We start from the raw sequence: 72089 nt of genomic DNA on the forward strand, positions 1-72089 counted from the left end.
TCCCTGGCTGGGTACATTGCTCTTCAGAAAAATTACTTTGCTTTAAAAAAAAATTAAATAAATTAAATTGTCCTGGCCAACTGTAGATCCATTCACCTAAATAGCACTTTCTCATTTTGCTGGTAATTCAAGGACTTCTGCTAATTTGGATTCTTTTCTTACAATGCTTTCTCTATTTCTTTGGGGGGTATAAGGGATGTCTGAAACTATATATTTTTTTTCTGTATAGGCAACACTTCATATGCCATTTTTTCCCCCCAATGCAAATGGTCAACCCCATCTACAATTTGAAATAATAATAGCTAGCATTTGTGTTAAGGTTAAGGTTTGTGAAGCACTTTATCATTATTTCATTCTATCCTAACAACAATCATGAAAGCTAGCCATTATTATCCCCATTTTTTTTTACAGATGAGGAAATTGAGGCACATGGTGGTTAAGTCACATATCTAGTAAATATCTAAACTGAATTTGAACTCAGATCTTCTTGACTGCACATCCAGCATTTTATCCACTGTACTACCCACCTGCCTTCAAATTATAGTCTTTTATCATTGCCTGACTTACAGAGAGGTTAAGTGATTTGTCCACGTCCTGAGTTCATATGAGTTAAACCCAGGGCTTAAACTAGGTCTTGTTGGCATTGAATCTAGCTCTCAGCATTATTGCACTTTGCTTCTCTGAATTTTTATATGTTCTAAGTTTTAAATATCATATCCATAGATGAACTTTTGAGGACATTCCACTTATCATTGCCTTTGACAAATTTAGACTCATAAAAAGAGCAGAAAGGGTCCTTACAAGATTACTTCCTTTTACAGATGAGGAAACCACGGTTCAAAGAGGGTTTGCCCCCTTGTATAGAGCTAGTTTGTGATGTATGATTGCAACCTATTCTAATGTCAGTTTTTGTGTTCTTTTTTTTTTTTTGATATTTAAAAGGCCATCATGAGGCAGACTCATGCTCTGCCATGGAATTAATATGACATTTATATCCATAGTTGGCAAAATTGTGATACAGGAAAATCTGCCACCCCTACTTCAGGTTTAACACCCCATTTCCCAAATGTTCTGCCCAGGGATGCTTACAGTCCTGCTTCTAAAAGAAACTTTCTAAGTTTTAGAACTTTCTGATCTATCATTAAAGTTCTCTGTTCTCTGTTCCATTTCTTCAGGTCCATCTGCTCTAATGATATGTAAATGTATACCTATGCATATATATACATATATGTATGCATATATACAGATGTATATGAGAGAAAAGGATAGAAATAGAGAGAAAGAGGAAGAGGAGGAGAGACAGAGAATGTGAGAGAGAGAGAGAGAGAGAGAGAGAGAGAGAGAGAGAGAGAGAGAAAGAAATAGACACAGAGATGGGGGAAGGAAGGGAGGGAGATGGAGAGGGAGAAAGAGGGACACAGAGGAAGGAAGGGAAAGAAAAGAAAGGAGGGAGAGGAACAGAAGGAGGGAAGAGAAAGAGAAGGAGGAAAAGAGAGCTTATGTTCTAGTGGAAGGAAGAAAACAATAAGAATGTGGAGAAGCATGGAGAGTGACGGAAGAAGCCAGGAGTAAAATGAATGTGGGCCAGGCCCCACAGGATGTGGTGACCTGGCTAGATGCTCACCACCTAGTGAGCAAATTAAGTAAACTCAAATATTTCCCCTTTTCAAGGTCTCCCTATCCTTGGTCTTTAGTGCTCTCTATCTCTTAAAATTACTTTGCTTTTACCTATTCATGGATATATTCCCCAGATAAGCTCCTTGAGGACAATGTACATTTCCTTTCTGTCTTTGTATCCCTACCACTCAGCATAATTTCTGACACAGATGAGTTACTTAATATATTTGTTCTCTATTATCAGATTCCTTCTTGTCTCAAGGAAGGGGAAGGGGAGAGAGGGATAGAATTTGGAATTCTAAATTAAAAAGAAAACCCAACCAATGTTGAAAATTGTTTTTATGTGTAATTGGTGAAAAAATTATTAAAATAATACTTGTTGAATTGGATGAATCAATTCATAATAAGGTATTCATGAATGACAATAGCTTAATGTATTATCTCTCCTGAAACATATATTTACATTCTTACAGAGGCCTTCAATGACCTAACTCAAAGGAATGAATTAATTGCAGAAACTGCAGGATTTATGGCAATGCCATTGAAGGACATGTTTAGGCAGAGGGGCATTTGAATGCCTTTCATACTATATTATATAGGCATTATGAATTATAACAATAATATCTATGTTGGTGAAAAAAACTTCCTCATGGCATTCCCTATACCAATGAAATTAGACATATAGAGAAAATTATAATAGTATCCTAGCTCTGGAGCTGGAAGGTATCTCAAAATTAGGAACATACCTAATTTTACAGATAAGGAAACTAAGCATCCAGGAAGTAAAGTGAATGATCCAAAATCACGTATTTAGTAAATATCAAGGTCAAGATTTGAACCTCTAATTCTAGAGGCAATACTTTACATCTGCTAATGTTTTACAATTTATAGCATTGATTAGCGCAATAGTCCAGAAATGTATTCAGAGAAGGAAGGATTCTTAATTAAAAAAAAAATAAACAATGAAACCAAAACTCAAAGAAATAAAGTGACTTGCCATATCATTCTATTAGCTAATGGCTAATCCAGAATTAAAACCCTGGTCTGTTGACTCTTATTCTAGTGCTCTTCCCATTTTACCACAATGCCTCAGTGGTCCCAATTGAGAAGTTTAACTGAAAACATAACTTAAATGTTGCTTAAAGGACTCTACCTGATCTTAAAATTAATATATTTAACTGGTGGGCATGTGAGGCAAGAGGGTGCCTTCTGAAATCAGCTTTTTGTCCTTGTTAAATTAACTGATCAGCAGATATGGCTTCCATCAGCCAAAAAAAATGAAGGGCATCTCTAATAGTATACCCTGTTTTCAAGACCCTGAATCCTAATAGTAAATAGATGGACCATGATCATTTTGGAAGCCATTTTGAAGATTTTTATAAGACATTTTATCTAAATTATAGGAATTTTTCATTTTTTGAATTAAAGTCTATTTATTTGAGATTAATTTGAGATATAGATAGACAGGCAGAGATATCTCTGCAGATATATGAACATATCTTCATATCTATCTATGTATCTATGTATGTAAATATCTATCTACTTGTCCATCTATCTATCCATTTATCCATGTATCTATCTATGTAGCTATCGATTTATCCACATACACACACATATAAAACAATAATGGATCTCAGATTAAGAATCCCTGTAAAACACACATATACACACATACATACGTGTGTGTGCATACATCCATTTAAACATAATTGATTTCTTTTGTAATGTTATGCATTTTATACATTTAAAAAATATCTCTGAGAAGGGGTAGAAAGTCTTTACCAAACACAAAAAAGGCTTAGAGCCCCTGACATTACTGGCAACTAGGACCCTTTTTAAACTTTAGTTTTATTCTAATTTTCCCTCATACGTCAGCAAGAACCCTAAGTCATCAAAGCCTATGCCAACAACGCATAAGATCTGGCAGATTCTATCAGGATGAAAAAGTTCTGGGTTTAAGTCTGATGATGGACTTTGTGTCCTTTGTCTGAGCACCCTCAGATAGTCAAATCTCTTGGTGATGAATTTTTTCTACCACAATAATTCATGAAACTACTAATTAAGATGTGGAGAAAGAACCCACATTGATCAAATCATGTTTTCTTTTTCTTTTTTTTTTTTTTTTAAGAATTTATGTAATGAACTCCAGCTCATCCCCTTTTGAGGGAGAATGGATTAAAGTGAGCAATTCTAAGTAAGCTCATAAGACCATGAGTACAGGTGGAATGCATGCCATGTGGCTTTTATTAATTTTCCAGTAGTCTATTTGAGCTCCATTTGGTGTCTGCTATATTCATTATTTCAAAGGAAAATGACAGCTTATGGATAAGTTGCCTAGGATTTCATGGATGTTCATCCTTAATGTGAAACTTCTGAAGTCCTTCTGAAAAATTAGTTTCCCACAGAAATTCTCATATCTTTATTTAAAAGGTGAGCTCTTGCCAAGAAAGGCAAGATTTGCCTTTAAGTAAAGGTAGGGATGGAGCCTAGACAAGCATTCTCTAAGGTTGCTTTAATACTTTAAGAAGTTGAGATTTCATCTGGGATAGAAGGAGGAATGGCACTATAGTTTAGGGATTGAGCTCTGGTGCCAGAGTGCAGCACAACTGTAAGTCTTAGTATAGACACTTATCAGTTTTTTGACCATGGCCAAGCCTTATAATTTCTCTTAGACTATTTTCTTCAGAGCTAAGATGAGCTTAATTCTACCTCATAATATTGTTGTGAGAACCCAATGGGATAATATGTATAAAGAACTTTGCAAACCATAAAGAGTCACCTATTACTATTACTGACATTGATATAGATCACAACTCCTCCATGCCTTCCTTAGTAGATGGTGTTCGTGACTTGCTGTAGATGAAAACATTTATTACTTAGTGGCTTTCTCTCTGATGATAAGTCTCTCTGAATCTAGAGGGGCTGGTTTTCAGATGACAGACACAGAGTCTGTTGCCAGGTTTGCCCTTGGAGCTTTGCCAACTTGGCAGGGCCTGCCAGAGCTTGCGCTCCATTGACATAGATTTTTAAAACCTGAGGTCACCTCCGTGCCATGATGAGGCATGGAGGAAGATATTACTGAAGGCAATATCTGTCTTATTTGCTTTATCTGTATGTCTGCCACTTAGCACAGTGCCTGGCACATAGTAAACAATAAATGCTTTACCTACCTACCTACCTACTTACCTATCTGCCTGTCCATCCATCCATTCATTTATCTTTCCATCTGCCTGTTTGTCCATTTGTCTGTCTGTCTGTCCATCCTCCATCTGTCTTTCTATTGATTTGTCTTCCTGTCTGTTTCTCTTTCTGTCCATCTATTTGTTTGCCTGCCCATCCATTTCTCAATCTACTGATTTGTCCTTCTGTCTATCTGTCTTTCTGTCAATTAATCTCTCTGGCTATCTATCTATTTCTGTCCATATAATTATATAATGATCTGTCCTTCTGTCTATATCTGTATGTCTCTCATCCATTCATCTGTCTATCTATTGATCTATCCTATTTATCTGTGGTGTCCATCCATATGTCCATCTGTTCATCTAGCTATCTATTGATCTCTGTCTGTCTAACTATCTATTGTCATTTGTCATCTATTTGTCAGAGTTATGAATTTGGCAATTATCTATCAATCATTTATCTGCTTATTTATCCATTACTTATCATTATCATCTATCTACTTTTCTATGATCTACTTGTCTATTATCTAACATCTATGTGTTGATCCTCTGTCTCTCTGTATGTCTATCTTCCTGTCTGCCTGCTCTGTGCTGTGAATGATTATTTCAGGACCATTATGAAGTGGCTAGCTAAACCACAATTTTTGTTGTTGCTTAACGTGCTACTCAGTAACCAACTGAAACAGTGTCTTACTGTCATATTTTTCATCTCCCTCCAATAAACATGAGCTACTATAGAAGCTGCCAAAGTTATTTTCCCTTCTGTTACGGGTGCTAAACCCCTCTAGGGCCATACGGGGTTCTTCAGAGCTCTGTGGGTGGTCCTTGAATCAAACATAAAGATAACAGATAGTCATTATGTAGTTTATTGATGCTGTGATTAAAAGTGATATTCTATTCTTTCAAAGACTTGAAATGATATTATAGCATAAAAACACAGATACACAAAAGGTCTCTAAACCAATAGACAGCAATAGAGAAAAATTTCTACTTTGATTACAGTTGGTTTTTAAATTTAATTGCAACATTTTGATGAAAATAATGAGGTTATCTAGCTTCATCACACTTTACCAATCTGTCGCTTATAATACATGATTTTTCCCTCCTGGACTCAGTATTGTTATTCATCTCATATTCTCATTGGGCATCTATGGATTTTACCATTTCATTTATTTCCTCATTTAATCATTCTTCCCTTCAGCTAAGCCAACTGAACCTAATCTTGATCCCCTTTCCCAACTTTATGACTTTTTTCAGGTCAGCATCATCAAACTAGCCATTTATTAGATGGCTTATAGAGTACTGGATCTGGAAACTCTAGTTCAATTCCAGGCTCAGACACTTGCACTAGCTATGTCACTCTGGGCAAGTCACTTACTCTGCTTCAGTTTCCCCATCTGTAAAATGAGCTGGAAAAGGAAATGGCAAACTATTCCTATTTTTTTCTTTGCTAAGAAAACACCAAATGACATCACAAAAAGTTGAACACAACTAAAAAAATAACTGAATATCACCACCATAAGGAAGCCCATGAAAAGTATGGCTCCCTATTCATGTAGGAAGTCAGTTAATGGAATATTTTAGGAATTCTATCTATATTTAAGCTTGGAATCCAATGATTTGAACTAAAGTTATTGACAATATTTCAGTTTACATAGAGGACTCCTGTGCTTTTCTAGCCAGTAATATACTTCCCCCCCCAAAATGTGATAATTCAAAACTTTTTTCAAGTTAATGTCCTTTAAGGAAACTGACCTTGATCCAGTAGTTTAAATAAAGATTACTCTTTCTTCCAAACATCCAACTAAAGCAGAGGTTCTTAACCATTCTTTTGGTATCACGGACCCAAATGGTGTTCTTAGAAATGTCTAAAAACTGTCAGTGGTTGAGGTGGGGGAGTGTATCCATGATATGCTTTTAATATGTATTACTAACATTTTCTCCATCACTTTCTTAAGTCTAAAATATGAACAAAAAAAGAATCAAACCTTGATTTGTAGTATTTGCAGATTTCTGAGATATAAATCCTTACAATGAAAATTTAATAATTGGGATCTAGTTCTAGCTGGTCTCTGCAACCTTCCTGTATAAACCCCTTTGGCAATCTGGTGAGATCTGTGGTTCCCTCCTTTCAGAATAATGTTTTTAAATGTACAAAATAAAATGCAAAGGGTTATAAAGTAAACTTATTAAATTGAAATAATATATGACTTTTTTTCTCACCTAAGTTCAAGAATTTCCACTATCTATTCTTAAGTCCCTTAGGGAGAAAAATCCATGGAGAAAAGGTGAGAAGCTTTGGTCTAAAGGAAATATCCAGCCACATGAAGTCAGCATTTAACAATAATGCACGCATGTACACGTTTGGTTCTCAAACAGACTGAGAAGGCCTCCATTTATGTGGTGTGATATCAAGGGCACTTCAAGCTTTCTCAAACATCTTCTCAACTTGTATCGTGATGTCTGAAATTCCAGAGCTGGAGATTGTTTGTCTTCTCCCTTGATCAGCTTTCTCCTAAACTCTCCTCCCTTAGCTTCAGTGACATCCCAATCTCCTGGTTTCCTTTTTCTCTAACCACTCCTTCTACTTTTGACCATCTTTCTAATCTCTTCATGTGCATTTGCCCTCAACTCTCCTCTCTTCTTCCTCTTGGTTTGTTATTTGCTCTATAGATTCCACTACTCCATCTGAGAAGATGATTTTTTCAAAACTCTGGCTGTATTCAATAAAACATAGATTTTGGAATGAAAAAATCTCTGGTAAATCTACTCCATCAATCAATACACATTTAGTAAGTACTTACCATATACCAGGTACTATGCTAAGAGAGATGTTGGATTTCCCTACCCTGGACTTCTTCAAACTTAGATTTGATGACCTCAAGAATTTTGTAGTGGGATTTCTTTCTAATAATGGCTCAATTAGATGGCTGTTGAGGTTCCTTCTAATGCTACATTCTGTGCTCCAATGCTATTTTGTGATATAATTCTGCTATTCATTATTTGTGTGTATGTTCAGTCATTTTAAAATTGTATCCAACTCTTTATGTGTTAATGTGAGATTTTCTTGTCAAAGATACAGGAATGGTTCTGCCATTTCCTTCACCAGCTCCTTTTACAGATAGGGAAACTGAGGCAAACAGGATTAAGTGACTTGCCTGGGATCACACAGCACGTTAGTATCTGAGGCCAGATTTGAATTCAGGAAGATGAGGCTTCAGATTCTGGGTCTGGCACTCTATCCACTGCTCTATTATCTCTGGGCCAATTATTTAACCCTTCATGGACTTCAGCCTCTTATTCTTTAAAGTGAGAAGGCTGGATTAGATGTCTATGATCCCTTCTAGATCTAAATTTGTCCTATGACCTTCATCTTCAACTGCCTATGATACATCTCTATGAAAAGTCCCACTAGCACTGCAGACTTAGCATGTAGGTTGGTGTTTATAAGCTCTTTTCTAGAAGACAGATTTTGGTTCGGGGGAAACTAAGTGGGAAAGAAGGGAAGGAAGAAGAAGGGAGTTATCATATATGCATAATGTACATATGTTTATATACACAATGCATGAATTATCAGTTTTAAAAATCTAGAATAAATGAAGTTAACATTAAAAACTATGTTGAACATATGATGCCTCTTTGATAATTCAGAAGCCATTTCAGAATCTTAAAGTCCCTTTAGTTTACCATCATGAACATCAATGATTATTGTGCTGGAGAGAAATAGACATAGCAGCTTGGACACTTCCATTTAATAGACAGACAAGTCCAACTAGTAATGTGTATATGATAAATAAGAATACACACACCAACTTCTCCACATGTAATCCTATATATACAGATATAATTTAGAGAAATATATAGCATATGAATAAATGAATAATGAAATGTTTTCTATAAAGAAATGTGTAGGAGAAATGTGTTTTGTATTAAACATATATGTATTTTAATAATACATGTTTATTCATCCATTTGGCAAAACTGAGGAGACTTTTCTTGATGGAAATGCTTGTGTATGTACTGGGGGAAGTGCCCTGGCATATACACTCACTGAGGAAGAGGTAAAGATCCTTGCCACATTGCCTTAGAGAAGGTAAGACCTTTGCTTCTAGATTACATCATAAGGTGATAAACCTGGAAGAGACTATCTAATTCAATCCAGAAAATTGAAGCCCAGGGATTTGCCCAAGGCCATGTGAGTAAATATTAGAGACGGTATATGAATCTAGTTGTTCTATCAAATGTATTGCATACTGGATATGTTCAGTAAATATTAAAATCTAAGTTAAGCAATGGAAGAGAAAGCCACTTAGTCCAAAGCTTGGCCTCCAGAGACTTCAGTTCAGTATATAAGGCATGATTCATTGAGGTGAGAAGAAGTCACTAATGGGGCTTGAACTGAGATTTCCATTCCCCTGATGCTAATACTCTTCCACGGAGCTGAAAGAGCAACTAAAAATTCAGCAGACAGCCTGCTGTACTAACTCAACCCTGTTTTTTAAATACACATTTCCTACTGTGTTAGTACATTATCAGGCTGACCTGTTAATTAGTCCTTCGGTTCTGGTAAGTCCTTTTTACTTACAAGTTAGATTCTCTATTAGTGCTCACATAATAACAGTCATTCAGTACTACCTATTATGTTTGCAATGGAAGAGAAGGTATATAACTTTATGCCCTTTTTTTAAAAGAGAATTTGAAAAAAAAAAAAAAACACCATGAAGAAGAACAAATACAAAGACTGTGGCTCTGGGTGCCTGCTCTGGGCCATATCTTGGAAAACTTGATTAGGTCCAGTGGATGAGTGACTTTCTCTCATGCAATGACTGTAAAAAGTTTTTTCTTCTGCTAAAGCATCTCTCCAGGGACTTGTTGGCAGTGTGGAGTCTCTCAGCAATAATACATTTCGAAGTTATTATGCGGGCGAAGGAGAAACACTGGGATTTGAGAGAGCATTTTTATGACAGGCCAAAGTGCTAAAAAATAACTAAACTTGTGCAATCTCCAGACACAATCGACATTTCCAAGCTGGCTGAAATTTGGTTGACAACAGAATGTCTTGCTTCCTTGGGTTATATCCCAAGATAAAGGTAATAAATGATGTACTTTCGTGACCAAGGACTGGTCCAGAAGAGACAAAGTGTTCCTTTCCAAGGAACCTGTGGCCTCTCTGCTTGTATTTAAAATTTCTTTTTGCCTTATAAACTCTTCACTGGCACATCATTAGTATTATGGTTTCCTTTGGGCCACAGTTAATCTTCCAAGTCAGCAACTCAATATTGTTGTGATAGTGGGAATATCAGGGCTAATATAGAGAAGTAAGGCCATAATAGTTTTAGAAGGAACAGAGCAGACATAGTAGATCTACCTCGGTGGCACTAGGAAGTAGTCTATGAGCAAGGGAAATGTACTTGGAAATTTCTAGGGACATAGTAGAATGAATTCAGTGGGTTTCAATGCTTAAGTTCCAGAGAGTTTAATTATGGCAGAGCAAGGTTGTATATGGGACAGTATATGACCTTGGCTAAATAATTTAAACTTTCTAGGACTCAGTTTCTTCATCTGTAAAAAGAGAGGGTCAGAAAAAGTGATTTCTATGATCTGTAACCAAACCTAACAATCTATACATCAATACAAATATAAATTATGAACCATTATATTTCAAATGACCTTGTTCCCTGATCACTCCTCCATTATCAGCCATTGTAGAGGGTTTAACAATTGTTAACCAACTCTTGACTGGGCCTAATTAATTACACATTCTGGATTACTTGTGGTACCCTACCACTGAGTTGCTGAAAATATACTAAAAAAATGAACTGGCCAATGGGTTGAGGTTCAGGAGTTTGGGGAAGGATCAAGAGGAAGATTGTTATGAAAAATTTTGATATATCTGGCTGGTCTCCTCAATGTAAGCACAACACTTAAGATGGGATTTCAATTAGCAATGTTGTCAATGACATTGTGCGCTGAACCTTGTCTAAGGCACTTTCTGTGAGGTAAAAAAAAATACTGTGATCTAATGAATGAGAACAAGATGTTTCCACCATCACCCAGGGAGGTGATTAAATGGCCATCATCAATAGGGTATGCACGTGCATGGAACTGAGCAGCATCCCTGGCTGCCTGTTGAGTGATCACCCTGCAGAGTGGTTAAAATACATTTATTTCCTTCTGCTCACTTCTAAATTGGATCTATTACTTGGTCATGTATCAGTATCTTCACCTAAACAGCTTCAATAGTGTATCTCTATCCTTGTCAGAGGACAGGACAATGGTCTGTTAGAGCTGAGAATTCTGGGAATTGCATTTTCAATTAGATTCTATCCTTGAGCTTGGCCATTGACTTCTTCTATGGCCCTGAGAAAGTCACTTCAAGGCGCTATTTCTCTAATTATGTGTCTGCTAAACGGATAGAATACCAATGGATATAAAGCCTAACGCAGAGTACATACACATTATATCATTATTAATAATAGCCACGGCCAATTAAGCAGCATCAAGAGTTACTGAGCAAGTAAGTTTAGCTATTGGGAAGAAGGTTGGCTGGGGAGGTCCCAAGGACAGTTGTCCCTGTCTAATATCCTAGCAAACCACTGCCAAATCAAGAAATGAATAAAGATATTGCCCACACATTTTATAGGGTAAAAACATATTAATTTTTATCCAATGACAAACCAGTTTACTTTGCTTCCCTACCACAAAATGAGCGATTACCACAGAATGAAAGAGATTTATCAGTAGTCAGTCACCTATTTTCTATTATTTCTCCACTATCAGTAGGTTAGTTACTTTTTTTACTTCCATCAAACAATAGTGCGTTTATGGTATTGGTAAAGCAAATAGTACTTTCTTAGTGATCAAATTTTTAACTGAAAATGAAACCTTGAATCAGCACAGCTATGTGAAGGGAAGAGTCTACAAGACTAGGAAATGGATTTAAAGTTAAGAAAAAATACTCTTTAAATTTAAAAGAGGAGTTTCTCCCACTTCTATACAATGGTTTCTCTATTGAATACCTGAAGTATTTGAAAGATCACTTGAGTGACAGAGTCACGTTGCTGCTTTGCAATAGCTCAGAATCTTGTATTTTGTTTGGTGTGGATGCAACAGGAACATAGAAATAGTCCATGACCTTTGAAAAATCATGAGTAACAGGTGATATCCTGAACACCGACCAAGTGCTGTTTTGATATTCATAAAAGGGAAGAGGGTTGATTTTTTTTCTTAAAAGAGAAAATGTTGGTATCTTCTATTTTTATATCACCTGCATTTCTGAATGTATTTTACCTACCCAGCCAACCTTTATAACAAAGCGTTAGCAAGAAAACATTAAAAAAAAGTTCAGCAAAACCAATGGATACATCAACTGTGTCTGATAATAATTGCAGTATTCTACTTCCATAATTCCTCTCTTCTGCAGGAAAGGAGGGTGCTGAATTTTCTTAACTGTTCTTCATTGTTAAGTTTGGATAATATAATCACTTAGCATTCAGCATTTTTTGCTGTCACTGTTGTAATCATTTTGCATATTGCTTTCTTGGTTTGATTTGCTTTACTTTGCATCAGTTCACTTAAGTATTCTCTTTGCTCCTCTGGAATTTTTGTATTTGTCATTTCTTATACTTCAGTAATACTTTTATTAAATTCGCACACCATGATTTGTTAGCCAATCTATAAGATTTTCCCAGTTCTTTGTTAACCCAAAAGTAGTGCTATGAATAATTTGGTATTTATGAGAACTTTTTGTCTTTGAATTTCATGGAAGAGAATAACTGGGTCAAAGGATGTGGATATTTGAGTTGCTTTTTAAAAATTATTCTGAATTACATTTTACAATGGTTGAACAAATTCACAGTTCCACTAATCATTTATTAGCATGCCTGTCTTCATATATCTCTCCCAATACTGAGTTTCAAAATTTTTGCTATCTTTGCCAGTTTTCTAAGTGGAAATAGTATCTGATGCAGTCTTTCATATGGTTGTTGATGGTTTGCAATCTATCTTTTTGAGAACTATGTATTCATATCTGCTGACCACTTGTCCATTGGGGAATGGTCTTGGTCTTATGTATCTGTATTCATTTCCTATGTGTCTTGGATATTCAATCCTTATCTGAGTTATTTGATGGGAAAATTTTTTCCCAGTTGAGGGTGGATTCTTGAAGACAAGATGGAAAGATAGTGTATGAAAGTACAATTAAGATGGATTAAAAACAAATCTGAATGATCACAATAAGAAATAGTCATGGGCATCATGCTTGGATAAAAGCAAAGATGGAGTCTTAGAAAACACATCCCTCAGGCCAATCCAGGGGGTCAGGCTTGGGCTTAGAATACAATGACACACTTGTGGGCCATGACATATTTAAAAATAGAAGGTATTCAATCATAAAGAAGACCAATAAGAATACTTTGATTCAGATGAATGTGACTTCCTTCTAACTTCACATTTATAATGGTGAGAATACTCAATGAGAGAATTATGTTGCCTTGCACAGAAATGGGAATTCCATCAAGTCTAAGGAATCCTGATATTTCATAAGCTGTTCCACCTTTGGTTTTTAGTTCACTCATAGAATGAAGGTGTTGAATGAATCAATATATGATCTGATGGATTTAGTCTTATGCATCTGTATTCATTCCCTATATTCAACACTTGCCTGAAATATTTGATGGGGAATTTTTTTTCCCAGTTGAGAATAGATTCTCTAAACTATCAATAAGAGAACTTTTCTTTATGGTTCCTTCTAGTTACAAATTCTGGAACTATTTTAGGAGCATTTACCTTCCTACAGAGAAAATAGATGCTTATCATAAATTTAATAATGGATTTTCAGGTATTTGTGGAAAATGTATTCCTGTGGTAGAGGGAGCCTTCTCCTTTCCCCTCAAATCATGCAACATAGGAGACCTGTATTTCCACATAGACTAAACTGTACTTAGATTTAAAATAGTGATTTGCATTTGCAAGGACTTTTTTTTTTGTTCCTGTGCTCTATAACTTTTCTTCAACAAGCTTTTGCCAGAAATTTTGTGTCATTTTTATCCCTGCCTTCCTCCTCATTTCACTGCTTTTCCTCATTTTCCTATGGAAAAAAGCTAGTCTCTCCCATTCCAAAGCTCATCTGTTTCCATAATTAGCACATGCTTCTGGAAAGAAGTTGGTCAGTCTTTTATTTGCCCAGAAAGTTGGAAACTCCTGAGTTACTCTGTTTTTTAATAAATGAGGAAGTTAATGAAAATTAAGATATTTTTGAATTTGAGAACAGCTGTAAAACTGCTAAAAACATTGTCTATGTCCTTGGGGACAATTCAGTTAATACAAATTTATTCTATGGATGGAAGACTTGAAATTCAATCTCCTAATGGGGAAGAAGTTAGGGATTGGGAGCTTGTATATATTGGTTATCTAAATCTCCTTCTGTCTCACTCTCTGCTTCTTTTCTCCTTATTCTTCTTAAACTACAACCCAGAATAAATTTATCTTTTAAGGACTTTTTTCCTTAAATATTTTTTCAGCTAACACATTGAAGAAGGTAGGAAACTGCCCAAGTGTATCATAATAGGAAATATGAATCCGTCCCAACCAAAACCTTCTTATGCTGTCTAGATAAAGGTAGTGAAAATTATTCTGTTCTGCATTGTTTCAAACCAGGCAGGCCAAATTCATGTTCTGTGTAACTGTTTGATGGAATTCTCCCAGAAGAAGGCTCACAGCTTCAGAGTTTCTCCCATGAGTGACATTGGAAAAGAATCTGGGCTTGGCTTCTGATCAAAATGGCAATTCAGCTTGTAGCTACTAAAATATGCTCCTGCAAGAGACTTCCTGCCTGAGCCGGTGGACCATATGAGATCATGAACTATGTTCTGTAAGTCTGCTTAGCTGGACTGTATTTACTTAGACTTCCTGAATTGTGTGTGAGTAATAAACCTGGTTAACAACCTTACCTTCCCACTCTTGCCAATCTAGCAGAAATAAAAATATAGTACGTTGGACAATCACCAAGCAAAGAAAACTTTCTAAATTTTTACCCATTTTATTGAGCTGTTTGAAATCAAGAGTGGATCAAGAAAAGATATATATATATATATATATATATATATATATATATATATACATATATATATATATATATACACATACACACACATACCTTGGTCATAAGTCCTGGTTCAATAAGGCCACATGCTGTATAGCTAAAGGTAAATCTCCGAGAAATTGGAGACAGGTGAGGTCCATGGAAATTCAATTTAATGTAAACAGGGATGGAAAATCATGATGTTTGGGATCTCTCTCTGTGTGCACGTGTATGTGTGTGTGTGTGTTACACAGAACATAATTTGGCCTGCCTGATTTGAAACAATGTGTGTGGAGGAGGGAGGGAATGAAAAGGAGAGGGAGAAAAAATAAAAAGAGAGGACAAGAGAGGAGAGAAGTGAAAGAGAAGGGAAGAAAGAGGAAAGAGTAAAAGAGGAGAGAAGAAAAGGAGAGAAAGGAGACAAAGAAGAGAGACAGAAAGACAGAGAGAGAAGAAAAAGAAAATCTGTGGTTAAAGGCAAAAAGACAGGCAGAGAGAGGTTTAATAGCTGTTTAATTATTTGCAAACAAACCATAAAATCATATTGACCAAAGACCTACTGAGCATTCCCCATTTCTGAATGACTTCAAGAAAAGCCATTTCCCAAATGGAGGATTTATTAGCAAAGAATCATTCATTGCACTTATCAAAGAGCATGGGAAGCTATTTTTAAGTGTACTATGCAGGCCAGACCTGATTAATATAGTTATTTAAACCCTCTGACAATTACAGCCTTCTGGGATTTTTTCCACAAAACCTTAGAGTGTTCAGTGCTCTGCTCCTTGTAGTCTCTCAGCTACTTGACCAAAGTGTAACTAGTGGTTTTCTAGGAGACAATGTCACGTTCCTCATGTTAACACAGACAGCCTCCTAATGTGTGAGAAATACAGTTTGCAGATAGGAGAGTGGGGGGGGGGAGAACAATCCATTTCTATTTCTCTCCTTGATTGTAGGAAAGTTTCTGACACAGTTGGAGCTGCACAAAATTGCATCTGAAATACTTTATGAGCAGAATTTTGTTGATTCAGTCATAAAAAAGTGACTTACAGCCTGTTTGTTGAGGAATGTTCTCTCTGCCCTTCCTTTTTATGTACTTAGTACAGATATATGAAGAAATAAGCATATAGAAATATGTATTCAGGGATGTATTTCTTTATGTTTGATCTCAGCCATTCTGAAATCAGGATATTTGGAGTCCTTCTGTATAACCCTGGTCATCTTTAGGGCTCTGTGTCACAGGACTGAGGAGATGCATTGGGTAAAGTGTAATTTCATCATTTTAAACAAATCCACTTGAAGAACTAGCTTCTGCTGAAGATGTGTGACCTAAGGAAACAAGTTGAAATGTATATTTCTTTGTTAATTCAACAAACATTTACTGAGTGCTTGCAACAGTATGTAGCAAGGAATCATGCTAGGGCAGTTTAAGGAATATTAGCAAACATGAAGCATTGTCTTTGACCTTAAGGAACTTAACAGTCCTACAGGAAAGATGACACATCTGTGCTAAGGTATCAAAAAGGCTAAGTGCTATCTGATTTCAGAGGAAGAAGGGGCTGTGATGACCAAGGAAGAGGTGGTACTTGATTTAAAATTATTTTAAGACTGTATCTATTTAAAGATTTATTTTGGTGAAAGGAATTGTATCCCTAGTATGTTACAATTTGCTTTAGTCAGTTTGCTTCTCTTTTCATGTATATGTCAAATTCAACCTGTATTTTTCAAAGTTAAACTTTTAAAAAATTCTTTCTGGTCTTCCTTCGGTTCACTTTTTTTTTTTTTTAATTTAATAGCCTTTTATTTACAGGATATATACATGGGTAACTTTACAGCATTAACAATTGCCAAACCTCTTGTTCCAATTTCGGTTCACTTTTGTATATTAAAAAAATCCTCTGTAATCCCATTTTTTTTCTTCCACTCTTTTTTTGAAAATCCCAACCCTAGCTTTCCTCTTTCTCCCACCCTCCTTCAGGATGAGAAAAAAAGAAAACCTAATTAACAATTCTGCCACCAAGTACATAAGTATGCATATTTTACTACTGTCCCTTCAACAATTGTCATTTCTTCCCTACCTCCCTCCCTCTCTCCCTCTCTTCCTCCTTCCTTCCTTCCTTTCCTCCCTCCTTCCTTCTTTCCCTTCTTCCCTCCCTTCATCCTTCCTTTCTTTCTTCCTTCCTTCCTTCCTTCCCTTCTTCCTTCCTTCTCTCTTCCCTCCCTCCCTCCTTCCTTCCTTCCTTCCTTCTCTCCTTCCTACTCTCCTTCTTCCCTTCCTTCCCTCCTTCTTTCCTTCCTTCCTTCTCTCTTCCCTCTCTCCTTCCTTCCTTCCATCTTTCCCTCCTTCCCTTCCTCCTTCTCTCCTTCCTCCCTCCCTTCCCTCCTTCCCTTCTTTCCTTCCTTCCTTCCGTCCCTCCCTTCCTTGACTTGCCTATATTTCATATGTCATTGATGGGACTTGACCCTAGGTCTTTCTGCTTTGATACTGATACTCTCTCCACTGGGCTATGCTTCCTCTCATAGTTGTAGTCGAAGAGACAATGGTGGTCAATTATATCACCTGTAATTAAATTTCTTTTTTTCTCAGTAGTATTTTATTTTTTTTTCAAATTCACATAAATATAGTTTTCAACATTCATTTTTGTAAAACTTTGTTCCAAATTTTTCTCCCTCTCCTCTCTCTAAAGCCAGCAAGCAATTTGATATAGGTTAAACATGTACAATTCTTGTTATTTGTAAGAAAATCAGACCAAAAAGGAAAAAAGAAACCAAGTGAAAGAAAAAGCAAAGCAAAGCAAAACAAAACAAAAAACAAAAGAGGGTGAAAATAATATGCTTTTGATCCACATTCGGTCTTCATAGTTCTCTTTCTATTGCAGATGACATTTTCCACCCAAGTCTATTGGAATTATCTTAAATCACCACATTATTGAGAAGAGCCAAGTCCATCACAGTTGATCATCACTTAATCTTGCTGTTACTGTGCAGTGTCCTCCTAGTACTGCTCCCTTCACTCAGCATCAATTCATATAAGTCTTTCCAGGCTTTTCTGAAATCATTCTATTGACCATTTCTTATAGAATAATAATATTCCAATAGAATAATATATTCCAATATAATATAATGGAATATTATACAGCCATTCCCTAATTGATGGACATTCACTCAATATCCAATTCTTTGCCATTACAAAAGAGCTGCTACAAACACTTTTGCACATCTGGGTCCTTTTCCTTCTTTTATGGTCTCTTTGGGATTCAGATCCAGTAGTGACACTGCTGGATCAAAGTTTTATAGCCCTTTGGACATAGTTCCAAGTTGTTCTCCAGAATAGTTGGATCAGTTCATAAGTCCTCCAACAATGCATTACTGTCCCAGTTTTCCTATATCCCCTCCAACTTTTGTCATTATTTTTTCCTGTCATCTTAGTTAATCTGAGAGGTGTGAAGTGGTGTCTCAGAGGTGTGTTAATTTGTATTTCTCTGATCAATAGTGACTTAGAGTATTTTTTCACGAGACTATACCTGACTTTAATTCCTTCATTTGAAAATTGTCTGTTCATGTCCTTTAACCATTTATCCACTGAGGAATGACTTGTATGTAATTAATTTTTTTTGCTAGAGCCTTGGGAAAATTTGTGACTCAGAGTATTTGATATTATAAGAAGGGAAAAAGCATCATCCACTTATAAAACATGGGTGTTGATGCTACCCAAATCTCCATACCTGTTTGGATGAGTCATCAGTTTGAGTGTGACATCACAAAGCAAGAGATTTCATAGAAATTTGGAATGGTTCCTTCTTTATCTCAAGAGCCTTCAATGTTTATAATTTATTCTTGTTCAGTATTTTTTTTCAAGAGTGTCCTACTTTCTGTGACCCCATTTGAGGTTTTCTTGGTAAAGATAATGGGGTGGTTTGTCATTCCCTTCTCCACATCATTTTGCAAATGAGGAAACTGAGGTTGAAACTGAGGTTCACACAGCTGGTAAGTGTCTAAGTCCATCAGAACTCAAAAGAAGATGAGTCTTCTTGACTCTCATCCTGGTGCTCTATCCACTATACCACCCAACCATTTGTGCCTTAAAGCAGCCCTATTAAAGAAGTAAGTTGTCTCAGAACAGCAACTGAAGATAAAATCCCATTTAAAAAAAAGCAAATTACATTCTTCCCCAAACTCCAACATCCTTACCAAACTTAAAAGTTGGGATCTTCACATTAGTTAACCTTCTGGGAATTAGGTCTTTGAATATTCAGTAGATGAAGAAAAGGAGATTTCACATAGTCAAGACTTTCACAAGGTTAAAAGAGGACAGGATAACAAACTATTCTAAGCTGAGACTGTTCAGGTAGGAGGGAGAGAAGTACAAGTTTCTAAGGTGCTGAAGAGATGTTAGATCTGAGTAGAAGTGACACGGGTGCACGGGCTTTGCATAATAAGGAGTAAGTTGAAACCCCTAATATTCTTCCCCTTGGAAAAATATATCTCTCCTTAGATTGCTAGGTATCTTATCTAAGGTGGCTTCTTTTACCACTGCACATGAGGAAGTCTCGTAAACTCTGCCTATGAGCAGCCAGAGGGGGAATATTTGAGAAACGATGATTTCAAGTTTCAATGGATTTGAGATGTCAGTAAAGCTCAGAATCCTGTCTCTGTAAATTACAACTTGTTTGCCCCCTATACTCAGTTCAGAATTCCATGATTCCATAAATACTACAATATCTCCCCAGCCTTCACCATCATCAGAACAAGTAGAATATATCCCAGATCTCCAAAACATCTTATAGACTTTACCAAACTCACTGGTATATCAAGATTCAGCTTATTACAGGGAAGGAACACTGACATAAGAGCAAGAAGATCCAGATTGCTGATTTCCTTTACAGAGTTAGGGAAGCCATTCAACTCCCTCTTTCTCAGTTTCCTTACTTAATTGGTTCTAGGTTCTTTCCAGTTTTAGATCTATTATTCTAGATACCAAAACCAAAAGATGCTCCATCTTGCTTATAGCCTGTACTCAAATGGGAATCATAAAACTAAGTGTTTTATAATCTCAAGTTCTGGAAATGGATTTTAGTTCTTTATGTTGCTGCTTATGTAGGATGGAAAAATTTGGAGGAAAGTCTTTTATAAAGCAGAAGTTTGAGAAGCAATGATCCCTGGGGGATAATGGGTCATGGCTAGGCTGAACTTGGTCCAATAATACTGGGCACCTAGGCTAGAATACTGAGTTCTTAGGCTGCATGCAGTTCATTTCTGGGTCCTGAATGACAACAAACTGGAAACACTCAATTGGACTGCATGAAGATAAGGAATCTGGCTGTAGTAGGACTAATAATCAATCTTAACTGGAATTCCATGGAGTTTATGCAGCAAGTATTTATAGAGTTTTTAGGTCTTAAGTTGGTAGTTATTCTGTAGAATGCTGAGAGGGAAACATTTATAGGATAAACAGTTCAGATACCTTAAGGAAAGGACTTCAGAACCCTGTTGATTAGCAGAAAGCACAGAAAGGAACCAGTAAGAATTGGCACCAGCCACACATCCTGCCACCTACAAAAACTTTCACATTTTCTCCTTCCCTTACCACATATGTGATCTCCAGGAGTCCTAAAGGACAAGAAGAGACAGAAACTATGATAGAAAGAACAATAATCAGTACATAAAACTCAGTAGGAAAGGAATCCAGTCTCAATAACCCCATGGATTTGTGATTGCTGGAAAACTGTATTGTGAAAAGCATCCTCTTGAGGTCAGTGCCTTGAGAGGTGGCTCTAGTTCAAAGCAATATTCATCGAGAGGCCCCAGAATAATACATTGTAGGGGAGACAGTGCCAAAGACATCCATCTCCATAAATACAAATTATTTTCCCAGCTTGCCTATAATATCACCTTTCCGTGAACACCAGGGTGATCAGCATTGGCCAGGTAAGCTGCTTAGATCTGTCCCCTTAGGAGAGGAGTGTTTTACAGTGTTTAGGCCAGCTGTTCTTTTCTCTTATCAGGATGGTCACTGCCTGGCTAATAAAAAACATCTCTCTGGTCTAAACATGACCTTGAGGTTTATCTAAATCGTTTGTTTCTCAGCAGAACAACATATATCAGGAGTGAAATATATGCCAAAAAACACTTCTAATGCACCATTTATCTTTTCAGTAATTGATTCTCATGCGGGACAAATACCCTGTGGGAATTCACAAAGGACTTAACACCCTCTGCCATTATGATGACATCATCTTACATAAAACAGCCTTTCTGGATGACATTTGACAGCTTCTTCTTCTTTTTTTAAAGCACTGCACACAGTACCACATTTAACTACAGGATTACAATGAACAACTGTTCCTATCATAGTTTCCACCCCCTGTTTCCTGAATCTAGCCTTATACGCCACTTCAAAACAAAATTATATAAAAATCCATAGTGCAATTGATTCCTCTTGCCAAAGCAAAGTATTTAACAATACATATCCATTGACTTTCATTTTTGGTCAGCACCAAGATTTATTGTCCCGAGGCAAATATTGAGCTGGGTGAAACTTCGGTCAGTAACATTCTTCTCAGTCAATAAATTTAAATCTTGACTTCACTAGAAGTCAATGGAAGCTGTCTTGTGGCTGGCAACCAGATGAGCTGATGCCATCAGAAACTGCAAAGGATATGATATGGTATCACGTCTGGAAACTTTTGAGCTCTGTGGTTTTCAAGGAGCTGAACAAGTCTTTAAAAAAAAAGTGTCATAAAACCACATCTGTCACTAAAAAGTGACTCCCAAGAGAGCCTGAGACTTGAAAGGCTCTGCAGTACATGCAAATAGCCTGCTGTGAAGGTTAGTCTATTAAAGAAAGGTCCTTGTGAGTGAAAATGACCATACTGAATCTTCAAGGGAATAATGGTTTTAGGGGGAATGGTGCACCAGGACCGTGCAAGGCCAATCAGTGAGGCTGATCAGCACAACTCTGTTCCATACTGAAGGATGGGACCATCTTAATTCCATTGCCATTGTTTTGGTTCTCCCAAGATGCTAACAAGACATTTCATGCTAGCAATAATATCAACAACAGTTGACATTTGTATAATCCCTTGTAGCTAAGTGGCTAGAGCACTGTGGTTTAGAGTCAAGAAGAGCTGAGTTCAAATTCTGACTCAGATACTAACTAGCTATGTGACTCTAGGTAAGTCAATTCTCACCCTATTTACCTCAGTTTCCTCATCTGTAAAAAATAACTGGAGAAGGAAATCGCAAACCACTCTAGTATCTTTGCCAAGGAAACTTCAAATAGGATCACAAAGAATTGGAAATAACTGGACAATAACAAAAATATTTTCTTTAAAGCATTTCACACAGATTATTCCATATAAACCTCACAAAAACTCTGTGAGAAAACCTTTTTACAAATGGAGCAGCTGACTTTCAGAGGTTAAATAACTTGTTCAAGTTCACAGTTCATAAGCATTAGAGATGGAATTTGAATTCAGATTTGACTGCAGGTCTGGTACTCTATTCATTGCATTCCACTCCAAGGATCACATGTTCATTGTAAACTGGAATACTTATTTTCTCCTCCAATGTCCTATACCCTCTCACCTTTGTGCCTGGTTCAGATTCCCTAAAATATCAAAACTTAATTATTAAAATTTTGTTTACATTTGCGAATTAAACAAATTTTAATTGACTTTCCTGGGGGTTGCTTTCTCAGATTAGTAGCTGGATAAAAGAGTTTTTCTTGTTTAGTCATCTTGGTCACATGATCTATCTCGGTTACATTTTTTTCCCCCCATGGGGACATATTAAGACTGTCATATATACCTTAAAATCTCACTTTTAGATGATCTTAAGGCTAGTATTACAATCTTTTTACTGAATGGCTTTGGATGAAAGTTTTTTTTTTTTAACCAAATTCAAAAACTGGTTAGAGTGATGTCTAGCTCAAGATAGTAATGATGCTGAGTTTTAATAAGGAATATGTCAAAATTTTAATAATGTAAAAACTTTTAAATATTATTTTAATAAGTTTATAGTATTTGTACTTACAAAATTATTAAAACTGCACTAAGACTTATGGGAAAACCTGTATATGACTCGATAGATTTGTCATTATACTTCTTATATTTATTTGATGTTTTTTCTCAACTAGAAAGCATGAATTTGGACTTAAAATCCAGAAAAGAGTTTCTCAACTGAGAATCTAGAAGGGAGCATTGTCTAGACTAAGAATCTGGAAAAGAGTCCTCTGTAGACTGAGAATCTAGAAAAAGTCTGAAAAAAAGAATACCTCTCTAATGGAAAATTTAGAAAAGAGTCTGGGAAGAAGCATTTTCTAGACTGAGAATTTAAAGACTAGACTAAAAAAAAGAGTGGTTCTTAGATTGAAAATTTAGAAAAGAATACTTTCTAGATTGAGAATCTAGAAAAGTATGCTTTCAAGACTGAGAATCTAGAAGTCTAGAAAAGAGTTTTTCCCCCCTAGATGGGGGGAATGTATGGTCTAGAAAAAAGTTTAGAAAAAGTTTTCTAGAGTGAGAATCTATTTTTAAAGTTTTATTTTATCTTTATATAGTTCTAAGCCCCTTGCCACAGTATATTGCACAGATGGGTGCTTAATTAATATTTATTTATTGAGGTGAACTGTTAAAACTGCAGGAACACCATTTGGAGATTATCTATTTGCTTCTAATGATTTTATCCCACTGATTTGCTCCAATCCAGGAAGTCACTATATAAATTTATTTAAATATTATTCTGTTCTGTTCAGACTGTGTTCAAAATGTTGAGAAGAACAAAAAAGGTCTGTGGGATACTTTAAAAATGAGATCCATGGGGCAAATGTAGATATAAAACAAGAGCTTAACAGAAGAAATGTTTTTCTATGAAAATTAACTATTGACCATTAGCTGACAGGGAATAAGTTATGAGTAAGTAGTGCAGAAATATATCTGAAGTTTGAGAATGAAAGGTTTACAAGGTACACAACTCACAATCTTCCTGCTTTGTTTCTCTTTTAGCTAGCCATAAAATAGTGTCTCCCAAGTTTTTGTTCTGTACTTTCTCTTTCTCTTCTACATTATTTTACTTGGTGATCCCATCACTTCCCATGGATTCAATTATCATATACACACAAATAATTCAAAATATAAATCCAGTCTCAATCTCTTTCCTGAGCTTCCCATTCTTGTTACATCCAGTTCCCTTCTGGACATTTGAAATTGGATGTTCTATAGACATCTTAAGCTCAGCATGTTCAAAATCAGAAGTCATTATAGTTATTATTATTCTTGAGGATGTCACAATCCTCAGTATCATCCTGTTCTTTTCTCTGCCTAATCTCACATGTGTAATTTGTTGTCAAGTCTTGTCATTTATATATTTCACAACACTTACTGTATAATACATCCCTTATTTTCATTCACACAACTGCTACCCTGGAACATGCTTTTATCACCCCACACCTGGATTATTGAAATAGTCTTCTAATTGGTTTCCTTGCCTCAAATCCCTCACCACTTCATCCACCTTTCACTCAGTCAAACTAGTTTTCCTAAAGGGCAGCTCTGAGTATGTCACTCCCTCACTACATGCACACTCAATAAATTCTAGGAGTTCCCTATTACTTCCAGAATAAAGTACAAAATGTGCTGTTTTGCATTTAAATTTGCATCTAAAACCCTAAATGGAGTATTTTGCCACCTGGCCCCTTCCTATTTTTCCAGTCTTTGTATGCTCTACATTCCTTATTTCCTCCACATTGACCTTATTGTTTCTCACATACAGTATTCTAGCTTTGGACTCTTTTGATTGTCTGGCTATTCCCCCATTCCTGGAATTCTCTGCTTCCTCATCCTCTTTTTCTGGCTTCCTTCAAAACTCAGCTAAAATCCCACCTACACAGGTGGCCTTTCCTGGAATATCTCGTCCCCCCTTACCTAGAGCCTCCTCTCTTAGATTACTTTTACTTACATATGGAGCAGCTAGGTGGCAAAAAAAAAAAAAAAAAAAATAGAACACCAGGTGCTGGAGTCAGGAAGACTTGAATTCATATCTGGTTTCAGACACCTACTACGTGGCTCTAGGCACCTGTTTACCTGTTTATCTGTTTACCTGGATTTTTTCATCTGTAAAATGAGCTAGAGAAGGATATGGCAAACCACTCCCCAGTATTTTTGTCAAGTAATTTCTAAATAGGGTCCTGAAGAGTTGGACCCAACTAAAAAACAATTGAATAGCAACAATAAGGTATGTGAATATGTATATATATATATATATATATATATACATGTATGTAGTTTTTTGCAAGTGTTTTCTCTATTAGAAGGAAATCAAATGAGATAATAATTGTAAAATGCTCAACACAGTGCCTAGAACATGAAAATGTGAGCTCCTTTGGTGCATGGATAGTTTTTGTCTCTCTAGCTTTTAAAACATGCCTGGAATACAGGAAACTCTTAATAAATGTTCGTTAACTGTATTCTCACTTTCTGTACTTACCCAGTCATGAAGCTATTAGCAATTAAGTTAATAAGCATTTATTAAGTACCTACTAGGACCTGCCAGGGATTGAGTCAAGCACTGGGAATGCAAAATCAAGTAGCTCACAATCTAATGTCAGCAATTTCAATAATGCCTTCCTCCTCCATCCTCCATCCTCTTTTGCTCCTTTTCTTCTTTACCTAATATCATTGAACCCCATGTAACTCCTCTACTATTATTCCTATTACTTCTATAGACAAGCAGTCCAACATATTGGAGGAAATCATGAAGCTGTGCTAACTGGGTCTCTATAATATCTACTCTCTAACCTTTTTATTTTATTAAAGTTTTTTATTTACAAAACATATGCATGGGTAATTTTTCAACACTGACCCTCGAGAAACCTTCTGTTCCAAATTATCTCCTCCTTCTCCCCACTCCCTCCCCTAGATGGCAGGTAGTCCAATGCATGTGAAATATGTTAATAAATATGTTATATCCAATATATGTATACATATTTATAGAGTTATTTTGTTACACAAGAAAATCGGATCAAGAAGGAAAAAAAAATACTGAGAAAGAAAACAAAATGCAAGCAAACAACTACAGAAAGAATGAGAATACTATGCTGTGGTCCACACTCAGTTCCCAAGGTCCTCTCTCTGGATTCTACTATCTAACCTTAATTGGGTCATCAGTCCTTCAAGGCAATTGTTTTACTCATCTTTAATTAACTCTGAATTCTGTCAAGCAAATATTTGTTCTCCTTGACAGTGCCAGAGAGGTAGTAGCCAAGGGCAATAATAGTTTAGGAGATAAACTCATTTATGGATGATGATGATGGAAGATTAAAAGTAACATTACCTTGTAAAATAGAAGCAGTGGGGGCAGAAACAAATTAAAGAAAGCTTGACAGTAGACCAAAGTAAGCCAAATTATCACAGGAGCATTCATGGATGAAGCTGTCAGGAGGACAACAAATATCTGGAAAAGAGAACAGATTGGTTACCTGTTTGTATAACAACATATTATCATTTTTAATGACAGTGGAATCATCATATTTGAATCTTGACACCCCAGTTTTTGTGGTGGTAGACGAGAAAATAGATTTGGCATTTAGTCCAAAAGAGTGGCTGGATCAAATCAAATATACACTGAGGAAATCTGTGCTGAAAGCAATGAAAGAAATCATTTTATGAGATCTCTTGTGGAGAAGAAGATATTAAAATAATGGAAAAAATTCTGTATATTATTACTTTCTCTACATAGCAAGTAAAAAAGATATTAATAACTATTGGCTCATAAGCTTTATATTTTTATCTTTATAAAATCTTTATGATAATGATATGTAATACATTAAAGGTTAACTTGGATAAAAATATTTTGAGGGAACAGGTAGGTTTCCCAATGGTTTTCTTTTTGACTTCATCTTATTAACTACCTTGTCTCTTTTCTCTTATAGCACCCCAGACGCTGAGGTGTTGGATTCAAATATGGTGACTCTTATCATCAGAGGTTCTTCTTTCTCCCACAAGGAATTTCTGTTAAGATCTTACAAGATTCCTTAATAAATGTTAATTATAGAGATAATATCCCTCTGCTTATTAATATTAGGTGAGGGATAAAACCAGTGCATATTTTTAGCCAAAATATTCACTGCTATATTAGAAGATATTCTATACAGAGCTCATAAGGAAGCTGGATTTCTTGTAGGAGGTGATTTTTTCCTTTGATTCTTGTTTCTGGATTATAAAGCTGCAGTTAGAGTAGGATGACCAAAGTTTTGCTCAAGAATGCTGAATTTATAAAGTTTTGAGAGCACTTTTAGTGTTTTTGTGTTTAGATGTGTCAATCTCTCTTTCCATTTCTTTGTTCAACCTAGGATATCCCTGGCATAGATTGTGATATTAATATTTATCTTCGGTGCAAAGATTCCTAATTATGTCTCTGTTGGATGTCATATTGATTGCATCAAGCCCAAGACCATTACAGTAATTCCTCAGTGAGATCCAGGATTATTAAAAGGAGACTGATTTGATTTCATATTAGAAAAACTAAATAGATTTCCCCTAACCTCTTTCAGATCATGATATATAGTAAGAAGGCTAGTTCCCTGAGTTAGTATATCAATAAATATGTGCTACAAGTGAATTGGATGAGAATTGAATATAAGGAGAAATGGAGGCTGGGTCAATTGTAGAATATTTTTAATAATACCAAACTGTTTAACAACACTAGAGTCCATCTTAAAAAACAAACAAACAAACAAACAAGTGTTCCCCAGTGATTGTTTAAATAGGAAAATTGAACCTTTAGAATATCTGAAGAACCAATATTTTAAGTGACCTGAAGGCCAATATGGAGATGTGTAGTAGGCACAAGAACATATTTCTGATTATGTCCTACACATGAAAAGTAGTGTAATGGATAAAATGTGACTGTAAAAGAAGTGAACAAGAGTGAGAGAAAACAGATGGCAAACTTGAGTGATATATTGATTACTATAAAATGTGAAAAAAACTGCAATAGGGGTTTCTTGTGTCTTGGATCCCTTTGACAGCAGTCTGGTGAAGTCTATGAACCATTTCTTATCACTTTGTTTTTAAATGCATGAAATAGGATTACAGACAAAATCAACTATGTTAAAATAAATTATAATTTTTAAAGGTGCAGTTTTATTCTTCTGAAGAAATAAGTAACTCATGGCTCATGTTTATTAAAATATTTTAATTCACATTAAAATATTTAAATTCACATTTAATTCACAATGTTAATTCACATTAATAATAAAATATTAAATTCACATTTAATTCACATTACTCATACAATGCAACAGTATAGAACCAACATAAGAAAAGCAGAATGCAATAGTTAACTGGTTTATAGTCAGTGGTGTTTTAAATAAATAAATATTAATTTACATATCTAAAAATAATAGAAAACGAATCACTTCTACACTTTATTAGAACAAAGGAAGAAGGGAAGTGGCTAAAGCCAGTGCTTTACTACTTTCCAAAATCTTAACATTACAAAGTGACTAGCTTTATTACTGTTCCAGAGAATCCCAAACAAACCAAAGCAAAACAAGAGGAAAAACTTGTTAATATAAATGAAAAATCAAAGGTCAAATAAAAGAGTGAAAATAACTGCACATAAGTCACCAGTTATCAATCGTACAATATTTTATATTTCCTATCATTTTCTTTCCCACCCTGTCTTAGAAGAAATGATTTTAGTGTCTGAGAAAAAGGAAAGCTTTTCAACCAAATTTTTGTTGTTGTTGCTGAGGCAATTGGGGTTAAGTGACTTGCCCAGGGTCACACAGCTAAGAAGTGCTAATTGTCTGAGACCAAATTTGAACTCAAGTCCTCCTAACTTAAGGTTCTTTTGGTTTTCAACCAAATTTTAAGTGCATCTGATATGATTTTAGATTTTGCAGTCTTTCTGTACAGTTATGGGAATAGAAGATATGGGGGTCATAAGCTCTAAGGGCAAATACAATAGTAGTTTGTCAGTTTCTTTAAAATACAAACAAAGCAAAACAAATCATACTCTTGGTACCTGTGTCTAGGAATGATATTTTACAGAGTCTGGGCTAGAGTAAAAAAAAAAGGCATTATACTCCTCCCCACCTTAAAGTTTCTGCTTAATTTTCTTAAACTCTATAATGCCATATTCTCATCTCCTCAGATTTGCCAGAAAGATTTATATTTAAATAAAGTACTGATTTCTCTTCTCTGTCAACAGTGTTGGGGGAAAGCATGGAAACTTCACCATTCTCACTGCTCATTTGGGACAAACAAAAGTTATACATTCAGACCTACATTAATCTGTGAAATGATACAGCTTTAAAAGTCATTCTATTTAGTGTAATATTAGAATTTCATAATACATTTCAAAATAAAAATTTACTTGTATTACAATTGTAAAGCTAAATTATAATTAAAAAAAATTCAAATCCATGGACTTGAGATTGAGAATTTCATGCCTGTTGCCTATTGACTAAATTCTCTGTGGGCAAAAATTGCACAGATCAAGAAGTGTGATTTGAGCCTGTAGAAAGAATACTTATATTAAAGAAATTAAAAATTTATTCAAGTTTTAATTGTAATTGGCTTCTTTCCGATGGCTGTTCCAAACTTCTTTTCAAACTTCCCACTTTGCCCCTCATTCTCAGCACAGAGTGCTTTCTATTTTTCTCAGGAGATAGAAGTCATCACATAACAAATCTTTTCATCCATCTTTTCTAATTTCCAGTCTTAGAGGATAAGAATAACAATAACCAAAATTTATACAGTATTTAAACATTTAAAGAGAACTTTAGATATCTCAATCTTCACAACAACCCTAGGAGATAGAAAATATTATTACTTCCATTTTACATATGAGGAAGCTAAGGTTAAGAGAGCTTAGGAGACTTGTTCATGGTCACATAGCTAGTGAGTGTTTGGAGCATTGAGAGGATTTAAATTCAGATATTTCTGACTTCAAGTCTAGCACTCTTTCCAATACATCACCAAGCTGCCTCTGCTAGGATGAATTGCCCCTCTTCCTCGCCAAACATAACCCCTCCTCTAATATTTTTGATTGTTCTCTCTTTTGTCTCCTCTGTAGTATTACAATGTCAACCACCCTCCCCTTCTTGTTAGGTGTCTTCAATTTTTTCTTTTCTATGGCTTGCTCCCTTTAGCCTAAAATATACTCATCTACTACATCTTAAAAATTAAAAGAAAAAAAAATCTCTTTCCTTTGACCTTGCTAGTCGCTAGGTCTGTTGTGTGATATTCCTCCTTCCCTTCATCCCTCAACTTTCCCTCAACTTCTAGAAAGACTCACTTCAATTATCCTTCAAGTCCTTTCCTCTCATCCTACTAGAAGAGCTTTCTTCAGGGTTACATATGATTCTCTTATCACTACATATAATGACAATTTCATTCCTTATCCTTGACTTTTCAGTGATACTTGAGACTGTAGACAATTCCCTCTTTGATTCCCTCTCCCCCTTTGGCACCTGTGAAATGGCACTTTCGGATTTCATCTCCTACTTCTCCAAATGTTCCCTCTCTATCCCTTTTCCTGACTTCTTTTTCCCTTCACCCTTTAAACATGAGCAAATCTTAAATTTTGACTTCTCTTTAGTTTCTTTGTACCCAAGGCATGATTATTTATTGCCTCTATATAGATGACTCCCAAATGAATATGGCCACCCATAACCTCTTCACAACATTCAACACATCCAATTTACATATGTTATCTCTTCCCCTTAAAAATCGAATCTCTTTTTAGAATGGTTTTAACTTTTTGTATCCCCAGCACTTATCACAATGTCTGGCACAAAGTAAGCACTTAATACTGGATTGATTGAACTCATCTTCCTCAAACCTGCACTTCCCTCTAACTTGTCTATTTGTCTTGATGATACCACTGTCCTCCCACTCAAGCAGTCTCACAAGCTCATTTTCAATTCTTCCATCTCTTATACCCCCTCACAACGCGTCAAGCTGCCAAGCTCTGTTGATTGTCTTGACAATATCTCCTGCATCCCTCCTTTAGAAGATGCTACTTCAGAGCCTCATTCATCTTACCTAGATTACTGCAATTGCCTCCTAACTGACCTTCCTGACTCCAATCTAGCTGTGTTCTAGTCCATCTCTCATACTGCTGCCTGAGTAATTTTTGTAATACATCTCTCTGATCATGTCACTCCTTTATAATGTCCAGTGGTTTCCCATTGAATGCTAAATAAAATATAAATTCCTAATCCTCTCATGTAAGGCCCCACATAGTCCAATCTTGTCTGAGTCTGTGCTGCATTTCAGCCAAAGGGAACCTACTTGTGATCACATATCCTAGTCTGCCCTTTGCCTATACTGTTTCTCCTATACTATACTATACTATACTAGAATGAATTCTCCATATCTTATCTAAGATCACTGAAGTCCTTCTTGCAAAGTCCATCTCAGATGCCAATTCCTTTATGAAATTTCCACATTTCCACTATATAGCATCTGATAAATAGTAAGCACTTAATAATAGTAGGCATTTATTCAGTTTCAGTGGTGTTTTACTCTTTGTGATGCCTTTTGGGATGTTCTTGGAAGAGATACTGGACTGGTTTGTTATTTCCTTCTCCAGCTCATTTAGAGGGGTAGTAACTGAGGCAAACAGGGTCACATAGGTAGTAAGTATCTGAAGCTGGATTTGACTTCATGAACATGAGCTTTCCTGATTCTAAGTCCAGTGCTTTATATACTTTGCCACCTGACTGACCACTTAATAAATATTTGTTGATTAATCCTTTCCCTTATTATATTTCTTACATTAATTTAATATTTTTTATATCCATGACATTTGTTGGCACAGTACATAGGGTGCTGGGTTTTGACCTGAGTTAAAAATCTGACCTTAGGACCTCATTAATTGTGTGAACTTGATCAAGTCACTTATTCTCAGCCCATTTCCTTTCCCATAAAATAGGGGTATAATAGCACCCATCTATCTCTCAGGTTTGTTGTGAGGATCAAATGAGATAACATGTTAAGTTCTTTGTAAACTTACATATATTATTTACTTATATGAATGCTGTTGTATAAAGGACTGAAGCAAGGTTATTGATTAAGCTATATGTACCTATTAATAGGCAATAAGATTCACCTGATAGCAAACTAGGATTTCAGACATAGTACCTAAGAGGAAATAATCATCTTCTATAAGGCTGGCCTTGAGTTTCCAAAACTATTGAGGGATGGGAATCATTACTATCTAATTATGATGATGGAACCTCTATAAGGCTTTGAAGGCACCTATTCTTTGGCAAACTACAGGAGGACAAAATGAAGCATAAGGTGAGTGGATAAAACACATAATTCATAAGGGACTGTTGTGACTGTAGAACATTATATAAATGGGAGCTATTATTCTAATGAATCCCCACCATTAAGCTGTGATATTCAGGCAAATTGCATTAGAGATGTGGTGGCTAAATGTGAGCAAAGTGTCAGGGTAATCATTAGATTGAGAGAGACCGGGTAATAGACAATGATGGGTCACACAGGCAAAACCTCTGGACATTAGCCAAAAGACAGACTTGGATTGTCCCATATGAGCAATAATTGTCAGTCTTGGACTGCTTTTTTGCCTCCTATGGTACAGATTGATTAAGGGGTATTCAAAGGACCCCTCTGCCTTTCTTCTTGTGAACACAGAGATCAAGCATTAGTGGAGGTGTAGGGTGCATTAAAGAAATAGGTCCCCTCAGAATTTGATTGCTAGGAAATATATAAGGTACAGAGTGTGGCTCTATGGGAATTCAGCTTTGGTCTTAGTTTGGGGAAGTTGAAAAAGGAATATTCTGAAACCTGAGATATTCTTGAATGAGCTGATGCAGAGTGAAGTGAACAGAAGCAAGAGAGCAATTTATACTATAAGAACATTGTAAAGAACATTCAAAAACTTAAGAATTGTTCAGCAAAATGACCAACCATAATTCTAGAAGACCAATGATAAAGTATATTACCCATCTTCTCACAGGAAGTGGTATATTCAGAGTATAGACACACATATATATGTGTGTGTGTATATATAAATAAATATATATAAATATATATATATATATATATATAAATATTTGTGACAATAAGGGCCATTGTATATGCACATTTGATTTTTTTTTGAATGAGTGATCAAATTGTTTATTAAGTACTTATTATGTTGGCATAAGCACAATTAATGCACATTGGAAATTTACAAATGTTTGTTCATTTACTGATCAAACCCTCAGTTTACTGACAAAAACCCTCCGTTATCTGGGGTGTTGTTATTGTTGGGCTTCTGCCCTCTCAATAGTATTTCATTTTCCAAATACAAGCAAAAATAGTTTTCAACTTTCATTTCTGCAAAATTTTGCAATTTTTTTCTCCTCTTTTCCTCTTCTCATCCCCCAACACAGCAATCAATCTGATACAGGTTAAATATTAATCTTTCTGAACAGATTTCCATATTCATCATGTTACACAAGAGAAATCAGGCCAAAAAGGAAAACACCATGAGAAAGAAAAAGCAAATAAAGAAAAAAGGTGAAAAAACAATGTTGCGATCCACATTCAGTCCCCATAGTTCTGTCTCTGAATGGGGATGACATTTTCTATACCAAGTGTATTGGAATTGTCTTGGATCACTGTGTAGCTTAGAAGAATTAAATCTACCACAGTTGATCATCACATAATCTTGTTGTTACTGTGCACAATATTCTCCTATTGGTGGTCATTTCTTAGAGCACAATTGCATTCTACTATATTGATAAATCACAACTTGTTCAGCCATTCTCTAATTGATGGATATCCCCTCAATTTCCAATTCTTTGCCACCACAAAAAGAGCTGCAATCTATATCAATGTCTATATCTCTCTATGTAATATGTATGTATTTGTACAAATAGATTCTTCTCCCTACCTTTTAAAATCTCTTTGGGATACTGACCTATATAATACCTATTAGAGGTATTACTGGATGAAAGGGCGTGCAGTTTGATTGCTCTTTGGGCATATGAATCTATGATTTTAAAAAGTCATTAGAAGATTTTGGAGGAGGTGACTAGTGAAAAGTTGAAGAATCAGTTCCATAGCCTTCCTTATCCCTATACCTTCTCCAAATAAAACACTTAAGAAAAACAGGATCAGAGTGAAAATGGAGGACACAAACTAAAAAATGCTTTAAAAGAAAGAGCAGGGGCAGCTGGGTGGTGCAGTGGATAGAGGAACAGCCCTGAAGTCAGGAGGATCTGAGTTCAAATCTGATCTCAGACACTTAACACTTCCTAGCTGTGTGACCCTGGGCAAGTCACATAATTCCAATTGCCTCAGAAAAAAAAAAAAGAGCAAACACTTTCCTAGAGAATTCTGTAGCTGCAGCTAAGACATAGGCACAGCTATTAAGTGGACCAGCCACTGACCTCCTGCCTCAGTCACTCTGTAAATACCCATGCACTCTTAATGCAGTCATCAATATTTCCCTGGGACAGCAGGGGTGAAGTCCAGAGGAATGAAGGCATTGCTGATTTCCTAGAGAGCTGTTAATAAGGCAAATAGAGTGCTGCTATCTTTTATCCAGATCGTGCTGGTAATTGTGGTAATGTGGGTTGGAGGTGGGAAAGGATTGCATAGGACCGGATTATGGAGAGATGAGGAGAAAGCATCTGGAGGCTATTGTCAAGGCTTGCTTTCCCAACTCTTCACTCCCTAGGGTGTGCTCTCAGATAACCAGGGATCTAGAGGGAGAAAGACAGAGAAGGACTCTTTTGCAGAGCTCCCTGAGGATAGGTACTGGGTCACTTTTGTGTTTATATGTAGTGACTAACAAAACATCCAGCACAATGTTAATTGAATCAGATTGAACTGAATGCAAAAGATAAGGGAAAGGGAAAACCCAAAGATGATTCCAGGTTTTTTAGTCTGAGTGACCAAGAGAAAGGTGGTAGCATCTCTAAAAATCAGGAGCTTGGGAGAGACAGGTTACAGTTGGAGGAGAAGATGAATAATATTTTCAGCATGTTAAATTTGGAGTGCTGACAGTTCATCTCATTGGTAGTACGGAACTGGAGTTCACAGGAAGAAATAGAGGACATGATTGAACCCAGGGGAATGGATGGGATCACCAAGGAAGTTAAGAAATATAGGACAGGTCCTTGAACAGCATTAGAGAATTGAGATGGAGGATAGTGAGCTAGACAGGCACTCTAAAATAGTATCATCAGAGAAGAAATGGAAAAAATGGGAGATAGCAATGTCATGAAAGCCAAAAAAGGAGAGAAACCTGGAAGAAGGGATCATAGGAGTTCAGAGGAGTTCAGGAATGAGAAAGATGTTGTATTTAACATTTAAATTATCATAAGGGTTTGAAAAAATCAGAGCATTTTTGGCCAATTTGAAAAGTTCTCCAATCAACGTAATGAAATTACAGAACATGAGTCATAGTTAATCCCCGAACAAACTGAAGTTATCCAATCAAATTGATAGAATGCACAGAACTCCTAGTGATTAATTGATTGAAGAATCAACTATTTCCCTTCATAGAGAATAAAAATAAACTAATTATACTCTCTGGAGCTTTCAGCTCTTGTGGACTGAGACTTTCCTTCTCCTTTTGTGCCTTCTAGTGTATAAGAAAAGGGGAGGGAGAGAATCCCCTTCCCAGCTGGAGCAGGAAAAGCATATCACTGTTGGGAAGCAGAAGAGAGTTTAAGGATATTGTTCCTAAAAACAAACAACAAACAACCTCCTCCATAACCCTTCTCCAATATTAAATCTTATTGGTATCTTTTGGTTTTATGGCATCTATATTTTCTAATATGATTTTGACTCTCAACAGGAAAAGCCATTCCTTAGAATAGAAATTTTTAAAAAAAAGAGGAGGGGGGAGGGAAATTTGACAAAACTAACCAACATAAAAAACTATTATATGCTATGTTTCACACCTACAATCCCCCACCTTTGCAAATAAGCAAGAGAGGTGCTCTTTCATATTTATTTTGTAACCAAGCTTAGTTATCATAATGTCACATTATTCAGTTATAGTCATTATGAATATGGTTTTTCTTTTTATATCATTAAAATCAAGTCAACAAGAAATTATGAAGCACCTATTATATACCAGACATTGTGCTATGCTTAGGAGAATGCAAAGAAAACAGTCCCTGCTCTTAAGGAGAAAGTTCTTATCAGTTTCCCCTCTATTCCATGCGAACTATTTCTTAATAGTATGGCAATATTCCATTATATTTATATACCACACTTTATTTAGCCATTCACCAGTAGATTATTTGTCTTTTCATCCTAGTTGAATTCATTTTGTTCATGCAAAATCTTTTCAGTTTCATGTAATCAAAATTATAATCTTTTGTAATTACCTCTATTTACTGGTTAAGAATTTATTCTTTAGCCAAAGCTATGAAAGTTGTCTGGTTGTTTCTCTTTTAATTTTTTTCTGCTATGATTTTATATTCAGATCATCTATTCATTTATATTCATTGTGGTACAAGGTGTAAGATGTTCTAAATGTAAGTTCTACCAAATTGTTTTACACTTCTCCTTGGGACAGCTAGATAGTACAGTGAATAGAACACTTATTCTCAAGTAGGGAGGACCTGAGTTCTTAATACTTCCTACATGTTTGACCCTGAGCAAGTCACTTAGCCCCAATTGCCTCCCAAAAACAAAACACAAAACAACAATAAACAGTTTTCCCAGTAATTCCTATTAAACAGAGAATTCTTTCCTAGATAATTGAATGTTTATAAACCCAGTTTATAACCCTGGGTTATCTTCAATTATTTCTGATCTTCTTTGTCTAGTCTGTTCCATTGATCTACATTTTGTATTTTAACAACAGTTCACATAGTTTTAATGGTTTCTGTTATATAATATAGTTTAAGATCTGGAAGTATTATTTTTCCTTGATTTGTGCCCTTTTTATGATTTCCTTTGCTAGACTAAGAACTTTTGTTTCTCCTAATGAATTTGTTAATATTTGTATCCAGCTCTATAAATAATGGGGCAACTAGATGGCACAGTGGAATTAGGAGGGTTTATTTTCATTAAGTCCAACTCCATCCTCAGACATTTACTGTGTGACCCTAAACAAGTCACTTTATCCTGTTTGCCTTAATTTCCTTATCAGCAAAATAAGCTAGAGAAGGAAATAACAATCTATTCTAATATCTTTGCCAAGAAAACCCCAAAATTATATATATAAAACATCAAATGTGTAAATTGATATCAGCAATATTATAATTTTTATTATATTGGCATGGTTAAGCCATGTGCACTGATTATCCTTCCACTTAAATTATTGTTCATTTCTTAAAGGAATGTGTTGTTTTTAATTAAGGAATATAATTGCTAAGATCTTAGAATAGTGCCTAGTACATAGTAATTGTATCTATATATTTGAATATTAGATTGACTCCTAGATATTTATGCATTGTTGTAATTTGAATGAGACTTACTTTTCATTACTGACTGCTCCTGGAACTCAGGTCTTCCCGAATTGGGAATAAGTGTTCTATTCTCTGTACTATCTAGCTGTCCCAGAGAGAAGTGTAAAACAATTTGGTAGAATTTACATTTAGAACATCTTACATCTTGTACCATAATGAATATAAATGAATAGATGACCTGAATATAAAGTGATTTTGTCATCACTCTATAGAAATTATACTGATTTTTGTTGGTTTATTATATAGCCTACAACTCTACTGAAATTTTTGATTACCTCAGTTTCTTTGATTCTTCTGTTGGATTTTCTGGCAAATTATTATTTCCTTAGGAAATAGAGATGATTTTTTATCTGCTTTGCCTGACTCTATGCCTTTTATTTCTTTGCTTATTTTCATGCCTTTCATTTTCTTTTCTTTTCTTTATTTCTAGCTAGAATTTCTAAAACTGTCATCCCCATAGAAAGGGGGTACCTTTATTTTATTCCTGTATTTTCTGAAAACCTTCCAATATTTTCTTATTAAATATAATATTAGCTTTTGGCTTTGGATAGATACTCTTTGTCACATAAAAACATTCTTCTGTGCCTAAACTTTGTAGCGTGTTCTTTATATACAAATGAGTATTGCAGTTTATCAAAGGCTTTTTAGACTGCTCTTTCTAGTTTAGCAGTAAAAAAGAAATAACTTGAAAGAATGATAGTTTGAAAAAAAAGAACTTGAAGAACTTCAACAAAATAAAGACATTATGCAATTTAAAGGGAACAAAATTCAGGTAGTTAACAACAAATTACATATTGTAATTGTAGTAGAAGCAATAAAAGACTTTTTAAAAAGTCCTTTAACAAATTTATTAAAAGGTAGAGTTAATTCAGTATTTTAAAAACAAAATATGTAATAATGGAATGATTTAGAAAAAATTTAAAGCAACACAAGGGTTAAAAACGCCAATGGAAGAAGTAAAAGGCAGAATATATGTAGCTGATCAAAGGTCAGTGAACAAAGATAACATTGAAGAATAAGCTTATAATGTCATCAAACTAAAAAAATAATCATAAACAGTTAATACCAATACAAGAAAAATAATATACTTGGAAGATAAATTGAGAAGTTCAAAAATTAAATTAAATAGTGTTCTACAAAATAAGTGGAAGGGAACCTTAAATCAGTATTAGAAGAAATAATTATAGAATTTCAGCCAAAGATAGAGGCATAAAAACATCTCTCAATCCAACTCCTATTACGAACATCTAAGATATAGAAAGAAATGAATCCAATGAAACAGAAATCCATTCCAAAAAATGGAACAAAAAGAAATTCTTTTCCAGGTAGTTCTCTTTAAAAAAGAAAAAAAAAGAAAAGAAAAAATAGCAAAGGGCTGCAGTGTTTTGTCCAGCACTCTATGCTGAGTGCTGAGGGCCAGGAGCTCTGATACGAAATTCTGGGATTCTCTGCTAATAGATTTTATTATCTTCCACCACCCTACTCTGTGTTTTCTTTTAAAGGATAAGGTGGAATGGGGGGAAGAGAAGAAATAGGAATGAATGGAAGAAATAAAATACCCAATGGTTATGTCAAGAAAGTAATCTGAAGAATTTACTTTAAAACGGAAAATGATGATAAAATGGATTAGAAACCAAAAGTCAACATTTTGTTATTTAATAATAAACAAAGATTGATAAAGCATCAAAATGAGGAACTGGGATAGAATTTATTAAGTCTCAGCTGAATAAAAAAAGCATCAGTGGCAATCACGACAATAGAAAAGGCAGTGGTAAAAAAAAAAAGACAAGAGTAAAAAAAAACAACATAAAGGCACTATAAATAATTAAATAATATCATTATTGGATATAAACACAAATAATGTGGCTTACAAGAAAGTTCACTTAAAATACATCACTTAGAAGAAAAACTTTCTTAATTATATAGTCAGATCTATATAGTAAAACAAAAATTGTTAGTTCAGCATGTCTCTATCATGTCTAGACATGTTTATGTTTAGATAAATCTATTGGAAAAATTAACAAGAAAGGAGCCCAATTCAATTTAATAAGCACTTATTAAGTACCTTCTATGTACATAGAAATCTATGAAGTAAGGGCATAAAGACAAAAAGAACATTGGATATGATAGAGCTTTGGTAATTATTGAATAAAGATCTTGAGGATTATACATATGTCTAAACATTGCATGGCATCTTTACAGAAATTGACCAAGTGGTAGACCACAAAGAATTAATGAATAAATACAGAAAGGAAGAAATATTAAGCACAGCCTTTACAAATCACCACACAACTAAAGTTTTAGTAATACAGGAAATATGAAGAAAGTTTTGAGCTTTCAACAGAAACTAAAAAATAAAGTACTAAAGAATGAGTGAGTAAAAGAACAAATCATACAAACAATATTATATTAATGAAAATGAAAAAAAAGAAACAATATGCCAAAGTTGTGGGATGCAGTTACAGAATTCCTCAGAGAAAACTATATCTACATATATTAGCAGAAGAGAAAAAGGAAAAAAAATAATGAATTGAGCCAAGACTGAAAACTAAGAGTTGTTTAAAAAATATTAATAGTTAAGTCACTAAGTAATTTGACTTAATATAGATATATGGAGAGTAAAACTAAATTACCAATATAAAAATGGAAATATTATTAAACAAATTACCAAGATAAATAGAGAGGAAATTCTCAGAAATTATCATAGCCAATTATTTAGCAAAAAAAAAAAATCCAGAAAACTAATGAAATGGATTAGTATTTTCACAAATTTAAAATACCTAGATTAACAGACCAGGAAATAGATTTAAACCAATCTCAAGAATTCCCTAGAAATTGAATGAATGATGATGGGACAACCAAAGCAAAAATTCCCAGATCCAGTTTGGATTGAGTTTTCGAATGAATTTTTACTAAATTTTGAAAACTGAAATAATCCCTATATAAATATATGTAACCCATATATTACATAAAGTATTTATAAAAATTCAAAAGATTCACATATTATTAAATTTCTGCAAAATATTGCCTCGTTACTCAACCCAGGGAGCAGAGAAAGAAATCTATAAACCACTAGCATAAATATTTTCTTTTTTTGTTGTTGTTTATGTGGATTTAAAAAAAAAATAGCTTTTTATTTTCTTTTTAAAAAATTATAGCTTTTTATTGACAAAACATATGCATGGGTAATTTTTCAACACTGACTCTTGCAAAAACTTCTGTTCCAACTTTTCCCTTCCTTCCCTCCAGTCCCTCCCCTAAATGGCAGGTAGTCCCATATATGTTAAAGTATATGTTAAATACAACATATGTATACATATTTATATTTATACAGTTGCTTTTTTATTTTCAAAAAAATATGCAAAATAGTTTTTAACATTCACCCTTGCAAAACCTTTCGTTCCAATTTTTTTCCTCCTTTCCCCCCACCTCCTCCTCTAGACAGCAAGCAATCCAATATATGTTAAATACGTACAATTCTTCTATATATATTTCCACAATTATCATAACATAAATATTTTCCAAAAAATGAACAAAATATTAGCAAAGAGACTAAGTAATATAGTTTTAAATGTTGTACATTATGACTAGACTCTTTTCAGTAATTTAAAAATGGTTTCACATTAGTAAAACTATAAATATAACAACAAATCATATTATTTGTTATATTTATTCAGTATTTTTTCTTGACTACAATATAAGCTACATCAAAGAAAGAGTTATTTCTGTAAAGCAGGTACTAGAATTATTTGTTATGAAGAAACATTAGAAGCTTTCCCCAAAAGATCAGCGATAAAGCAAAAAGCCCTTTGTCTCCACTATTATTTGATATAGTACTTTAAATACCAGCTATAGCAGTAAGACACCCCCCTCCTACCCCAAAAAAAGAATTGATGGAAAAATATAGATCAAAAAAAGACAAAATTCTTTTTTACTTTTAAGTATATTTGTTTACATGAAAAGCCCTGGAGATTTAATGAAAAAAAAATTAGTTGTAACATGAATAATTTCAGCAAAGCAGGAATACAAAAGAAATTCACAAAATCATCTGCATTTTTCTATATTGCTTAAAAAACTCATCAAGAGGAGAAAGAAAAGGAAATCATGCTAATAATAACTCTAGAATACATAAAACATCTAAGAGTTAAACTGCTAAGTCATACTTAGGAATTATATAAATACAAGTACAAAACACTTTAAAGAAAGAAAAGAAGACAAATCATTGGAGAGATGTTAACTAGATATAGTTGAGCTGTGCCAATATAATGAAAATTATTCTATCCAAATTACTTTACATATTTGAGGTTTTATCACTACAAGTCTTGTAAGATTACTTTATAAAACTAGGAAAAATAAATTCATTTGCAGAAATAAAATCTTGAACACTTCAAGGCAAATAATGAAAATGTGGGAATGAAAGAAAATATTGAATTACTAGGTTTTAAGTTATATTACAAAAATCATAAACATTGGAACAATGAAGTACCATTTAATAAAAAAAGTAGATGTCACGCAGGATGTATGGATCTTGAATATATAGATCATATTCTTAGAAAAGACAGTTGAGGTGACATATTCAACATGTATAGGATTGCTTGCCATCTGGGGAAGAGGATGAAGGGAGGGAGGGGAAAAGTTGGAACAGAAGTGACTGCAAGGGATAATGTTGTAAAAAAAATTACCCAGGCATTGGTTCTGTCAATAAAAAGTTATAATAAAAAAAAAAAGAAAAGACAGTTGAATCTATGGGAATTGATGAGATCGAGAGACAGAGACAGAGATAGAGGGAGACAGAGCCAAAAAGTCAGAGTCAGAGAGAGACAAAATACAAGCAGATAGAACCAGAGAGAGAAATAGAGAGAGACAGAGAAAGAGTTTAGAGTTGAGTGAGGGAGAAGAGTGCCAAGAATAGCACCCTGGGATACGAAATAAGATAATACATGTAAAACACTTTGTAAACTTTTCAAATGACTATATCAATGTTGGTCATCGTTTTGTTATGGTTTTTATTATTAGTTTTGAACAGTAACAGGAAGGTAGAATAGCAGAGAAATGGTCTTAGAACTAGGAAGAGTGGGACTCAAGAGCTGCTTCTGTATCATATACTAGCTGTGGTGCTATGGGCAAGTCACTTCACCTGTCAGTTTCCCAGGCAACTCTCCAAGAGCACAGGTTACATTGCCTTGGTCGTCTGAGTTGAGTAGTAAGTTGTCCACTGGTACTAACTCACACTTATATAATCAGAGGATTTAAAAAGAAGTTCTCAGTGCCATTTACAATGTTCTACATAGAGTTGATGCTTAATAAATGTATGTTGGATTGAATTGGCTGATGATTTCTTCCAGCTTTAATTTTCTATGATTAGTCATATGTACATAATTCCCTCTACTCATTTGTGTGCACTTCTGCTGACTTATGTCATCATTTTATACCAATAATAAATTTCCTGAAATCATGACAAACACTAGTAACTCCAGTAATAGTGGGTTCATTCTAAATCTGAATAATGACATTGTATGGCTTTTATTTTGTATACATCTATCAACCACTGGACATTTATCCAGGTCCAAGTACCTTTTCAGGGCTTACATATCCTGCTATTTGCCTGATGTTGATAAATGGTAGTCAGGTCAATGCAAATATTATGAGCGAATAATATGAAAGTTATAGTTCTGATTATTGTAAAGTCATCCACATGTGTTTTCTATAGCAACTCTTACTTAACCTCCAGCATCAGGAAAAGATTATTATTTAAGATATATTCTTTGATTGAGGGGGGGGGAAGTTTTTAGATGATCCACAGGAGAATTGAGTGGATATATGCATTGAAATAAATCCCTGAACTGAAATTAACAGACTTGATTTTGAATTTCTCACACTGAGCAAGTGACTTCAAATTTTTTTGCATCTCAAATTCCCCATTTCAAAAATAGGTTGGGTGGGTGTTGATCTAGAATTTTGTTATTATTTTTTCCCACCCCAGCTCTAAAGCTATTATCCTGTCCATTTCTATTGTGACGATTTGGTGAACCCTATTATGTTTTTGCTTTAAGTACAGGTAGCCTTTGCTGGATCAGAGACTTACCCCCATGATGGATTTGCTTGTGTTGGCCTGGGTCGGGGCCAAAGGAACTATTATCTTTTTCTCCGAAGGTGCATGGTGACTGTGGGAATGGCCAACTCTTGGGAGATTCAGATCCCAGTGATGTGTTGGGACTGGACCAGTTACTCAAGACAAAGGAAGAAAGTCCAAAGAACGGAAGGAAAACAAATGTAAATGACTGGAATATAGCGTGGTAAATACATAATTATATCTTGTGGATAGGTCTAGCCTAGAGCAAAGTGTCCCATTCCTAGATTAGCGTCCTGTATAAGCCTGGGCAACTCACCCTCGGTATCTACAGTGAATTGGTGGTGGGAAGTGTTGGGGAGAAGGAGAAGGTGGAGTTGGCAGAGGAGGAGGGTGCGGTTAGAGAGGCTCCCGAACTACCTACTTCCCAAGGGGCTGTGAGGTTTAATGAGGGAGCCTTTGAGATTCACTGATGAAAGGAGCTGTAAAAGTACAAAGTCTTATTACAGTATTATGAAACCACATTTCAGCATCTGTTAGCGACAGACGCCCGAATGAAACACTCAACAGCCTCTCAGCCCATTCATCAAGTGCCCCCTTTCGGCACAGGTGAAACAATAACAAATAGAAATTGAATGTGTTTCCCAAGTATTTTAATAAAGTCAATAAAACACAGCAGCGCTGGCCCCTTCGGGCCCATACCAGCTCTTGCTCATAAACAGAAACCCCCCGTGGGCTGATTTCCCGGCTGGGGTGGGTGCCGCAAGGTGTGCGTCGGGACGCGTGTGTATTTCATCTGGAAGAAGGAGCTAGCTGGAGTGCGCTCCGGTTACCATGACGACCAAGGGACAATGCTCTCGGGCGGATGGACCCCGTGTTTGCCGTACAATGCTTCAGAAGGAGGATTTAGAGATGCAGAACAAAACATAATAAAGAAACAGCAAGCCTAATAAGTCCAGGGACTGAAAGGAAGCCAGAGACTTCTGTTTAGACACCACCGAGCTCAGTCGTTGTGGGTCTGGGAAGAGATCCAAGTGAGAAGCTTGTTCATTATACCTCCCAGGCCGCCCGGCATTCAGAAGGGCTTTTCTGCATTGAAATTGCAATTTTCCCCTCACCTGGCTGGAAAGAGGACCTACTGGGTTTAGAACAGCACATGAAGGGAGAGATTTTTTTCTCATTGAAAGCGGCATCCTTTTGTCCCTGGATGATGACATAGGAAAAATAATAATAAAATAAAATAAAACAGCTTGACTACTGAACAAGTTGCCAAAATGGAGCCCAGAAGTGCCCCATGGTGTCCATTTGGGGAAACATGAATATCAGCCTTTGATATGGCCTCATTAATCCAAGCAACAAATGCTTTAAGAGGCTTGATTAGAAAGATATAGGACAGGTTTGTTTTTTTTTTTTTTTTTTTTAATACACCATTAAAAAATTCACTAAAGCATTTCATTTAAGAGAAAAAAGAATTAAAAAAATTTTTCACCCTTGCTTCAGTTAGCAACTTCTCCAAGAGGGGAATCACAGCCATGTTGCTGTGATTCTCAACTGGAGCTTGGTCGGTGCTGCAGATTTGGCATATTTAAGAGTGGTCTCTTTTAGGTTCAGGTCTTTGCAGCGGTGGCAACCATAAAGCTTCTTGCCACCCTTGTTTCCTTTTAATAAGTGTATGTTTATGAAGAATTTAATCTATTTCTCTAACTTTAGATAAAATTTCTGCTGGTACAATGTCATTTTATGATTCTAATCAATCAACAAGTATTTATTAAGTGCCTACCATGTGCCAGGCATTGCTACTGGTGGGGATAAAAGCATAAAGAATTAAACGGTCCTTACTCACAATGAACTTATAATGAATTCTAATGTAGGAGAAGTGTATATATAGAGAAATATACAGCATAAATATATAGTTAACGCATGAATGTTTATACATACACACAAAGTAGTTAAATACAAGGTATTTAGGGAGGGAGAACTAGCAGTTGGCAAATCTAGGAAAGGCTTTATGCAGAAAATAATATCTGAGCTGAATCTTAAAAAAAGAGAGAGACTCTGTAAGGCAGAAGTACGTAGGGAGTACTATATATTACAGGCATTGGGGGGTGGCCAATATAAAGACAAGGAGACGTGGGATGGAATGTCATGAATGAGGAATAGAAAGAAGGTCAGATTGTCTAGCTTTTAAAGGGTAGGAAGAGTTTGTAGAGATGTGGGAGGAAGCAGATTGTATAGGAGACTAAAAACTAACTAGAGGAGTTTATTCTAAAGGCAATATCAAGCCACTGGAGTTGGCTGAGTAGGGCATTATCGGGTTTACATTTGCCCTTACAAACATTTATTTTGGCAGCAGTGAATAGAACAGACTGAAGGGGAAGGGGTGAAGGGAAACCAATTAGGAGGCTATTGAAAGCAGGAGGTGATGAGGATCTAATTAAGGTGATAGCTGGGTGAGTGGAGAGGAGGTAATGTATATGAAAAATATGATAAAGTTCTTTTTTTTGAGAAAAAGATAGATATAGGCTAAGTGGGCATGTGGTTCTTTTCCATTCCATCTTCATGAATGCCTTGGTGCTAAGAGTATGAATGATCAAATAAAATGCTTGAGTTAGAATCAGTATGGTTAGGCACATTACACATACCCCATGGCATGGGACATACCACTGCAACTGTGTCCAATTATTCATGGGTGCTTTATAGTCTCATTTAGAAACATGTCTCATTTGACTCTCATAGAAACATCATCAAAAATTTAACTTGGATAGCATTAGTTAAAGCATCAGGGATCAAGATCCATCAATTCTACAGTAGAGTATAAGCACTATTGGATTTGGAGTCAGAATATAGGATCTGCTACTTATGGTCTTATGGGTTAATTTCTCTACTTAGATCCCAGTTTGTCTTCTGTGAAATACATATAGGTAGTGCCCATAGAAAGAATGTCTGAGAAGGTCTGGGAAAAATGCAAAATTTATTGACCATATGCCCTGATTTGAAGTTAGGAAAATATGGTTACTGCCACAGAGTGATAAAAGTGACTCTCTGAGTCAGAATGAATATTGGTTGCAGAGTCAAAACTGTACTTACAAACATCTCTGAATGAATCTGTCTTAAATATATACAGTGATGGGGAAATCATATCTTCTGTTTTAAAACAATTTATTTCCTTTTTTATATTTCATTTAAAAATTTAAATTTGATCTTAAATTAAGCTTTTTAAAAATTAATCAAATTTAAATTAAAAAAGTCTCATGAAATTTTAATGTCTTGTAGCTCTATTCACTATAACTGAGGATCCCTGAAACCTTTTCAGGAGGTCCAAAAGATTAAATTTCCTTTGGCAGTGACCACAATGATATCTAATAAAGAGTGTAAAGAAGTACTGAGATTAAAAAAAATTTCTACCATAGAATGTCATTTGCTAACTGCCAATCTGTAGGCTAGTTACATGGGTACAGCAACAAAATTTTCCTGTTCTATAATACTTCCATTACTAAAATGAAGACTTCCTAATACCTGTGAATCTAAAATACTAACTCACATTCTACTTCATATAAGGAAAAGCTTGCTAATATTCAGTGCAATTCAGTACTAGAACAGGCTATCTCAGGAGATCATAGTTTCCCCATCAATGAAGATATTTAAGCAGAAGCTATATAACCAAGTGCCAGCAATATTGTATTTAGGATTCCTGGTGAGGTGCAAGAGAGACAAGCTGCCCTGCCGATTTTGAATGAGATTCTATGATTCTTCCTTTCCTTTATTCACTCTCCTTATCCTCCATTCCCCACTCGCTGCCACCAGCCCAGCTCCCAATCTCTGGGTCACAAAGAACTTTTGTAGCATGCAGTAGGGAATGTAGATAATATAAGGTGGCAATTTAATTTGGTTCAAGAAACACAACCCTAACTCTTATAAGGGATTCTTAACCTTGGATCCATGAACTTGTTTTAAAAAATATTTTGTTAACTGTAATTAATATACTTGGTTTCTTTTGTAATTCTATGTGCATATTTGATTTAATGCATTTGAAAGCATTATATCCATCAAATTCTTAACTTGAGAGCAGGGACTGTCCTGTGCCTATTTTTATAATCTCATTGCTTAGCACAATGCCTGGCACATAGCAGGTGCTTAACATATGTTGATGATTGGTTATTGATTGATTTTTCTGAGAAGACTGCCAAAGGCAGCCCATGACACCAAAAAGGTGAAGAACCTCCTGTTCTAGACATTGTTTTCTTAACAGGCCAGCTGTTTTCAGACTAACCAAACAATTCCTCCAGGAAATTTGTCACCTCTTTATCCCCATGCCCCTAATCCAGAAAGCTCTGGCCATGGTACTGAATTTGATACAGGGAACTAAGGTGACCTGATGTACTTAAGGTTAGCAGAGATGAGTATATGCAGATATCCCTGTAGAGACCTTTTGTTTCTTCATGCTTCTATAATGGTTGATTTATCTAAAGGAAATGCCAGCTTTGCATTATCTTCCCCAAGCACTCTGACAACTTGACAAGTTGCTGCCCCCTCCTCCCCTTTTTCCAATAGTTTTGTTATTTCCTGCTTTGCTTTGCCTCTTTCAAATATGTGCAATGGAACTTCCAGTAACAAAACTAATTAAGACCAGGGGGAGCATCATAATCAAGCTGTGAGAATTACAATGATTACCCCTTGCCCCTTGGTAGAAAGTAACACCCACTGCCACCTTGGTATCTATTACAGAACTCTCTGGCAGAGAGGTTGCTGGAGGGAGGGTCCAGGGTTTCCTATGGTGACATCAACCTTCCCCTTCCCCTGCTCTGTAGAGATTCAGATGATAAGAAGTTCTGCCATTTGAAAGTAACTTCCAATGAGGCTGAAAAAGTCATTAGAAGGTATTATCTTAGAAAATGGTAATTGGGAGTGACTCTAATAAAAATTGTGAAGTGATTAAGTTTTTTCCTATGGTCTCTATAATGCAATCTTTCCCTTTCAACGTCCTTCTTCCCCTTGCTTGCACTCCCTTTTCTAAGATGCCTCTCCTCTCTCCTATCAAAATTTCTTCTTAGAAAAGGATTTTATAAATTCATTTATATGGTAAGGTATAAAAGACAACAAGTTTAAGTGTTCCTTCTTGGGATATTCATATTTTAACATGGACCCAACCTCCACAAAAATCTTTCTATGTTTCATTTTGACATGAAGGTGACTTTGGGTTTTCAAAGGTGATATGAACACAAGCTTTGGCAGGTCCTTTCCAGTTGGAAAGGCAACAGATTGTGCATGCTGTACAAGCACTAACCTAGCTGAGTACTGAGAAGCACATCATCAATAGTATGCTGTTCACTAGAGGATTAATTCTTTAGCCAATAAAACACAGAAAAATGCAAAAGTCTTTGGTTTTATGTGGTCATCTGCTACTGATGCAATTTAACAGTGGATAGCTGGAAATGGGTGGTAAGAATCACAGCTTTTATAACTCTTGGCATTTCAAATGTGACAGCCTTGTGAAATGATCAATGAGTTGACTACTGAAGAAAATTAAGTGTCAATATTGACATTCTACCCTGAAGACATAAGGAAGTTATAGCTAAATGTATACAATGAATAAATCAAGAAGACATAAGGTAATTTCAGCTACTTTGAAGGATGGTTCACAGGTCTATATAAGTGAGTTCATTTCATCATTGGTCCGAAAGCAATAAGAACCATCATTTCACGATCATTTTGTATTGCATTGTTTACATTTTGCAAAAAGACCACTGTAAAGAGAACTGCAGTTCAGGTGCCAACATCTGTAGCAGAAAGTAAAGAGATTAAAAAAAGAAAGTAAAGAGATAGAAATAGCTTATGAAAATTCTTCAGACCAAGCCAACATATATCTTGATCTTTGGCAATTCCAAGTGCAAAGAGCACAGAGGAGAATATGTTAGGAAATATAGCACAGAATCAAGAAATATAAGAAGGTAAGATCTAGCCACTAGACAAGAGCTTCATATTTATATATAATGGTAGGGCAGAAAGTATTTTTGGAGTCAGAAGATACTGGCTCTGACAATGATCATCTGTGTGACTATAGGTAAGTCTTACAATCTCCCTAGGTATCCATAAATGGAGGTGGGGGTGGACTAGATAATCTGTAAAAAATCCCACTAAAGAGTGGGAGTTAGGTATGATGACCATGAAATATCACATCAAATGAAATTATATTTTTTAATATGGTTAAGATATATTTATCTTTTTAAGAATATTGATACTAATTATTTATTTAATCAATATTCATATATTGAGTATTTATTTTTGATTTCTCAAGATACATTTTATTTTGGTAAACAGATACTTCCAAACTAAACACATAGAAAAATTCCAATAATTAAAAATTAATCCTTGGAAGAAATTTCTTGTTAAAACATTAGTAGCCATAAATAATCTTAAATGTGTGATTAATGATACCTAAAATGCTGATTTACAAATATTTCTGCTTGATTTTGTTTGTAGTATGTAGTCCAAAAAGAAGCAGATTTTTAACTATATCTTAATAGATAGGAAGTGACACATTAACATGGAAGTCATTTATGAACCAGCTGTCTGTTATCAGATAAATTTGGTAGAATAAAAGTAAAAATCAACATCAATTAAAAGCAAGATTAAAGATGAGGAAAGATATGATATACAAAAATAACATCTCTAATGTGATTTCAAAACAAGACCAGAAATTAGAAAATGGATAAAGGGAATATTACTGGCTTTAATTGCCATTTCCTTCAGAGATTTAATTAAAGTAAAATAATAGACAAATGAAAAGGTCAAAAATCCTAGAAATTACATTAATCAGGAATATCTAATTTTTTTTGACAAATAACAAATACATAGTAGCAACCCTAGTTTAGAACATCAACAAATTTGCAGAATCTTAGGGGAAGATTATAAGCAATGGAAGATGTATGGAAGAGTATAAGCAATGCTGCCTCATTAAACAGCAAAGGGAAAAAGTTCTTGTCCTATTTAATCCCACTCAGTTAATTGTCTGTCTCTAATATCAATCCAATATATGTGTATTTAGGGATTAATTCAATGTGTTGCTATCCAAATGCATATAGTAATCTGGACAACATATATTCATCCCTTTAGTGTTTCCTAGATAAATTATTAGACCAAATTATTTGAGTAGATGTAGAGCTCACTGAGGATTCTCTGTAGTATGTTTTTGCTATACCAAGACCCATTTAATCCAGGTTACCCCAAGAAATTTTAAAGGCAAAACTAGGAGGGTGTTAACAAACAGACCAAAGGAATACAACAGATATGTCAGGATTTCTATTTCATCACTGATGACAGTGGTATTACAGTTGGACACAATCTCCCAAGCACAATAGAAGGATGAATTTTGGAGAAACAGTTGCATCAGACTAAGTATACATACAGGAAAACTCAGCGCTGTAAATCACACAGTTTTGAAGCTTTCAGGAATAGGTTTTCAAGTAACTAAAAGGGGGAAAGAAACCAAATGACTAGGAGAAATCATAGATGGTATTTATTACCAAAAAGGTGATGATAAGGACCTTAATAATTACTGACTTGTGTGCCTATGTTTCCATTTCTATAAAATATTTATAAGAATGACCTACATATGTATTAGGAATACCTCTGATGAAAATATTAGAATAGAACAAAAGCTTTTGCAAAAGATTTTGTGCAGCAGACTCCTTTATAGAAAATTGACAGGATGCTACTTTATTTACTATTTGTTGGCTCTAAAAAGAAAGCACTTGACTTAATAGAGGATGACACTTAAGGGCTCAACTCTAACAAGGTATCTTCCATGCATATATTAAGGTTATACAAAATTCCTTGATATTTGAAAAAACAGATTTCTCTGCTTAATAATCTTCCATCTACAACATCAAGGCATAAAACAATAAGGAAGTCTTAGAGATGCTCTATTTTACTGATTGCACCAAATCATGGGATACCACAGAGCTACCTCCTTGGCTCCTGAATTAGGTCTACAAACACTCAAAGAACTAAACAGATTTTTAAAAATTACTAAAAAAAATTTGTTTTTACATTGCCTAAGTTTCCCCTTGTACTTTTCCCCCTTACCTTTCCCAGAGAGTGTTCCAATATAACAAAGAATTTTGAGAGGAAGTCAGCAAAATTATATGAGAATATTTTGTTATGCATCCATGGACCTCTTACCTCAGCAAAGGAGTTGGAGAGGTAATTTTTCATAGTTCTTTATAATCATGCTTATTCTTTGTAATTTTGCAATATTCATTTTTGACTTTTTGGTAGTTGTTCTTTACATTTACACTGTTGTAGACTTTGCGTATATTGCTTTCTTCTCTGCTTAGTTCCTCTGAATCAGTTCAAATAAATCTTTCCAAGTTTCTCTGATACATCATATTTGTCATTTCTTTTAGCACAATAATAATCCATTACATTTATGAACTTCAATTTGTTTGATGTTTCCCCCAATCAATAGAGGCATTTATCTATTTTGTTTCTAGTTTTTTTTGCTATAACAAGAAGTGCTGCTACAAATATTTTGGTGTATATAGAGACTTTTTTTTTTTTTTTTTTTTTTTTTTTTTTTTACTGATGACTGCTTTGAGATGTATGCCTAGTAATAAAATCTCTGGATCAGAATATGGATAATTAGTAATTTTATTTAAAGAATTGCTTTCCAAAATAGTTGCTCTAATCCACAGCTCCACCAATGTACTTGTGTGCCTAATTTTTTTTTTTTTTTTTTTTTGCTGAGGCATTTGGGGTTAAGTAACTTCCCCAGGGTCACACAGCTAAGAAGTATCAAGTGTGTGATGTTGGATTTGAACTCAGGTCCTCCTGGCTTCAAGGCCAGCACTCTATCCACTGCACCATCTAGACCCCCTTGTGTGCCTGTTTTGCCACTGCCCAACCAACACTGAATCTCCCATCTTTTGTCATCTCAACCAATTTGTTAGGTGTGAATTTGTTTGTGTATTTTTGATTTGTGTATCTGTTGTTAGTTAAATTAAATTTATAAGGAGGAGAAGACAAAGCTAGGCAGGGAAATGAAAATGCTTTCAACAATCTCATGATGTATTAGGAAACAAAAACTTTTTAAATATCAGTGTTCTTTCAATGAGGCTTTATGGCTGTGACTCATGGAACATCATAATCTCTGAAGACTTAAATTCATAGGTGGCCAAAAGGATAATATATGTGACTAACATAAATAAATGGTAGCATATTATGAAATGTGATTTGCACGCAAAAAGTAACACAATTTAGGAAATGTATGACCAGAAAAGGAGATAAATTGTTCATTTAATGAAATCAAGGAAAAAATTGTTGCATTGGTATCCAAAGAATATTAAATGGCCAAAAGGAGAGACTCCAGATAAATTAGATGGACCTTTGGTAGAGAGTATGAACTTGGACAATAGTTGCAGAGGAGATATAGATAGAGTGCAATCTGCACTATGAGAGGGGGAACTTACACCAGATTGATTGTATAAGTTACATGGATCAAAGTCTTAAGCTAAAAGAATGGATTTGAGACAAAGAGGAGAAAAGGAAAATGTAACTTTGGCATATCTGGGTTCTTCACAATCCAGTAATATGCCAGAAGTTGTATTAATGTATCCATGGGGAGTGTTGGGGGAAAGATGTCATAGCATCCATGATTATTTTCCAGCAACAAAACAAAACACAGTATAGTCAAATTGTCAAGTGAACAAATCATGAAAGGATTTTTAAGATCTGGAGGTGGTATTGCTATATCACTTATCTGGTTCTTCAGCAGTGGCTTCTCAGCTCTTTCTCATCACCTTTAGCACTGACTCTCCTTTCTCATCTGAGCTTTCACTCTATCTTCAGTCTAAGCAGAATTGCTTTCCACTGCTTTGTTTTTCCATTAGGTCCCCAGAGTTCTTCAACTTGTTAACTGTTCTGCTATATCTAAACTTGTCACATTGCCACAACTTTCCTTGGAGAGTTTCTGTGGTTGTGGCTAGTTGGAGTATCACCTTCTCATGTGCATAACAGTAGGCATAGTTTGTGAGAAATGGGATCTGGGCTTCTTGAACTTCAGTTAAACATATAAGTTAAAAATAGAAAGTCTCCAGGTTTTTTGGCTGAATTTCATTCGGAGTGAGTTTTCTAAAAATAAGGTTTTGTCAGGTACTTCTTCCCTAGATGTTGAAAATTAGTTAGTTATTCATCGGTGTAAAAATGCAATGTCTTTAAAAGAATTTAGTGTCTTTATCTCAAAAAATCCACAAACTGGAGCTGTTAGTATATGAAAAATATGAAAAGTCTATTCTTATGGACCATCCACCAGATAATAGTGATTATAACACAGTTCAATTTAACTCTCAGTGGAAGAAGGGAAATTAAAAAAACAAAACAAACCACCAAACGAAAGCAATGCAAAACAAAACAAAAAAACTTTAACATACAACAATCCAACTTTAGAAGTTAGAACATAGCAAAATATAGGCATTTGTTAGAGGAGACATTACAAAACTAGTTAATCAGAATTAAGAAAGATATTTTTAGAAGGTAGTAATTCATAAGAAGCCTGAATATTATTACTAAAAATTTTTACGCATGCTATAAATGTGTGGTATAGCTCACACATAAAATATGCTTGAAAACAAACAGCATGAATAATCAGCAAAGTGTAAGAAAAAATGGAGGAGGAAAAAGCCATTTTTCCAAAAAAATTTTTTTAAAAAAGGAAAATTCCTTTAAGTGAGCAGAACAGGGCTTATAAAGTCTAGTGAATCAGAAACAAGCCAGAAACTAGATGGGTCGAAATGAATTCGAGGAGCACCTTCCAGGAGCCTTAAAACTCCAGGGCCATAAAAGATTTTAAAATTGTATCAATGAGAAGAAGCCAGTCATAGTAACTATTGGACTCATTCGACTATCTTGGTGCACATGGAATGTTTGAGACTGAAAAGCAAAATGTAGCTGGTATGTTAAAAAAGAAAATGCTACTTCATAAAACTGGGGGTGGAAGAGTAGGAGACTGGATGGAGGGACTTTCAAAAGCTGGAGGCAATTTTTTGAGATAAAGATACTATATTCTTTGGATATAGTGTGGTGGAGGAAGATGGATGCTGCATTATTTTTCTGGAATACTGCATAGTCTCTGCAGGAAGATTCTCAACTAATCCAAGAGTTTAGTCCTTCAATTTCTTTTTCTCCCTTCCTTCTACCTCTTTGCCCTGTACACTTCTTTCCCCCTCTATTTGTTCTTCTTGCTCAATTTTCCTTTATCCCTCTAAATCTTTCCCTTCTATGCTGCCTTTATTTTTTTGTCTTCTCTTTGTCTCTGTCCATCTCTGTCTCTGTTTTTTCTCCTTTCTTTTTTCTCCCACCAAATGAAGCTCAAGTATGATTTTTTTGATGTTTCTTTTATTTAATAAAGTTTCATTTTCATTTTTTTTTTTGGTAGTGGACAACCTAAGTTTTTTCTATATCTTTAGCTCAACAAAGCAAAACAAAAGCAAGTTAGCTTTTATTTAGAGGTGGTCTTCTGATGGTTTCCTGTATTTACCCTAATTAGAAAAAAAATAGATATCTGAGAAAACGTTCTTTGGACAACAGTAAATATATTTACTATATTATTTTGTTTAGATTAAATTTAATGTTATGAAGCCAAGTCCTAGAGCTCACAGCCCTCTCATATATATCAAAAGCAAATCCTTTGGAACTCACTGAAATGTTAGCTCCCTACTGAAGCTGATCTAGGTTTGTCTGAAATCTAGAGCTGAGCTAAGTTTGTAGAAGCCACTTCGGACTAGAATAGCTCAGGAGGTACAATCTGGAATTCTAGTAAACCGGACCAGTCTGAGACAAAACTCAATAGTCTAGGTGTCTTCCAAGGGAAAGCTTGGGACTTGAGACTTTGTTCTCGTATAGAATGAAGTAAACAACATTTTTGGCCTTCTCCACTTCAAAACTTACTCTTAAGGGAAAAAAAAATGTCATTGATACCCCAGCACGAATATAAATTAATGTAACTTCTTTGATAGGTATTTGAATTTTCATCCTTCTTTCCTGACTAATGAAAGTTTTTGTTTCCTCGAATTAGTAATAGGTAGAGAAGAAACATGAGGGCTCTGGAAATCCTACTATATTGATGGTTATTTATTTTACTCATCTGTAAGAAAGGCTGTACTCTCTGCTTATCCTTGAGTTGCTTCAAACAACCTGGTTAGCTTGATCATTGACAGATATTGCAAAGGTTGTACAGAATTAGGTTATCCAAAGAAGGAATTTGCCATTCTTATAACCCATGCTATTTAAGGTAACAGATCAGGGATTCAGACCTACAGGCAACTTAGAGGTCATTAGTACAACTTTATCCCTTTTTACCATATGGGGAAACTGAGATGGGGGATGTTGTTAAGTTACATAACTAAGGTAATAGGGAAGTACGAGGATGTGAAACCAGGGACTGTGATTACAAATACAGCTCATTCTGCACTATGCCATCAATTAAAGATCTCAGATGGGACCAATATTTATAGTAGGGTTGCACAGCAGGAACAAGGGGTGAGGTAATGTTAAATCAAAGGTTGAACATGGTTTCCCTTTCATCTCTTATAAATAGCACTTCTTGGTCCAGATGAGTTAAGCAGTTTGAATTTTGAACTGAGTGAAAGCTAAACTGTATTTGCATGGCTTGCTACAATATAAGAGTGAGAGAATGGAGCCTCTGGTCAGTCATTCTAATGGGGTCTTTTTGTTCAGTGTTCCTCCATAGTCACATCCCACCCTCCTAATTCCAGCCTCACAATAACTTCCTGACTTCCAGGAAGTTGGTCAAATTTTATTCTCATTTTACGGATGAAGAAATTGAGTCCCAGACGTTTAATGCCTTACTGAATAAAGTCAACTCAACAAGCACTGAAGTGCTTACTATGGGCCAGACACTGTGCTGCATTAGAATCCTTACAAAGTGTTGTCACTTATCTAATTTAGCGTGTTGCTTAGCAAGTTTTCTAGCTCATTAATGTATTTAAGTACTCATTGGAGTTCACACTTTTGGGAGGAGATTCACAAGTCAGGATTCAGTATGAGATTCACAAGTTACACCTCCCACAATCCCAGTCTCGGAGGAGGAGTCAACCTTTGAGTTCACACCTCTAAAAGAGTATAAAAAGACGATCCTCATTCAGGAGTCAGTAGAATAGGAGATTCAGAGAGATCTGGAGTCTGAAGCTGGCAGAGACAAAAGACTAGCAACAAGAGCTCTCGGAACCAAGGAAAGCTTACTGGGCTATTTTGGAAGAGACAATAAAGAACTGTAATTTAACTCCTGGCTGCATTTGAGGTGATTATTGATCTGAACTGAAACTAAGGCTGCCTCCGGAAGTTTCTCCCAAATCTGCTCCTAGAGAATGATTATATTTGAGAAAAGAGAACACTACAGTGCTTAATACTGGAGATAAAAAGGAAGGGAAAAACAGTTCCTGTTCTCTAGGACCTCACAATTTAAAGGAGGAGACATGAAGCTAATAGTTATATAGAAGCAATATACATATAGGATATAAATTGGACATAATCTCAGAAGGAAGGCACATAACTAATAAATATTGGATCCAGGATTCAAAAGCAAGTGTTTGGATAGCAAGTATATACAGTATTATATTATATATAGTATTCTTTCCACTATTTCATACTGGAGGACAGAAATATTTTAAAAAAATGAAAAAAGAGCCTTCTCTGAAGAATTTGAAGGCATTGTTGAAGAACTTCCAGGCAGCTGAAAAGCATTACTGTATTATGCGGCCAGAGGGGCCAGATTGCTGGTTGCCAATGTTACTAACTATGTTTGTTACACTATCACCCTCATCCTCAGATCTTAGGAAATGAAAATTAATAACATGACTAGTTATTAAATAGCTCTTTATATTTCCACTGTATAGTATTCTGCTCTCAGTAGGAGCATTTGTTAAGGTAGCTTGTGTGAAAAGGGGTCTGGATAATCCATAATCAACCCCGGAATAATTAAGAATTGGCAAGATTAGCCTCTTCATTTTACAGATGGGGATGTTAAGCTTGGAATTCTGTGAAATGTCCAAGTCCACCCAATGAGGGGAGCCAACCACCTGCTTCCTATGAGAAGTATGAGACTTGGTCCTTGTCCTCCTCCCTTCCTATCCCTCCCCCCAGCACACTATCTTTTTCTTTTACAAGCTTTTTGGAAAGCCAAGAACTAGCCTGAAATGATCAGAGTAGATTTGACCAGTCTTCTCTAGGGAGGAAAGGGATTTCCTGGGCAACATTGATTTCCTGGACAATTACAAGTTGTTTCTAGGTTCAGCTTCCTAGAGAGAGGAGATGATTTTTTTTTTTTTTTTTTTTTACAACTCTAAATTCATGATCAGTGTTGAATTCCAGCTCGAATTTAGGGGAGGGGAGTTTTCTGGGAAGGGAAAGGGGAAGGAAAAAAGGAGGGGGGGGGAGGAAGAGCTATTCCATTAGAGTATTTTGATACAGCCTTCTAAAGGGAGAAGAAAGGAGAGAAAAGGAGAAGAAAGGAGAGAAGGAAGAGAAGACAAGAAGAGCAAACACTAAAGTTTGAGGAATAGCTAGGCACTAAGCCACATGAAAAACTCAATCTGCTCCTTTGTTTTCACTAGTACTATAAGTTATAGGGAGACAAATTTTAGCAACTCCAAGTGTAAAACTCCCTTCAGAAGAGCCTTGGATGGCACTATAATTTTGAAGCAATGGCTGGATTCATAAGGGGTAGTAGAGAACGAAGAGTCATTTATTGGCTTCAAAGGACATTTCATTTCCAGAGAATTATCTACTTCAAGGTAACACTATAAGTCCAGAGAATTAGACAGATCCTTGAAGGGAAAGCTGGGACTTCAAAGAGAGAGAATTGTTCTTGAATGATTATAGGTTCCTAAAATTACTTTGAGGGTTTGGGGGATGTTTGTGGGTTTGGAGGGTGTTTTTCATTCTTTCTATGGAGTAAAATTATGTCTGCCCTGTATCTAAAACTAGACCTATAGTTAACTTGAATTTGTTCAGGGGAGCTAAGGGGCTCTCCTTACCTATATCTGCAGGTATCTTGCTACAGACAGAATCTTAAGATTCCATGGGAAAACTCTAATTATACATATAAACCAGAGACATTTAACGAGATCCTTGGAACCTGGTCTGTGTAAAGCTAGAGGTGGTGTTTGGGGAACATAGGTTATATATAAGGTCAGAGGGTAGGGCCAGTATTATATATTAATCTTTGTATTCCTCCCTACCCACCTACCCCCATTGCTCTCCATATAATATGTGTTTAATAGATGTTTATTAATGAATGTTGAATGACTGAATTTTGCTTAGAAAATTCTGGTGGTATCTGCCCACACCGGCTCTTGGTAAGAGACAGCAGGGATGGATCAGTTGACCGATTAACTAAAAATGGAAAATTGATTTGCTGTTAAACTCCTGCAGTGCCTGCCAGAGTCTCAGGTGGGGGGCTGTGACAAACACCTCTGTGCCTCTGCTCCCATCACCTTACCCCATCCAAGGGGAAAGAGAAAATAAATGTGATCTGCTGACTAGACAGTATGTCACAGGCAAGATCTATTTTTCTTCCTCCAGCACCTATTCTGTGTAACCTGACGATTTTACAGCAGCTGCTTTGAAAACCCTACAAATCCCAAATTTGCCAGTAAGCACAATAAATATATAAATAAATAAAAAATCCATCATCAGCTCCTGGCCTCCTGACCCATCTTGAAATGTGTTGCAAATACGCTGACATTGGGGTTGTTGGTTTTTAATAGCAACCAGCCTCGAATTCCAACCAGCACCTGGGTTGGGCTGGGCTCCACATTAATATGTGCCTTAAAATCTGCCTCAGGCCTCAGGTCCCAGAAACATGAAGAGAATAATAAACATTGGGTTGGGGGAAGGGGTGGAGTTTCTCCCTCTTAGGAGCCCTTGCTCTCAACCAGACAGGCTAATGATGGCAATCATTACTCTTTTTACTGTTCTTGCCTCTACCAAAATATCTTAAAGAAATGTATAGATGTGATTATCTCATTAATCTTCACTTCATGCTGTGTCAGGAGGATGGGAGGAGCAAACATTATCCCTAATTTAAGAAAGAAACCACTCAGTTCAAATTTATGAGGTAGAGACTGGGTTTTAACAGAGCCTTGCAGATAGGTCACACACAAGGGCACAAAATCTTCACCAGCCCATCCCTTTGTTTAGCAGTGCCATAAAAAGAATATTGCCCTAGGCATAACTGAAGAGCTCTCTTGCCCTGGCAAGATATGGGTGTGTATACACAGGGGTGCCCCGCACACACACACACACACACACACACACTCATCCCATCAAAGACTTTCTTGGCACTGAAGACTAATGCCATACCATTTGATCTTGGTGAAACTTGTACAGTTCAAAGATTTCACTGGTATAAAGAACTTCAAAATTCTTCTATCATTGCAAATCTGTAACTTGCTATAACTTAACTTAGAGAGTTCTGGAGCACTGAGTATTTATTTTCATTTTAATTTAATTTTCAGTTCTAAATGATCTCCCTCTTTCTTCCTACTTCCCCATTCACTGAGGAAGCAAGAAAAACAAACCTACTACAAAAATGTATAGTCATGCAATTAGTCATGTCCAAAAAATGGAAAATATGTTTGTCTTCATTCATTACTTCTCTATCTGAAGATAGATAGTATGTTTCATCATATGTCCTTTGGAACAGTAGTTGGACATTTTCTTGTTCAAGATTGCTAATTCTTTTAAAGTTGATTATCTTTACAATATTGTTGTTATTATATTAATTGTTCTTCTGGTTGGGCTCATTTTACTTTGCATCAGGTTATACAAGTCCTCCCAGACTTTTTTTTTTTTAAATAATCCCCTTCATCATTTCTTTATAGGACAATAAAATTCCATTGCATTCATATTTCATAACTTCCTCAGCAATTCCCAGTTTTCAGTTCTTTGCTTAGTACTACAGAAGAGTTTCTATAAATATTTTTGTACCTATAGATCCTTTCCTTCTTCTTTGATCCTGTTGGGATATAAGCCTAGTAGTGATATCATTAGGTCAAAAATATGCATAATTGACTTTTTGGGCATAATTCCAGATTGCTTTTCAGAATTGACTAGTTCACATTTCTATCAAGAATGCATTTTCCATTTTCCATTTTTGTCATTTTCATAAATATGATGGATACAAGGTAGTATCTCAGAATTGTTTTAATTTATCTTAATTGGAAATTTGTGGCATTTTTCATATGACTACTGATAATTTGAATTTCTTATTCTGATAACTGTCTATCCATATCCTTTGAAAATTTGTCAATTAGGGAATGACTCTTTTTCTTGTAAATTAGACTCAGTTCTCAATATATCTTAGAAATGAGACCTCTATGAGAGTACCTTGTTGCAAAGATTTCCCTGTTTGCTTTTCTTCTTATTTTAGTTGCATGAATTTCATTTGTGATACCAAGAGCCTAAATGACTTGCCCATGGTTACTATATGTCTGATATATTAGGATTTGAACTCAATATCAATAGCAGCTGTTTAACAACTACAACATGCTACAACATGCTGTCTCACTCTTTGTCTCACCCCTATCTCCTACTCTAAGGATCAGGTTTTCTTTTTCTTCTAAGGTAAAAGTTGGCTTATTTAATAAACTAATATTAATGGGAAGAGAGTAAAGGAGGCTCTTTCAGACATTTTAGCACCAACTTTTGACTCCCTTTTCAAAGTAGTGACAGGGATAGTATTGTGAAGAAGACATTCTTGAGAGAAATTATACTAGTGATGAAGAAATTAGGAGAGTTATTGGTCTTAGTCCCTTCACTGTTACGATGATATTCTCTTTGAGATATTAAGGGTAGAAGTAAGGGTTGTGGCAGAAACTTGCTAATCTGTTTAGAGATCCTCTAGAAGATCATGGTGGAGTATCCTAGTCTAATTTATTAAAAGTGACTCCAGTGTTAAGGATGGGAGAATGATGCCTTTGTCACTGAGGCACAACTTAATGTACTTATTCAATGATCATTAGTGCTTGTTTCACTTGTATAAGAAAAAATAACTTACTCCCAACAGAATGGGGACAAAGGCTTTAATTTCTGGGAGAAACAGAATCCTGAAGTATAATACAGCATGCTGCAGGTAAACATATGCATGTACATTCAATTAGCATTCCTACGGATGCCCCCAGAGAAGCTATCCAGGGCTCAAGGGTCAATGTTCATTCATGAAAACTCACAAGCTCTCATAGATGTGGATTTTTTTTTAACCTGACAGCCAGAAAATACAAATTCAAAACAAAAGACATATTATTAAATAATATAATAGGGAAAAAGTAGTAAGAAAAGATTCTCATCATTTACATATGGGATAAACTCTCCCTTGAGTATCATATCAACAATGGGGAAAATAAAGCACCTGTGTTTAACTAATGTGCATGAAAGACATCCATGAAGAACCCAGGTGGCTAGGGAATATACACATGAGGTCATGTGAAACCAGAGCAATCATACTTCTGATTTTGTCAAACCTGTAATATCCTTTGGTTGATATCATTATATTACTCTTTGCTGGGCGTTATGTTTCTGTGCATCTTTAAGCTGCCTCTGCCTCTGCTGGTTTTGGGGTCACTGAGCTGCTCTTAGCCACCATCTCCTGAGATATAATGGGTAGAAAATTTCCTCTGTAGGCTGAGCTCTTTTGATGACATGGTCAAGTTAAGAAGGCACCACACCAAGATAAAGAGGTCAATAAAAGCTGGCAGAATACTTCAGGCTAAATTAAGTTTATTCTTTTATCTTTGTCTACTGCTAATACAAAGTCCAAAGTGCCAGATATTTGACACAAGGTTAGGAAATTCCTTTTAATTTCTTTTACAGATCTGATTGTGAACTTGGGTACCAAAAATCTAATTGGGAAACTGCTCAAAAATCCCAAGGGAGTTGTGTGTCACAGTTAAGTCCATGTTACTTCCATTGATTGAAATGGAAAGGACATTACAAAAGGCAGGAAAAATTACTGAGCCATGTTCCTTCCTGTATAAGGCATATTTGATAACTATAAAAATTCTAATGTGTTTTGTTATTATTTGCATTTGTCCAGCAGAGAACTACAGTATCTCTACACACAGTTAATAAGAGATAGATTTCTTTGAGATTCTCCAGATTATGTGCTAATTCTAATAATCAAAGGAATGATAAACTCAACCTACCCTACTTGAGCCAGGAAGGAAGATACCAACAGTTGGCAGAATAAGAAAACTTCTGTTTCAATTCCTAACACGATCCTAATTTTTCTGTCCTATAATTACTTTCCTTCCCCCTTTCATTATTCAATTCAACATTCACTTATTTAGGGTCATTCTATGTGGAGCCCTATGTTAGGTGTTTGAGAAGAGACATAGTTTAAATAAGATAGGGCCCCTGCCTTTACGGAGCATATAAACTTTAATAGACTTCGTTATTCATATTATTCTTCCAATGCTTTTCAGCCCCCTCCCTCAAAAAGGAAAATGATAGTGACTTGTTTGGATATGAATAGATTTTTAAAAAAATAAGGGAGAAGAAAATAGCAGGGAGGGAGGTGGCTGTCAGCAACAAACAGTTGTTTGGAATTCTGGTTTGTCATTCTCAGATCACCTGAATAAATGTCAGGTGAAAAATGATTTTTTTTACATGTTAAGGGACATTAAACTCCTAGAAATATTTGAATCCATCTCTCCATCGATTTAGAAGCCAACAAGGGCATATTTTGAGGATGGAACCATCTTCCAAACTTGATTTGTCAACCCAGACCTGAGAGAAACAATTTACCAAAGGGGGAAAAATTAGGCAGCATTCCCATCCTATTCTCCAGAGGAAATAATACTCTGTTGGACTAAAAGCTATGTTGGACGAAGAGCTATGACAATATGCAATTAATAATGAGTTTCTTTGCAACAGATAATAGTCAAAACATCTTGAAGCCCATTCAAGGAGACAACTGTTCAAGAAGCCACTGCTGTCCACACACACAGTGAATATTGTCATTAAAACCTCTTGGGATGACAGCTTCTATAGTTCATTATCTTGGGTGGTTACTGTGGGGAGACTTTAATCTTAATTTTTTTTTTGGTAAAAAATATTCTTTTAAAAGTTAATTTGCAATACAACACAGGCAAATATGTGGGAGGGAATGTGGTCTAGTGATTCATGTAAAGAAATCAGAATGAGAAGGTTGTGCTCCACCTCTGATATGACTAATTTGCCAGATGAATTTTTTAAAAAGAAACTCCTTCTATGCTGCTTTTTCCATCAGAAGCCTGCCATACTTTATCATTCCCAAGGTGACTGAGGTAAGCTTTATAAAAATTGTTTTTTCTTTCAGAAGAATTTTATGGGTGTAAGATTATTCAGGACTCTAACACCTCTTTCTCAAACCTTTATAAGGGTTTCCTAATTGGTATCCCAGGCTCAAGTCTTGTCCCTTGACAATCCACCCTTCCCATGACCTCCAAAATGATTTTCTTAAAGGACAGGTCTGATTATTTCCCACTCCTAGTTCAGAAAACTCCTGTGGCTTTCTATTACTTCTAAGATCAAATATAAACTTTTCTCTTTGACATTTAAAGCCTGTCATAACCCGACCCTTTCTACCTTTCCAGTTTTGTTACACACTCTTCCTTCCAAGCACTCTAGGGTCCAGTTTTTCATACATAATACTTTCTCTCTTGTCTCTCTGACTTTATACTGGTTGCTATCATCTGTGCCTTCCTAGAATGTTTTCCAGCACATTTTCCTTCTAATATCCCCAGTTTCCATCAAAATTCTGTTCAAACATTACTTTCTGCATGAGAACTTTCTTGGTCTGCCCAGCTGCAAATGCCTTCTTTTCTAAGTTTACCAATCAATCAAGCAATATTAATTAAGGACTTAATATATATTGAACACTGGGAAACACATTCAAATGGGGGAGGCAACATGTTTTATTAGATATGCACAAGATATAGATGAAAGAGATAAATAGGAACTTTAGAGAAATAATTTGGATTATTTTCAAGATCTTGCTGAAACATTTAAATGGAAAACAAAGCAAAAACATCAAAGACTTCACTTAATTCTTTTTTCAGTGCCTCATTGTGGTATGGAGGCAGAATGTGCTGGTAAATATTTAAAAACTGGTAAGAACAAAGAAAGAAGGAAGGAAAAAAGAAAGATAGACAGAAATAATGGTAGGAAGGAAGAAGAAGGAAGGAAGGAAGAAAAGAAGGAAAGGAAAGAAGGAGAGAGGGAGGGAAGGAAGGAAGAAAGAAGGAAAAGAAAAAAAGGATAGGAGAGAAAAGGGAAGAAGGAAGAAAGAAAGAAGAAAGGAAGGAAGAAAAAAGAGAAAGAAAGAAAGAAAGAAAGAAAGAAAGAAAGAAAGAAAGAAAGAAAGAAAGAAAGAAAGAAAGAAAGAAAGAAAAGGAGGGAGGCAGGAAGAGTAAACTATTGCCCAACTGACCAGTTTCAGTTGGTTCCCCAGTGGGGCAGCTCTACTTCCTGGAGTTGTTTGTCCTTTGTTCTTAAAAAGGACTATGACACCAGGGAGGTGATACTATGCCATGCAAGTGAATTAGATTTAAGTGAGGGTAGGCTGTGCAGAGTCACTGGTCTTCTCTTCTCCAAAGCCATCCGGACCAGTAGAAAGATACAGATCAGGACAATTAGAATTGGTTCTAATCCTTTCCTGGAGGAAGCCTCCCTCTGTAATACAATTAAATGAGAAATTTCTTTAGTAAGAAAGGTTTTTTTTTTTTTTAATTAATTAGTTTATTTGAACACACATTGCTTTGTGAATCATATTGTGAGAGAAAAATCAGAGCAAAAGGGAAAACCATGGGAGATATTAAAAAAAAACAAACAGAAAAAAGACGTGAACAAAGCATGTGTTGATTTACATTCGGTCTCCTTAGTTCTTTTTCTGGATGCAGATGGCGTTTTCTGTCCAAAGCCTATTGGGATTGCTTTGAAGTAAGAAAGATTCTGAAAATAAAATAAAAGCCAATCTTCTCATATAGACATTCAGAAACATCATCCCATTAAATACAGTAGATATATTGCTGGTTCTACAGGAGGGGGATAAGAAAAAAATAAAAATATTTGAAAACCATTATATAGAAATTTATCATAAGGACATATATAGGGACAGGTATAGGATAGTAAATAGCATACTGTGTTTACAGTTAGGAAGACCTGAGTTCAAAGCCTACCTCTGACTCTTCCTAGCAGTATGATCTCTTGCCTAGATAAGCAAATTTGTTAACCTCCTTTTGCCTCAGATAATTCCAAGGGGCTTATCTATTAAGCCATAGGCAAGCATTATAATCAAGTAAATGCTCTTGGGTGAAATCCTCTACCTTGAATTTGGGGGAAGGAAAATATGAGAAAAAGGCATCCCGGGCTTCATGTCAGGATAGAAAACCTCCACTGTAGGCAAAGCTGGAGGTGGGAATTGGTAAAAACAAAGACTGGTTAAATACATTTTTTTGCTTCTCAGATGCAATTTATGCAGTAAATGAGGGAAGCCAAGATATGGTCTAAGAGGAATGGGGGAGAGAAGAGGCCAAAGTATAAGGCACAGCCCTTAGGAAATGTATCTTTGGAGGAAGATTGAGCTGCCGCTACCAACTTAGAGAAATAACTGGATCTGACAGCTCAAATTGGTGGAAGAAATACTTGGACCAGCCTCAGGCTTTCGCATGGGCATACGTCCAGCCAAAGTGGGCATGACTAATCATGAAGCTCATTTTATGACATAAAAGAGATAATTCTGTGGGGGGTCAAGTAAAAGGCCTGGGGAATGTTCCCATATGTGTGCTTGCCAGGGTCAAAAGCAAAACAATTTCTACCCAACACAGAATGGACTGCATGACTATTTCTGCTTTTTTATTTTTGGATAATGCAGTACAGAAGAAGCACTTTAAATCCTCTTCTACTTTACTTTTAATCATAATAATTAAAATGTAGAGCATCTAATTAACACAATGGTTAGAGCACTGGACCTGCAATGAGATGGGCATGAGTTTAAATCCTGCCTTTCAGGGTTAGTGGCTCTATGACCCTGGGCAAATGTGCATTTGTTCCTCTGTAAAATGGGGTTAGTAATAGCACCTACTTCTTAGGATTGATGTGTTGATAGAATGAGATTATATTTGAAAAGCATTTTGCAAATTTAAAGTATCATACTTTGATACTGGTTGTTATTATTTAAAAGGCATGTAAGGAGTCCCTCTATTAATTTCTTTACAAAGAGATCTATGCAAAACAGTTCCAGCCTCCTAAATGGGCTTGAATCTAGAAACTTTGATGAATCACACATAGATCTGTTGATTCAAAATATTTCTAATATACATTTGAACTTAGAAATCATGTTTGTGACTTGGAGCACTTTGGTGTGGATTTAATCTGATATGGAGAAATTTGAGGAAATTTTGAAGAAGTTTGGGAAAATCTGAAAGAGAACAATCTGAAGGCCCAGATTTTTGTCCAAATTTGACTTGAGTGAAAAAAAAATTTTAAGGACAACTAAAGATATAAAAAGAGAATAGGGAAGATTAAGAAGGAAGCAGAATTGTGGAGTAGAACCTGAAGAGATAGACTCCAGAAAAAGAAAGTGCAAAATAACTGGCAATACTATAAGTGAGAAATGGTAAGTGGAACATTTAGAGGGCAAATCAAATTGATAAGAGTAGATTAATGGATGGTGGATGGAGCTTGAGGAAAAGTTAAAGGGGAGATGAGTGTGGTTGTATAGTCATTGCTGAGATTAAAGAAGATCAGGGAGATTGTCAAGCTATTAAAAAATGACAATTTTCTGTAAAAGTTTTAATTAGATATATGATCATGATGGAATACTATTTTGCTATAAGAAGTGATGAACAGAATGGCTTCAGAAAGACCTGGGAAGACTTACATGAATTGTTGCAAAGTGAAGTGAACAGAACCAGGAGAACAGTGTACATAGTAACAGCAATTGTAAGGATGACTAATGTAAAAAACTTAGCTACTCTGATCAACACAGTGATTCAGGACAATTCCAAAGAACTCATAATGAAAAATGTTTTCTCTTTCCAGAGAGAGAATTGATGAACTCCGAGTGTAGATTAAAGCATACTTTTTCTCTTGGATTTTTTTCCATTTTATTTTGTAACATAACTAATATGAAAATATGTTTTGCATGATTTCACATGTATAATTGATATCATATTGCTTGCCTTCTCAAGGGTTGGGGGAGAGGCAGGAGGGGAAATAATCTGGAGCTCAAAATTTTTTTAAATAAATGTCACTTTTTTTTTTTAACATGAAACTGGGAAATATTTAACAAAGTAAATAAAACTATATTTTTAAAAATTTTAACCAGATGTTTCATAGTTTTAAAAAGAAACAAGGCCAAAATTCTCATCTATAGTGAAGACTAGAGAAATTTTCCACTGACTTGCATTATATACAACTTTATAGTTCTGCCACAGCCACATGTTTGCAAACTATTCTGTCTCTGAAGAAGGTGGGGGCAGCTAGGTGGTGCAGTGGATAGAGCACCAGCCTTGAAGTTAGGAGGACCAGTTCAAGTCTGATCTCAGACACTTAACATTTCCTAGCTGTGTGACCCTGGGCAAGTCACCTAACCCCAATTGCCTCAGGGGGGAAAAAAGAGAAAGTGAAAAGACTTGGGATATTTTTCTACCCAAGTAGTTAATAACAAATGCTATGGAGAATTTTCCTCTGCTTCCTAAAGAAAGTAGAAGAAAAAAAAATTATATGGGAAACAAAGGGATATGAAGTAGAAAAGGGAGATGACCCTTGTGAAGATAAACGAAGAATGAATGAATATTACATAGAGGAGAAAGTGAAGAAAGATTATTTGGACAAGTACAGTAAACAACCAGATTTGAGGTTCTTCCTGTAAGTGAGAAAGTTCCAAGGAAGAAGCTTTTTTTGTTTTCTCAAGAATGTTCTAGTAGAATTGTAGATAGTCAGGAGACCTTGTGTCAGGAGACAGGAAAAAGAGTAGCAATTGATTATTTACTGTTCAGAGATATGGGAATAAACTACTTGTTGACCTGATAGCAATGTTGTAGAGCATAGATGTGAGATTCAAGAGAACCTTCAAAGATTTATCAAAATGGATGACAAATGTCCACTTCTGGAGGTTCATATGGATACATCATATAATCAGAAAGAATTTCAAAGGTATTTCCAATAATTATGAAGTTTTGGTAAAGAAACCGAAGACCATAGGAACATTGGTTGTATCTTCACTGTTGCCCATTAAAAGCAAAGGATACAGGATAGAAAAATCAATATAGGAAGTGAGCAGCTGGCCAAAAAGGTGACATCAGATAATGGGAATTTGTATTTCTCAATTATGACTTAAAGTAAAGGAATAACAGATTCCTGAGTAGATATAAACTATATCTAAAATAGCATAGGCGTAAAACAAAATTCGTCTGGTTTCTTGCAAATCTTTAAACTTTTTAAGGACTTTTAAACTAAATTGAATGGAAAAGAAAAAAGATTGCCTATGGATATTCTCCAAATTTAATACAATAAAGAATAGCTAGAAAGAATAGCAACTGAGATACCTAGATCAATGGAAGGAAAACCAGAAGTGATTTTGTCTTGGAAGCAAATCAGTCAACACATTAAATGCCACAATTTTAAAACAATTGGAGGTGAAAAAGTAAATGATAAATTTGAGGAGTAAATCACAAGCCTGGCAGACACATGATATAGTAGTGCTAAGGAACTCCAATTATTTTGATGTCTGCTGCTTTCTCTCTCTCTCTCTGTCTGTTTCTTTCTCTCTCTCTCTCTCTCTCTGTCTCTCTCTGTCTCTCTGTCTCTGTCTCTGTCTCTGTCTCTCTCCCCTCCTCCCCACCTATGTTCTATTGTATTTTTAATTATTTTGTTAAATATTTCTCAATTATATTTAAATCTCACTCAGTTTTTATTTTAGAATGCCGTGGACCAAAATATAGTCTCTGGGCCATATATTTTTGACATTTTTAGACTAGAGGCCTGGAATGCAACATACATTTTCTTCTTCCCACTCCCCCCCCGAGGCAATCGGGATTAAGTGACTTGCCCAGGGTCACACAGCTAGGAAGTATTAAGTGTCTGAAACTGGATTTGAACTCTGGTCTTCCTGACTTCAGGGCCTGCACTCTATCTAGTGCACCATCTAGCTGCCCTGAAACATACATTTTCAAACATGGTCAGTGTCTGGATTTATTTTATTTGGCTATACTTAAATATTACAAGGGACAGTTTAAAAAAAAAACTAGTGGGGAAGAGGGTAGAAGAAGGGAAGTAGTGATATCAAGGACAAGAAAGAAAAATGTCAATAAAGGAATTTTTTTAATCCACAGAACAAAACTGAAAGAGGTTCAAAACACTGATCATAAAGTGAGGTGACTTTGGAATTAACCTGCTGAATTTTTAATCAATATTTAAAAAGATTCTAGCCATATATAATGGAAGTTTACAGTTTCATAGACAATCCTTTTTTTCTGTTCTTCTTTGTATAAGAAAATGACCATTTAAAAATAATTTGTCAAATTCAACAATTTAAAATTTAAAGAATAAATTCCAAGTATATAGAGGTATCTTGTTTCCCAGATTTTGATATCCATTTAGATGGGCAACCTACATAGTTGGTCCATCTTGAATAGATACTGAACATAGATGATGAGATGGGCCCCGACTTGAATAAGAGGAAGAGAGTGGGCCAGATTGCCTTTGGGAAACAGCTCAGTGCTTTTAATGACTTCAAGATTTTCCCCAAAACAAAGGCTCATTTTTAAAGAAAATATTCTTCTGTTAATTCTGTATGGGTTAGTCATGAAATACCATAGTCTCTGAAGCATTAAATATGTGGGTCACTCACAGGGCGATGGAGAGTTGCATGGTGTGGGTCAGTGGGTCAGCAGCCACTGCCAAGAAGAATTGGGCAAAAGTGACAAAAAGGAGATCCAGATGATGCAGATTTCATGAGGCTGATTGCATCAAGGTCCAGGACGCTGAAGAGACTTCTTAACAGAATTTGTAGTCACAAGAAAGATATCAATACATCAAAAACTCAGGCTTTCATCCTTCAACAATGTAAGTCATAGTTCAACTATATAACTTTGTATACCAATCTCAGAAAGTCACCTGAGGCTCAAAGAAATTGTCACTTGTCCATGGTCACCCAGCTAGTAAATGCCATAGGTAGGATGTAATCCCCAATATTCTTCACTTCAACTCCTACACTATATCTATTAGACTACACTGGCTCAAAGATGTATGAATGAAAAAGAAATTGGGAAAATTATAAAGAGTTTGGGATAACTCCTAGATAACCCATGTATCCCATTGTTATTCACACCATATCAAGAGATTCAGAGAAAGGCCTCCAGAATGTTGGTTGGACCCTCTGAGTAAGAATTATAGGAGAATACAAGGGAGAGTTACCCAGAATAGGAAGGCATGGATACATCATTGTGAGCAATGTCTACAATAATGCTATAATGTATTCATCAAAGTATTGTAGTCAAAAAAGTAGTAGATTTAGAACTGGAAGGAACATCAAAGATCATCTAAGCCAAGCCCCCCTTTTATAGATAAGAAGTTAAGTGACTTTTTCATGGTCACATAATAGCCAGAACCTTTGCTAATCTCATCAAATTTTTAGCCATTTGGCTAACCATATTGGGAACCACCCTGTTAGTCAACTGATACATCTATTTGTTTTAGCCTTTTTTGCTTGAGAAACTACCTGCAGTTATCTTTAATACTTCACTTTTATATTATTTATTGACACAATGCAAAGCAGTATGGAGTATTGAATAGAGAAAAGACTCAAAAACTGGCTTTGAGTCTGAACTCTGACTTCTACTACTCTTATCAAGTGGCTTCACTTCTTAGTGACTCAGATCTTAGTGACTCTAAGACTAAAAATGGTAGAGCAGTTAGTGATTTGCATTAGTAGAGATAATTTCCTCCCTTAAGGAGTCCCTCTCCATTGAAATTATGGGTGTAATGAACTCCAGCTCCTTAAGCTGGAGTTTTGTGTCTACTAATGGGGTCTCGTAATTGAATGTGGGAGTCATGAAATTATGATTTATTATCAATAAATGTTTGATTTATGCAACTATTTCCTATACCTATATGTCAAGGTTACATAAAAATTTCTCTGTCAAAAGAGGGTTGCAAGAGGAAAAATTTTTAACATGCTCTATAATAAACAACAACATCAATTAGTAGTTGTAGGAGTCTTAATAATGGTCCATGACACCACTCAAAATTTCCCCCCAAAAGTTAGGATCTGTGTCATGTCTGAGTCAAAGGACCCTTAGTTCCTATCAAAGCTCTCAAGCTAACATTGAATAAAAAAGAGTCTTATTTAATGTAATAATGGCACCTAGGCCATGAATAATCAAAAAACCTCTCCTCCCAGGGAGACCCTTACAATTTTCCCAACTTAATTATAATAGTGTCTTAAATCAGTTTCCCTCTGAAAGCATAATGATCTTACTCTTACTAAAGAATCAAGTAATTCACTGCTTATACAGTCCTCCCTTTTTATATTACTAACTTAGGTAGTGATGTCCCCTTATGAGGGAAAAAACATGGCATTGATGGTCAATCCCCTTCTAGATCTGCACAGTTCATATAACTCAGAAA

General features: G+C 35.5%; 1 long non-coding RNA gene across 1 annotated transcript; it reads right to left on the reverse strand.

Annotated features, from left to right (window-relative positions):
* Positions 1-15373: 15373 nt before the first annotated feature.
* On the reverse strand, positions 15374-43783 carry LOC116422239. The gene is made up of 3 exons (XR_004232802.1): positions 43419-43783; positions 26206-26325; positions 15374-16203 (listed from the first exon to the last, which is right to left on the reverse strand). It is a non-coding gene; the product is annotated as an uncharacterized LOC116422239 (long non-coding RNA).
* Between the last annotated feature and the right edge of the window lie 28306 nt (positions 43784-72089).

This window comes from Sarcophilus harrisii, chromosome 3 (assembly GCF_902635505.1).
Source record: "Sarcophilus harrisii chromosome 3, mSarHar1.11, whole genome shotgun sequence".
Taxonomy (NCBI): domain Eukaryota; kingdom Metazoa; phylum Chordata; class Mammalia; order Dasyuromorphia; family Dasyuridae; genus Sarcophilus; species Sarcophilus harrisii.